Genomic DNA, 72089 nt, shown 5'->3' with positions numbered 1-72089 from the left:
GGCCTACAAAATGAAAGATGTGAATCGGTTATAATATAATGTTTAACATTATGTTTAACAGGTAAATTAAAATCTGGAATAGTGGTTAAATTTGGAAAGGATTTTAAAAGATTTGTAAATTCAGTTTCGATAGAAAATAATTTAAGAGAAGAAATTTCTGAGTTGGCTAACGTGCCATAAGTAGATAAAGTGGTCTTTGAGTTTATCAATTGTCGATTTTTTATATCAACTAAAATGGCGAATTTATTGAGGAAATCAGCTCCAATAATTGGTTTTGTAACATTCGCAATAGTGAAAACGAAAGGAAAATTAAGGTTAGTAATTTTTTACCATAAGTATCGAGTACAGAACCGTTAGCCGCAGTAAGTATGGACTGTGAGTCTTTTTGATTTAAGGGATAAAATTTATTTGGAATGACAGAAATATCAGCTCCGGTGTCAATCAAAAATCGCAGGTTATTTTTATTATCATATACAAAAAGTCTGGAAGATATTTGGTTAATTGATTTTGAAGAAGGTGAGGATTTTTCTATCGAAACTTTAATTAGTTTTTTGAATTTGAATAAGATGTAGTTTGTTTATTTTTTATTAAATTATGGAATTTACACCAAGTACCTTCACAACTATAAGCTTTGGTACCATATCTGCTATGAAATTTACAAACGTTTGAACGTTCTCGAGAAGGAGTACGATTGCGCGAACGAAATGAAGAATTGTCATTGTAACGACAATGTGAACAACACTGACGTTGTAAAGAATTTATATCTTCAACACTCTGTTGTAAGTTATTTATTTTATTTTGAATAGATGTAATAGATGTGTGTTGTTGTGTTACAGTTTGCAACAAAGTTTGACAAGTTGAAGTTAAATCACTGATGGCTTTTAATAAAGGAAAATCATGAAAATCATGCAGAAATATCTGCTTCAGTCAATTCCGGTTAAATCATCTTTTCTATATCCTGTGTTCATTGGTATATCACTATTCTTATCGTCTTCTAAACCAAATTCTTTTAATTTTCTTGATATATATTTTCTTTGATGTAGTTGAAAATGTTGATCATCTCTTTCTATTTGAACACCTAGAAATTCTGTAATTTCTGCCAACAATTTAATTTTGAAATAATTATTTAGTGCTCGCTCTATATTATCAAAAGTTTTATCAAATTTTGCTACACAACATATATCATCTACATAGACAGATAAGTATAACACATCTTCATTAACTTCTTTAAAATATAAGCAATGATCATTTTCGCTTTGTTTAAAATTATTTTCAATCAGAAGTTGCTGTAATTTTTTAAATCATTCGTTAGCACCTTGTTTTAACCCATACAATTTTTTTAACAACTTGCAAACTTTAGTTGTATTTAAACCAAACGGTGGTTTTAAATATACGTGTTTTAAGTCTCCATTTAAATATGCTGTTTCAACGTCATAATGTCTTACCTGTAAACTCTCTTTACTAGTATAGAGTATATTTATTTGTAACTCTATATTAATTAATTATATAATAAAATATTAAAAATTAAAATGGAGTATTTGGTAGACTGTTTTATGTTTGTCTACCAGTTTATTTATTATTTTATGACTATAACAAAATCGCCATGGGAAAATACATTATGTTGATATAACAACCCATGGTGATATAACATGATGTTTCTATATAAAAATAATAAGAGTGCGTGATGCGCTACAATTATTCCCCCCTTCAATAAAAATTAAAAATTTAAAGTAATGACGATGTTTCAAACATAGAAATAAAAAGAACGAAGAAGGAAAGGAAATCCATAGGGGGTGGTAACAATTGTCTTTAGTCTGCACAAGAAAGACATTATATACGTTGAAATAATAAGTATTTGTTTAAATTATAAAAAGGAAAATTTTACTTTTTTAGGATTTTCTTTAACAGTATTAATATCATGCAAGGTTTCATTCAACAAGAATGCTGGTTGTAAATGATCAATATGTATTGAAGTGTGGCGATTATTCTTTAGAATAACAAAGTATTTATCCATTCTCTTAATAACTTTGAAAGGACCTTCAAATCTGGACGATAAAGAATTTTTTATTCCTTGAATTTTTACAAAAACAAAATTTGATTTAAACAATTCTTTGTGTATGAAAGGTTTTAATTTTGAATGAAAGTTAGTCTGAGTTGGTCTCAAGTTTGCAAAAGATTCACGCAGGCTAATAAGAAGTTGATCTGTGTCTATCGAAGAGTTTGACTTAAGAAAGAATTCGCCTGGAAGACGAAGCGGTTGTCCAAACACAAGTTCAGCAGAAGAACATCCCAGATCTTCTTTTAAAGACGATCTGAGTCCTAATAAAATTATTGGAAGATCGTGAAACCACCTGTTGCTATTACCACGTGCAACAATGGAATTTTTGAGTGTACGATGAAATCTCTCCAAAATTCCATTGCTTTGCGGATGATAAGCAGAAGTACTAATTTGTGTAGCACCAATTAACATGGCAAATTTTGAAAAAAGTTGAGATTCAAATTGTCGCCCTTTGTCATGAGTAATTGTGTGCGGAATACCAAATCGTGAAAAGTAATTTTGAAAAAGTGTATTTGCTATGGTGCTTGCTGAAGTGTCTATAACCGGAAAAGATTCTGGCCATCGAGTAAAACGTTCAATAACAGTTAAAATATATGAATAACCAGAAGAAGGAGTAAGAGGTCCAACAAGATCTATATGTATATGTTGAAATCTTCCTTGTGGAACCTTTATATGCTTTATAGGAGATTTTGTATATTTATTAATTTTAGTTTTTTGACATGGTATACATGATCTAGTCCAAAGATAAATGTCTTTACTCATGTGGGGCCAAAAGAAACGCATCTTTAATAAATGACGAGTTGCACGTATACCAAGATGTGAAACATTGTGAAATTTTTGGAAAATTTGTTTGCGAAATTTTTCGGGAATATAAATTTTAGGAATGGATGTTGAGACATCACACCAAAGAGTTATATCAGGAAAAACTGATTTTTCTTCAACGAGTGTAAAATTAGTATTACCTCGCGATTGGGCTTGTAAGAGATGTTGTAACTGAAGATCTGTAGATTGAGCATGTTTAATCTCTTTTAAATCAGGATAAGGAAAATTGAGGGATTCTATATTAATGCGTGACATTGTGTCTGCAATAATGTTAGAATCGCCTTTAATATACCTGATGTCTGAAGTGAATTGAGATATATAATGAAGATAACGTGTTTGTCTTGGTGTTTTATCTGATTTGGAATGAATGGAATTAACTAACGGTTTGTGATCAGTGTAAATTGTAAATTGGTTGCCGTATAAAAAATGTTTGAAATATTTAATAGATGAATAAATAGCTAAAAGTTCCCTATCAAAAGTTGAGTAATTTATTTGACTAGGTGATAACTTTTTTGAAAAGAAAGCAACGGGTTGGGTCGTATTATTAATAGCCTGAGACAGAACTGCACCCATACCTGTATTAGAGGCATCTGTTGTTAATGTCAAATTGGCTGAAGGATTTGGATGCGCGATATATACGGACTGAGATAATAGATCTTTAGCACGTGAAAAAGAGTTGGTGTGCTCGTCTGTCCACACAGTAATTTGCTTCTGATTATTTTTGCAAAGTGTGGTCGAAAGAGAATGCAAGGGTCCAAGAATTTCAGAAAAATTGGGTACAAATCTGTGATAGAAATTGATCATTCCAAGAAATCTTTGGAGTTCTTTCAGATTTTGAGGTTGAGGAAAATTATTTATTGCTTCAATTTTTGATTGAGTTGGACGAGACCCTTTGGAAGATATATGATGGCTTAAAAAATCTATTGAACTTACTCCAAAAACACATTTAGACGGTTTAATGTTGATTCCAAAACTGTCTAATCTTTCAAAAAGTTGTCGAAGGTGAATTAAATGTTCATTTTTGTCTTTACTAGCAATAAGGATATCATCCAGGTAGACAAAAATGAAACTTAAACCGGAAGTTACTTCATTTATAAATCGTTGAAACGTTTGGGCTGCGTTTTTTAACCCAAATGGCATTCTAGAGAACTCATAGAGACCGAAAGGGGTAGTGATAGCGGGTTTGTAGATATCTTCTTCTGCTACTGGTATCTGGTGATACACTCGTACAAGATCGATTTTTGAAAAAATTGTGCAACCATGAAGGTTCAAATTAAAATCTTGCAAATGAGGTAATGGGTATCTGTCTGGTACCGTTACTAAATTTAACTGACGATAGTCGCCACAAGGACGCCAGTCTTGACAATCTTTCTTAGGTACCATGTGTAAGGGTGAAGCAACAGAAGAAGAAGATGATCTACAAATACCGAGTTCTACCATATCATTGAATTCTCTTTTGGCGATTGCAAATTTAGTTTTGTCAAGTCGTCTCGGCCTACAAAATGGAAGATGTGAATCGGTTATAATATAATGTTTAACATTATGTTTAACAGGTAAATTAAAATCTGGAATAGTGGTTAAATTTGGAAAGGATTTTAAAAGATTTGTAAATTCAGTTTCGATAGAAAATAATTTAAGAGAAGAAATTTCTGAGTTGGCTAACGTGCCATAAGTAGATAAAGTGGTCTTTGAGTCTATCAATTGTCGATTTTTTATATCAACTAAAATGGCGAATTTATTGAGGAAATCAGCTCCAATAATTGGTTTTGTAACATTCGCAATAGTGAAAACGAAAGGAAAATTAAGGTTAGTAATTTTTTACCATAAGTATCGAGTACAGAACCGTTAGCCGCAGTAAGTATGGACTGTGAGTCTTTTTGATTTAAGGGATAAAATTTATTTGGAATGACAGAAATGTCAGCTCCGGTGTCAATCAAAAATCGCAGGTTATTTTTATTATCATATACAAAAAGTCTGGAAGATATTTGGTTAATTGATTTTGAAGAAGGTGAGGATTTTTCTATCGAAACTTTAATTAGTTTTTTGAATTTGAATAGGATGTAGTTGGTTTATTTTTTATTAAATTATGGAATTTACACCAAGTACCTTCACAACTATAAGCTTTGGTACCATATCTGCTATGAAATTTGCAAATGTTTGAACGTTCTCGAGAAGGAGTACGATTGCGCGAACGAAATGAAGAATTGTCATTGTAACGACAATGTGAACAACACTGACGTTGTAAAGAATTTATATCTTCAACACTCTGTTGTAAGTTATTTATTTTATTTTGAATAGATGCAATAGATGTGTGTTGTTGTGTTACAGTTTGCAACAAAGTTTGACAAGTTGAAGTTAAATCACTGATGGCTTTTAATAAAGGAAAATCATGCGTCGAATGTGAATTTTGGGCAGGCGTAATTTCTGAAACTTTTAATGATGAATAAGGACCGGAATTTAAAGAATCCCAAATTTTATCTGCCATCGTTAGTAATTCAAGTGGATCACTTTTTCCAGAGGCCAGTAAGGCAACTGAAATTGTGTGTGGAAGCCTCCTCTTCCAAAGTTTTAAAAGTAAGTCTTGACTTACAACTTGAGAACCACCTGCAGTAACCATCATACCTCGGAAGAATTCAGATGGTTTTTGATTTCCCATCTCTGAACCCGACAGGAGATCATCCAGACGTTTCTCCTCACTTTGTGATAGTCTATCAATTAAAGTTTTTTTAAGAAAAGGATATAAGTTTGTGTCTGGTGGGTTATTAATCACATCAATAACTGATGAAATGATTTCTAACGGTAAATTAGAAATCACCAGATTGTATTTAGCTTTGTCATTCTGCACATTACAAATTGAAAATTTTGCTTCCACCTGAGTAAACCAGATTTCAGGTTTTGATACCCAAAAAGGTGGAAGTCGCACTGCAGAAAAATTTTCGGAAAAATTTTGTGTATCACCAACGTTATTATCGGGCATTTTGAATGAAACCTTGTTTAGTATCGAAGAATCAATGATTGAAAATTAGAAGAATATAATGTCTGACTTATGAGGAATAGAAACAATTGTCACTCACCCAAAAATCAGTTATTATGATGATTAGTTGTAATAGTAGGTTTCTTCTTCTCTTATTTTTCTTAGGTAGATTTTTCTTTTATGAAACGCAGATTTCTTCTTGTCGTAGATTTCTTTATTCCGTATTTCTGGTAAATTTCTTCTTGTCGTTTTTATTCCATGTGTATATTTCGTCTTCTTCTAATTCTTCTTCGATTGGTGTTTATTATAGATTTATTATATGGTTATTATTATATATTTTCTTTTTTGAAAATAGTCGGGGTCACCAATTATAGAGTATATTTATTTGTAACTCTATATTAATTAATTATATAATAAAATATTAAAAATTAAAATGGAGTATTTGGTAGACTGTTTTATGTTTGTCTACCAGTTTATTTATTATTTTATGACTATAACAAAATCGCCATGGGAAAATACATTATGTTGATATAACAACCCATGGTGATATAACATGATGTTTCTATATAAAAATAATAAGAGTGCGTGATGCGCTACAACTAGCTAATTCAAGAACCGTTTTTACAGTAATTGGTTTAGTTACGGGTGCAAATACTTCATCATAATCAATTCCGTATTTTTGTGAACAACCTTGTGCTACTAATCGTGCTCTTTAAACGTTCTAACTTAAACGTTCTTTAACTCCACTTTCGTTAGTTTTACGTTTATACACCCATTTTGTACCAATAGCTGTTTTTCCTTTTGGCAATTCCATTAAAATCCATGTGTTATTTTTCCGAAAAACTGACAATTCCTCGTTCATAACCTGTACCCATTTATCTTTATTCTTTGAATTTATCACGTCTTCGTAGGTTTTTGGATCATCTTCGAATATATTTTCTGCATGATTTATACTTTCAATAAATCTCTTAGGTGGAATACCTCTATTTTTCCTTGTTGGGTATCTATGTTCCTCTTCGGTTTGTTGATTTTCTTCTTGTACTACTTCATTCAAATTTTTTTTAATTCGACGTGGTTCTTGTAGATCTTCATTATTTTCTAGATTTATCATAATTATATTCTTTTCATTACAAAGTTTTTCACCGGTTATCTTTGGTTTATTACATTTTTCGTCTGCTACAATTATATTTCTTATAATCTTAACCTTTCTGTTATTATCAAGTATTCTGTAACCCTTTGTGTTCTCTTCATATCCAATAAATATACCTTTTTCTCCTCTATCATCAAGTTTTCGTCTGTCTACATGATCATTATAATAATAAACTGTACTTCCAAATGAAATCATATTATTATATGTTGGCATTTGATTATACCACTACTATTCATATGGTGTTTTATTATTATTTGAAATTATTCTGTTCAAAATATAACAAGCAGTTTTAACTGCTTCACCCCAATAACACTTATCTAACTTTGATTGAATTTCCTGAATGAGCATCTAACATCACTAAATAAAAAACTACTTCATCTTACCAAGGCCAGGGCACGAGTGGCAGGATATAAGTTTGTATGGGTGAAGAACGGGAAAATTATGGCCAGGCGGGACTCTGAGGTCAATGCAGTAAGAATTTTAAGTGAGATAGATTTAAATAGCAAAATTCCGCTCCCGATTTAGTATCGTTTGTTAATTAATTAGATCTTTAGATTGTTAGACAATCAAATTGTAGGTACAGGCGTTGTCGATTGTGCAGAGAGTTTTTACGATGCAGTCTCTAAGTTTTCTCAATTGCAAATTAAATTAAATGTCTTGCACATTAATATATGCAGTTTAAATAAAAATTTTGATGAACTGTTAGTACTTCTCTCGCAATATGACGGCGTCTTTGATTGCATAGTTCTTACTGAGACTTGGAGTGTGGAGTGCACAGGCTACTACTATCTTCCAAACTACAACCTTTATTACTCAAATAGTAGATTTAATCAAAACGATGGGGTTATTGCTTACGTTAAATGTAACTTAAAGTGTGAGGTTGATTTACACTCAGTTGACAATTTAATAATTATGAGATTGAACATTATTTTATCTGGTACTATAAAAGCTTCAATAAGTTGTTTCTGTAGACCACCGTCATTAGACTGTTATGAGTTTTTAAAAAGTTTTGAGGATTACTTGAGTGGTTGTTGTGTTAAATCCCTAGAATTGATCGTGGGCGATTTAAATTTTAACCTTCTCAACTCTGCTTCTGATGTCGTCGTTACTTTAATCTTCTAGCGCAAAACGGTTTCAAATCTTATATAAATAGGCAAACTCGTGTAGAGCTTAATTCAAGTACCTGTATAGACCATATATTTCTTAAATCTAACCTTGCTGACGATAACATTCTGCCACTAGTCCTTCATCAAAAAATAACCGATCACTATCCGATTTTTATACAGCTATGTTTTAAAGATGCACAGGTGAGGAGTCCTACCAAGAGGGTCGCGTATCAGGCAGATACAACTAAATCATTTTTAAATTATAATACTTTGCAGAACAGATTAAAGAACATTAACTGGTCAACTCATTTAGTTGGAAATATTGATGAATGCATAAATAATTTAGAAAGTGTTATAAAAGATGAAATAAAGAAAGCTACGGTCAATAGAAAAATAAATTTCAAATGTCGGAAACGTAAACCATGGATATCAAACGGCTTGGTTGTGTCAATTTCGGTTAGGGATAAATTATTTAGACAAATCATATTGAATCCACAAAATCAACAATTAATAGAACTTTATAAATATTACAAGTCCACTATACCAATACTAATTCAATCATTAAAGTTAAATTTTTACGAAAAGTTGTCATTGCAGGTTAATAAAAACGGGGGAACGATGTGGAAGTTGTCCGAATCTATATTAAACAAGGAAAAACGTTGTGAGTCACCTGCACAATTAACTGTGTCTGGTCAAAAGCTTTTGGCTGATAGTGATATTGCCAATGCATTCAATGACCATTTTCTCAATGTACACAACATTAATACTACGGTTCAAACCTATCCAGAATTCGATATCACATCAATTGTTCCGCGTAACAGCCACTCGATTTTTATTACTCCAACATCTAAGAACGAAGTAGAAAGGGTAATCAATTACTTAAAAAATAAGTTAAGTTCTGGGCATGATACTCTGAGCGCAACCGTTTTAAAAAAGATAGCACATGAAATTTCTGAACCACTTAGTATTGTTTATAACAGGATAATAGATGAGGGGCATTTTCCTCGTAGTCTTAAAAAATCAGTTGTCAAACCTTTATTTAAAAAAGGGTCCGCAGAGGATGTAAACAATTATCGTCCGATCTCACTCATTACCTGCTTCGCAAAAATTTTAGAGAAAATAATTTACGTGAGGTTAAATGACTTTAGAGAAGCATACAATTTGATCTGATTTTCAATTTAGTTTTAGAAAGGGGAGGGGTGCCTCTGATGCTATAGCTGAGCTAACGGGGATGATCTACGAATCATTAGATAATTCTAAGCATGCTATGGCAATATTTTTAGACTTAAGAAAGGCATTTGATTCTGTGGATCATGCTCTATTACTTGACAAATTGGAGCACTACGGTGTGAGGGGGTTACCCCTCAAGCTGTTCCAATCTTACTTGCGAGAACGAGAAGAGGTGGTTCAGATAAATTCTATGAAGAGTTCCCCAGGAGAAATGTCTTGCGGAGTACCACAAGACACAGTCCTCGGACCCATTTTATTTCTGCTGTACATAAATGATTTGTTGGCGTTACCTTTACATGGGAAAATGGTTTCTTTTGCGGATGATACTGCACTTTACTTTGATGGAACGGACTGGGGGCAGGTGGGGCGAGCGGGTGTGGTTGATATGATTAAGATTACGCGTTGGCTTTACACAAATCGTTTGACTATGAACTACGAGAAAACTCATTTTCTAACTTTTTCTACCTATCAAAACACACAACCAACAAATATAGAACACCTCACAATACATGACGCTGCCTGTAGTCTCCGACCTGTAGGTGTCCAAAAATATCTAAAACCTATTCAGTAAAGTATCTTGGCGTAATAATGGACCAATTCATGAGGTGGGATAAACATGTGACCAGTACATGTAAACGATTAAGATCAGTACTATTTCTATTAAAAAAATTAGCACCACATGTTACTCCATCTTTTCTAAGAACTTATTATTATGCAATGGCGGAATCTATTATCCGTTACGGTCTTATTGCATGGGGTGGGACTGCGAATATTCATTTAGAAAAAATTATAGTCATGCAGAAGTTGATAGTAAAAGCCATGCTAAGTGTACCTAAAAATTATCCCACTGAGGCAGTTTACGAGGCTTCACAACTGCTATCTGTTCCTCTATTATATATAAGTCTTGTCTTGGATAGGATATTTGGCGGTAAAGAGTTGCTGAGCGATATGGATCATGCACAGAATACTAGATCTAAAAATTACATGTCTGTGCGGTTGACTCGTGTGCGTAAAACAGTCGGACAGCGATCCTTCAGGTATTTTTTCCCTAAAATATATAATAAGTTTATGAGATATGCACTTGAAAATGGTTTGTCATTGGGTCCAACCAACCTTAAATCTTCAATCAGAGCATGGCTTCAAACTATTAAGGGCACAAACCTCTCAGCCATTTTGGATTTAACTTGATTTGAGTGATTTTTTGTTTTTTGTTTTCCATATATGTATAGGGTGTCCCACGATGAACTGCGTCGATCGATATAGGAGAAACTATGAGTAGTATCTTTCTGAAAATTTATAGGCGCACTTAAGTCGATATGCCCAACTCACCTAAAATATTTTCAAGACTGTCGCACTTCCGGTTATACCGGAAGTAGACAACAACTTCGTTATTTTAAATGGAACCACCTATATATTATTACATATTTAGATTCTACATCCGATTTTAATTAACTTTTACTTAAACATCTTATATAAAATTCTTACCCGTTTCTGAAATATTTACAAATTTATGTAAAAAAATTACCTATGCAGGCTTGTATGTTATGTGTATTTCTGCTAACACTGTTAAGTATTTGTTATATCTGATGAAAGGAATTTGAAGAAGAGACTATAGCTTAACTTTTGGTAGCTCATATGTTGTCCTACTACATACAGGGTGTTCAAAAAAAGCTGCCAAATATTTATATAAGAAAAAGCGAAAAACTCAAAAAAATTAAATGGAAACCATATATTTTTTTAATTGTATCTGAATCTACATTAAAAATAAAGGTAACTTTATGTAAGGTTCCTTATATTTAACTATCGCCGTTTCTTTGTAGTTTTCGTTTTAAATAGTTTAAGATTATTCAAAACAATTTTGTGTCAAAGACGGCCATGACTACCGAGAAACAAATGAAGGTAACACAAATGTCATTATATCATTTATAAAATTCACTATGCCCGCACGTTTAAATTATACTAATGAAGATTATCTAAATCTATTTATTATTTATGGAGAATGTAACAAAGTTTTAACAAGAACATGCGATACATTTGCTGCTCGATATCCGCGAAAACGGAAACCATCCCCGAATACCTTGAAACAAATAATTTATGGGAATTTAACGGGATGGTTTCCGTTTTTGCGGATATCGAGCAGCAAATGTATCGCATGTTCTTGTTAAAACTTTGTTACATTCTCCATAGATAATAAATAGATTTAGATAATCTTCATTAGTATAATTTAAACGTGCGGGCATAGTGAATTTTATAAATGATATAATGACATTTGTGTTACCTTCATTTGTTTCTCGGCAGTCATGGCCGTCTTTGACACAAAATTGTTTTGAATAATCTTAAACTATTTAAAACGAAAATTACAAAGAAACGGCGATAGTTAAATATAAGGAACCTTACATAAAGTTACCTTTATTTTTAATGTAGATTCAGATACAATTAAAAAAATATATGGTTTCCATTTAATTTTTTTGAGTTTTTCGCTTTTTCTTATATAAATATTTGGCAGCTTTTTTTGAACACCCTGTATGTAGTAGGACAACATATGAGCTACCAAAAGTTAAGCTATAGTCTCTTCTTCAAATTCCTTTCATCAGATATAACAAATACTTAACAGTGTTAGCAGAAATACACATAACATACAAGCCTGCATAGGTAATTTTTTTACATAAATTTGTAAATATTTCAGAAACGGGTAAGAATTTTATATAAGATGTTTAAGTAAAAGTTAATTAAAATCGGACGTAGATATATATATACAGGGTGATTTATAACATACGGAGCAAACTAAAAGGGTAGGTACTAGGGGTCAAACTGAAAAGATTTGCTTAGTAATGTTTTGTTAAAAACTTAATAGTTACATAGATATCGCTTAAATATAATAATTTAACGTCAATTTTTGAGAACCGCTGATATTCAGTAAAGAACGATAAAAATATCTGTCACTATCATCCTCAGTTTTGAAGGAGCTGTAAATGTAGACAATTTATTGTTTCAGTAGTTGTTATTTTAGATAATACCTAATTTGTTAAAAGAAATAATAGATGTTAAATTTTGACGTTAAATGACATGTCCGCTGCTAAGTAACCAAATCAACTGGATTGGAAGCAATAAAAACATGGTGTCAGCGGTTCTCAACAAAAAAACACCAGTTTTTGAGCATTTTAGTTAGCCGTAACTGCTATATTACCAAGAATTTATTATTTTTGTTAATTATGCATTGTTTAAGTAACCCCGAAATACTCGCAGCTTGAATTTAAACGTAGTGTAATACCGCATATGGTAAGAAATGCTCGGCCATTAGTTCAACTGTATCGTTCTATATCTTTGTGATTATTAAGTTGTGATCAAAACATTATTAAGAAAATATCTTCAATTTAGCCCTTAGTACCTACCTTTTTAGTCTGCTCCGTATGTTATAAATCACCCTGTATATATACGTATTTATGTTTCTTAATTGATAAAATATAAAAATATTATCATTTTGGTTATGTTTTTCTAAAGTATTTAAACTATTTAATTAATCAGTGCGTGCTGGCGTTGTAAATTGTAAAACTACGGGCAACACTGCTATACAGCAGAGTTAGTGGTGTATATCTTGTGCACTCAACATGCCAGTCTAATTTATTATATTTAATGGTAAAAGTTTTGTTTTACTTTTTTTTTTTATTTTCTTCGTTTTTGCTTTGAGTTGCATGAGATGCTCCTTTTGTTGTATTAGTGTAAAATATAAAATGTAAAATGTAGAAATAAAGGGCTATAATAATAATAATAATAAGTAAGCATCTAAAGTTTCTATTCTTCTTCTAAAGAATTCCGAATTCTATTCTAAAGATTCTATTCTTTTTTTCTGCTTTACCGTTCTGTTGAGGTGTTCGAGGATAAGATGTCTGATGTAAAATTCCTTTTTGTCTAAAATAATGTTTCAGACCTTTAGACATATATTCTCCGCCTCTATCACTTCGTGTTATTTTTGGTTTTCTGTTAAATATATTCTTCATATAAATCTGAACAGTTACAATTTGTAATATTAATCTTTTCAGGATATAATAACTGTAATTTCTTTATATCAGTTAAATTTCGGTTTGCTAAAACTTTATGCCATTCATGTACGCATCTTTTAATTATTGGTAATGATATTTTATATGTTTTTTCACCAAAATCTAACACAAATAGTTTACTTAACTTTTTAAATTTCATTATTATATTATCCCTACATTTAACAAAACCTCCCTTTTCATTAAATATAACTTCTAACCTTTTACTTACTAGATTACTAACTGAAATTAAATTGCTATCTAAACCCGGTACATATAAAACAGTGTTTAACTTTATAACCATATTACTACTTTCATTAGCAATGCTTCCAATATCGCACGTACCACCACCCCTGACATTTAACATACGACCGTCTGCTACACTAAGTACTGTGGCACCGTTTTTATTGATATGTTCTAATAACTTTGGATTGTTACACATGTGGGCCGTTGCTCCAGAATCTATGTACCACATTCGGTCGTCTCGCTGTCCTGTTATAGTATTGGATTTATTGCACTGATGAATTATGGTATTTTCCTTCGCTATATACAGCGAAATTCCCCTAACTCGAAATTCTATATCCCGAATTATTCTCTAAGTCGAATAATTTTCGTAAGCTCACGCGTTTGACTAGGCTTCAAATGTGTTTAAATGTGTTTCTCTAACTCGAATTATCCATAACTCGAAGTTTTCTTCCACTCCCTTAGTGATTCGAGTTAGGGGAATTTCACTGTAACTCAAATATTTTTCCTTTTCATTGTCTGAATTTTCTTTCTTGTCTTCTGCTATCTTGGCTTTGTGTTTCTTCAACCAAGTTATATACTTTCGACAATCTTTCTTCATGTGTCCTTTTTTCTTGCAAAAAAACATTCAATATTTTTCTGCTCTATACTTCTAGAATACTGCAGTGTCTTCATGGCCTTTGAAGTTTCTTCGACGTCCCGATTTTTTCGTTTTTCATACTCCTCTAGAAGTCTTTGTTTCACACAATTCCGCTGTCAACTAATTCTGTTTTCTAATGCAATTATAAAATGATCATAACTAGCTGGCAAACTTTGTAAATAAAATATGATAATCATTTCTTTCGGAAAAATATGTCCAGCAATTGTTAATTGCTCCAGTAGTTCCTCCATTTCCGTTATGTAAATCTCCATGTTACCGCTTTCTAGTAGTTCACTTTTACATAACCTTTTGAGTTAAATTTAAATTAAACAACTTTATGGCTTTAGCGGGAATTTCATTTTTGCCAATTATGAACAGAATCTTATATATGTCAAAATCATAAAAAACTAACAACAACAACATTTTTTTTATATCATTATGCTGATTACATATAAATTGTCAACAGGTCAAGTGATCTAAATATTTATTATAAAATAAACGTTGATCAAAATAATTATCAACTAAATTATTCTAACATATTGGGTATGGGTAGAGCGCTGGTTCAAATAATTCGTCGGGGCAGGTTTAAACTAATCTTCGGGTGCACGTTTAAAGTAATCGTTAGGGCAGGTTCAAAAATTCGTCGGGGTAGGTTCAAAATCATCTTCGGATGCAGGTTCTAATTTGTCGGATACAGGTTCTAATTTATTATCGGGTGCAGGTTCAATCTTCGGGGGCACCAAATTGTGGGTATGATGTCCACAATATAAATAAGATAATATATTTGAATAAATTAATATTTTAATAAATGATAAAATGAACCGTACACATTAAATGAATAATTATAATTTGAAAGACTAATCAGATGAACGAACGATTGATTCAGGATTGATTATTATAATTTGATTGATAATAATAATAATAATTTTTATATGGTAACGTGGTTTTGTTTGTAAGGGTCAGCCAAACTCGACGCCCCACATTTTTTATGGGAAGCAGGTAAAATGTTCAAAAAAAAAATGTATACCATTTTAAATAGTATCTTCTCAGCTTTAAGAAACATCAGGGGTTACAAATTTTGGACGACGACGCCAGGCGTCGCGACGTACACAAATTTATTTTTTCAACCAACACATTTTTTTCGGTTTAGGAATAGGATGCCTATATAATTCTATGCAATGTTGGATAAGAAAGTTTTTTTATATCTCTAATAGTTTTTAATATATAGCGGGATATGTAAATTAATATTAACGAGTGTTATCCAGATATATCTTCTATCATAGGTAGCCATGGACTAAAAATTTTCTAATATAAAATAATAATATAATAGATCAGGAAGTTGGTTTACAAAACATTGTAATAAACTGAATAGTAACAAAATAACAAGGAAATAAAAGTATAGAACAATTTGTTGAGACAATCATAAAATTTTTTAAAACTTAAAACAATAAATTTTGATTTTAATAAATCAAAACAACAGAAACATATATGTTGCACCTACAAAGTGTGCTCAAGCTGACCGCCATTCGCCGCCAAACAGTGCTGAAATCGGCTTCTCACTTCATTATGAGTAACTTTTCTAAGGTCCATTACTACCATCTTCTGGTTAAGCTATCTAAAGGATTATTACCACGGTTACGGCTATTTTAAGCGCTCTAATTGGCTAGTAGATGGGTTTATCTATAAGATAAATTTAACTAAAAGATGGTAGTAATGGACCTAAGAGTATCACGACTTATCGTATTACAAGCATCACGGATTTTTTGTTTAAGATGTTCAACGTTGTTTGTGAGAGTACTGTATACAATGTTCTTGATTGTGCCCCATAAAAAGAAGTCCAGGCAGCTTAAGTCTGGTGACTTAGCTGGCCAACGCACTGGACCAGATCTTCCTATCCATCTCTCAGGATATACGCGGTTCATATATTGCGTAACAATTGCAGAATTGTGATAGGGTGCTCCATCCATTTGAACCATACATTTTCCTGCATGAGAGGTATATCTTGCAATAAATCGGGCACTTCATTTTCTAAGAAATGGAGAAAGATTGGTCCATTAAAATTGTAATCGAAAAAATATGGACCCACTAAATATCGATCGATTATGCTGCACCATACATTAATTCCAAAGTGGCCTTGATTTTCGACTTCATTAATCACATTAGGATTTTCAGTGGCCCAGTATCTTTCATTCTGCCTATTTGGAAGCCCATTACTTACAAATCGACTCTCATCAGTCCATAAAATGTTCTTATATATCCTTCTATTGTAGTCTTCCAATATGGCTATATCCGCTAAAAAATCTATGCGTTTATTACGGTTATCTTCATTTAAAAGCTGCAAGTTCTTCAATTTGTATGCAAAATATTCGTTCTTCTTAAGTATTCGACGTATGGAGGAATAGGAAATATTTAATTGTTGACTTGCCATATTAACAGATGCTCTAGGATTATCTTCACAAAACTGACAAACTTCAGCTACGACGCCATCATTGCATACGGTTATTTTAATAGGAACATGTTTCCTACAGGAAAACGTGTCTGTATTTTTTCTTAAATTTTGTTCCAATCGGGTAAAAGACTTGTGGTCCGGAACAGCTCGGTCTGGATACTTTTCGCGATAAAGTCGGACAGCTGCCCTTGAATTACGGCGAACTTCACCGTAAATTAAAAGTATGTCAACCTTTTCCTGGTGATTTGCCATTTTTAAGAAACAAATGGAAGACTATTTGACACTGAGTCAAATTAACAAATGTTCATACATTTTCAATCCATGGCTACCTATGATGGAAGAATTACTAGAATGATGCTCGTCAATATTAATTTACGTATCCCGCTATATATTAAAAACTATTAGAGATATAAAAAAACTTTTTAATTCAATATTGCTAAGAATTATATGGGGGAAAAAATAAATTTCTATGCATCGCGACGCCTAGCGTCGCCGTCCAAAATTTGTAACGTCTGATGTTTCTTAAAGCTGAGAAGATACTATTTAAAATGGTATAAATTTTGGAATAATTAAAGAATACCTGTCCCACTTAAAAATCGATGATTTTTTTTTAATCGGTAGAAAATGACTCAAAAGATGTGTTAATGATAAAAAAAAAGTGCGGAAAAGTGTAGTACTTACCGAAAAATCACTTTAAAGTTGCGATTTGACGTTTCTTTTTGGAAGTTCAAAGCAATGTTAAATATGCATTTTCGTATTAAATCCTAACCTGAAATTGTTTAATTTATACCCGCGCACAAAATAAAAAGTTATTTTCACTAAACTTATTGAGATTACAACATATTTACGGATGAAAACCTTATTTCTTAGGCTATCAATGCATAACGACAATTACCTGTCGTTAGATAGAATTGTTTCTACCAAATGTGTGTTAATAGACTTTATGTTAATAGATTGTGTATCAATTGATCTGTCAAACGACTAAAATATCTTTAAATTGTAAATATCAATGATAAATAAGTATAGTAGCTTATTTAATAATAGTTTGCTTAAATTAAAATAGTTATTAAAAAAGACATGTGTATACATGGTTACAAAATAAAAATAAATAAATAACTCGTGTGACGATAGCAACAAACTGTGCATTTAACCAAATGACAATTACAACTGACAACACAAGCAATGTTACCATGTATTTTCGTATTAAATCCTAACCTCAAATTGTTTAATTTATACCCACGCACTAAATAAAAGGTTATTTTCACTAAACTTGTTGAGATTACAACATAATTATTCATAATGACACCTATGTGAAGTTAGCCCCCAATTAAATAGCATTTTACATGTATAGAATTTTGATTATAACATGAAAACCAGTGAACCGATTTCGATAAATAATGTCTCATTCGAAAGCTTAATCCTTGGCCAATGCGAAAGTAGAAATGCCCGATTGACGATGTGACGATAGCAACGATAGCAACAAACCTTCCAACAACAAATTTTTATCCGCAATTTCCTATCTATTTGAAAACTCTTTCGAATTTCGCTAAAACGTCAAAATAATGCGAAGATACACGAAAATAACACAAAATTGACCTTCTTTAAGTGGTGATAACTCGTAAACGATGTACCCGATGATCAAAATCTATACGTCACTCAATTCGTCATAGTGTCTTCTATCGAAATCACAAAATACTCGATTTCAATTCTCTCCTGCTAAGTTTATACAGCCCTCGGAATGACACCGTCTTCGGCTCGTTGTTTATGCACGTGTGAACGCTCGTGCTATTAATTAATTTTTAATTTAAACTAAATCGACTATAATTAGAGAACAGTTTGACGGATTTTAATGTTTTATATCTCAATCGAAAGTTTGTGTCTGGCTGAATGCTGTTGTCGAAATGCCCGATTCGAAATATTTAAGGATTTTGATTAAAACATAACAAACGAATTAATTAAACACATCAATTATCTCCGTAACTAATTGACCAATTTTAGTCATCAAAATCTCGGTAGAAAGTATGATCTGCAATGAATGCGAAGGTGGAAATGCCCGATTTCAAAATTTACTAATTATGTGCGTACAGCCATTGAAATTACTCCGCGAGAGATTTCGAGTCGGGTATTTTCACTTTCGTATTGGCCAAAGATTAAGCTTTCGAATGAGATTTTGATTATCGAAGTCGGTTGACTGGTTTTCTTGTTATAATCAAAATACTATACATGTAACATCCTATCTAATTGGGGACTAGGAAAATTTGGAGCTAACCTCGCATAGGTCATAATGACTAAGTGCCTGTCGTTACATAGACTGTGTGTATATTAACTGTGTACAAGAGCGTCACCAGATAGGAGCAAAGATAGATTCGAAAAAAGAAATTGAATAGAATATAAGATACAAATAGATTCTAAAAATCTATTTGAAATATTTATAATCTGTTATCGCATTTAAATAGAGAGCATGAGAGTTAAATAAAAATTTGTTATTAAAAGACTTCAAACCACTTAAATATTATAATTAGGATAATTATTAGTTAGTTTAACGTTATTTTGAAACTTAATAACACATATTATTGATGAAAATCCCTTTAGTAGTTACAAAGTTTTAACATCAAAAGTTCATAACGTAGGGTGAAATATTCGTCAAATCCTTTGGTCAAATCTGAAAGAGAAGAATAATAAACCTTATTTTGGAGAAATTCAAAAGATTAAGGTAGAAATGCAATTGATGGGTACTTGTGGGTGTAATGGGCACGTTTCCACCCGGAAACAAAAAAGATGGAAGGTGCTGTAAGGTTGTATCGTTTCGAAAAGGTAACTTTTTTTGCATATTTAAAGTTACAAATCCATCGAATCCACCTGGCGTCATGCAAAGAGTAGTATGTCAACATCTGGCCGTACTAAAAGTCATCTCCCAGGAAATCTTGCCAGATATGTATATTTTCCACAAATCGTGCACAGCGAAGAAGCTTGATAAGGCGGCGGAATTTTATCGAATAGGTGCGATTATGTAAGTACGACCCTATGAAGCCAGCTGAGCAACGGGACCTGGAGGAAATCCGATAACGAACCGTCTATATATATTCGTCTACTCGGATACACTTGCGCAGCGTCTGGGAGCTCACATTGTTATAGTACTTGCCAATTACACCAATCGTGTGTTTCTGTATATAGAGATGTATATTAAAGGTGATTTAACCATGATGCTAATTGATATTGACCAACAAAAACCCGGATTAAGATATTTGAAGGAGCGTTCTTTCTGATTGTGAACACAGTTTTTTAAAATTCGGTTTGATAACAATTTCACAAGGGCTTGAAGTTTGGTAATATTAAGTTATTTTACGTACAGAGCGTCGTTCTTCATCTTTTATTGATTTTAATATTAACATATCGGCAAACGAGGACCGACGATTTCATAAAGAAGGAATCAAGCTTTCATATGGTGCATTTAGTGTTCTGCTATATCTAATAATAAGAAAGATATCAGCTAATAAAATAGATAGGAAATTGCGGATAAAAATTTGTTGTTGGAAGGTTTGTTGCTATCGTTGCTATCGTCACATCGTCAATCGGGCATTTCCACTTTCGTATTGGCCAAGGATTAAGCTTTCGAATGAGACATTGTTTATCGAAATCGGTTCACTGGTTCTCATGTTATAATTAAAATACTATACATGTAAAATTCTGTTTAATTGGGGGCTAACTTCACATAGGTGTCATTATGAATAATTATGTTGTAATCTCAACAAGTTTAGTGAAAATAACTTTTTATTTAGTGCGTGGGTATAAATTAAACAATTTGAGGTTAGGATTTAATACGAGAAAATACATGGTTAACATTGCTTGTGTTGTCAGTTGTAATTGTCATTTGGTAAAATACACAGTTTGTTGCTATCGTCACACGGGTTATTTATTTATTTTTATTTTGTAACCATGTCTTTTTTAATAACTATTTTAATTTAACTAAACTACTATTAAATAAGCTACTATACTTATTTATCATTTATATTTACAACATAAAGATTGCAAAGAGCTTTCACTCATTTGACAGATCAATTGATACACAATCCATTAACACAAAGTCTATTAATACATATTTGGTAGAAACAATTCTATCTAACGCCATTTAATTGTCGTTCTGCATCGATAGCCTAAGAAACAAGGTTTTCATCCGAAAATATGTTGTAATCTCAACAAGATTAGTGAAAATAACTTTTTATTTTGTGCGTGGGTATAAATTAAACATGTAGAGAAAGTTCTTTTAAGTAAGAAAAATTAAATTTATATTCAAGATGTTTGTAAATTATTATTAATTAATTATTATTTTCTACCTCATACTTCTAACCCTTATATGTTTTTTCAAAACTACTACCTAACATATAAAAAAATCATCGTGCTAAATTGAAACGAAATCGACAAAATCGAATAAAATTAATTTTGGGGTGGTTAGGGTAGTTAACCCCAACCAACCCTGAATGTTAAGAGCTCATTTTATTGTATTAATTTTAAATTACGATTTTTTTCAAAATATTGTTCAAAAGTGTATGTTAAAAAACACGTAATTAATATTTTTAAATGTGTTATAAGGGTACTTAATGTCGCCAAAATCGACAGGGTACTTTTCTTAAAAGCTTCTTAAAAATGAATACAAGTTTATATTTACCACATTTCGATAGCTGTTTTTGTCTTTAAGCTACAAGCGAATATACACCGTTCACCCCGATTTCCCTTATAACACGCCCCTGGGGCGTATATATAATTCTATTATATAATTCTTTATTAGCACGTATAAAAAAAATATATATATTGCAACGAAATCGGTGGGATGACAGTTCTGATACGTTCTTTGTAAGTTATAAATATGATTATTAAGTATGAAATATTATTATTAAGTATTTTAAGTATGAAAAGGTATCAAAAGTATCAAAGGAATTTGATTTATATACTAAATAATTTGTAATAAACCCTCTTTATTTATGAATTTTAGAAGTGTTTTATATGAAACTCAAAGTATAATATTTATTATATTTTATTAATTGGTACGATGTTTACATGTTGACTTAACAATAATTAATGACTACTTAATATCTAGTTTCACAATTTGTAATAATTGTCCAATAAGCACAATTCATTACATTACCACATTAACTTTAATTGTTTTATAAAATAGGAATGTGCTTCCTTTGCAAATTCTACGTTTTTAGTTTTGTGATTTTACCACCACAATAAATATAACATTCAAATCTTTTATATTACTACACACGAACAACTCTCTACAACCTAACTAGTAACTTAATATCTATCACTTGCACGTATACATATGGGTAACTTATTACACACCACTTCAGCCGGTCTATTAATAACAGCAGGAAATAGTGTTATCAGTTAATATTGTTAATACAGTTTTCAGTTAATTTCTAACATTTTTAGATATGGATCCTTCGGCAATTTTTAAAAATACTTATTAATTATATCAAAACCGGATATAGATTACATAATTGACCCAATTATGAGATAAAAAATTGTGGTATATAAGTTCTTCCAATTTTACAGTCACATCAGAGTTTACCAGTTGTTTAACAATTAACTTCAACAATGAAAGGTGAGAACAATTTTAATAATAGGAATTATTGTTTTTAATAATCAATTTTTGTTCACAGCAATTGAAGCTGTTCTATTATTATTGGGTGTTATTGGAATTGGCGCTGAACCCCGCGGCACATGTCCAAGTACTGTAAATGCCTATGTAGATACCTTGCGTGATAGTGGGGATTGCACCAAGTTTTATTATTGTGTCTGGGGATCTAATGTACTTATGACCTGCCCAGACGGCTTACATTTCAACACCGAATTAAATATTTGCGATTTGCCAAGCAATGCCAGATGCTCCATCGAACCCACAACCCCTCCACCCACTACTACCCCTGCCCCGGATTGTGGTGAATGCTCATCTGTAACTTGCCCGGTCACACCCGGGTTATTCCCAGAGTTCTTCCCACATCCTACAAATTGTGGCAGATATTGTATGTGCGATAACTACGCTGCAGTTCACGATATGCCTTGCCCATCCGGTTTACATTTCAACTCCATATTAAATGTTTGCGATTGGCCTAGTGATGCTGGATGTGAACCTGGTTCCACTCCTGCACCAACAAGTGGTCCTACTACCGTTCCTGATTGCGGCAGATGCGAGGGTTTAACTTGCCCCAACGTTCCTGGACAATACCCAATTTTCCATCCACATCCTGAAGATTGTGGAAGATATTGTAAATGCGATAACTACGGCGCAATTCACGATATGCCTTGCCCAGATGGATTACACTTTAACCCCCAATTAAACGTTTGTGATTGGCCAGAAGCAGCAGGATGTGAATGTGGTCCCGTAACGCCAACTACTCCTCCCACAGATTGCACAACTACTCCTCCAACAGATTGCACAACTACTCCTCCTCCCACAGATTGCCCAACTACTCCTCCTCCCACAGATTGCCCAACTACTCCTCCTCCCACAGATTGCCCAACTACTCCTCCTCCGACAGATTGCCCAACTACTCCTCCTCCCACAGATTGCCCAACTACTCCTCCTCCCACAGATTGCCCAACTACTCCTCCTCCCACAGATTGCCCACCAACACAACCTACTCAAGCTCCCGACTGTGGACAATGCACATCAGTAACCTGCCCCTACACTCCAGGTGAAATCCCAGTTTTCCACCCTCATCCAGAAGAATGTGGAAGATATTGCAAATGCGATAAGTACGGCACAGTTCACGATATGCCTTGCCCAGCTGGTTTACATTTCAACCCCACTTTAGATGTTTGTGACTGGCCAAATAACGCCGGATGTGATCCAGCCGCAGTATGATAACTTTTGATGTCGGACTCCCTTAAATCTAATTCAATTTATTATGTGTATATCCGAACTGTATTTAATAGTATCAATATAATAAACTGCTTGTAGCAAATGAAGTTTTTCTTTTATCATTATTTTTTTAAATTAACATTAGTACGTTCAATAACATAAATCCCAAAAGGATAATAATCAAAATTAGTCAAAGACAAGCGTCTTATGTTCTCCGCAAATAGCAACAATGACCAACTCCAGAGTGTACCTTACTTGATCAAGAGTGATTTTAGAAAAAAAAACAAATACGAAATAAAATGTACAAACGATGAAGTCAAACGAACTGATGTAGAAAATGTATTGACAATAGACATCGAATAAAGAAATGTAAAGATTGTTTTATGACTCACCTTGCAGCTATCGCCCACTTATTGAGCATTTGGTGAATTTTCAAAATGGACTTGAAGAGATGGGAGATGTACTAAGCGGCATATCGTAGTTATAGATGGTTTCAACGGGATGTTCTTACAAACCGAGCAGCGTTAAGCGGCTGAAAATGAAAGTCATTTCCGATGTAATATTCTGCTAAAAATCATAACCCGAGCTGAGAATTGGGCCAACACGTCAGGATTTGAGATATTTGAGGTTATGTACTAGAAAAATGGCTTTTTGGCCACTTTTGAAGTTATGTATCGGACGCACAATACTTTTTTGCTCTATTCTATCTATTACATATTTCAGTACAATCATTGTCCTTCAAAATGTGTTATTGAATGGTGTTGTACTATTTTTCCTTCATAAGTTATGACTCTTTAAGTTGAACAGTGAACGCGGTATGAGCACGATGATATTAATTTACTGCCGATTCAGTATGATCAGACTGCACTAAATGACTTGGTAAGCGATTTAAGTTTACCTAAAGATAAATCTGAACCGCTTGGTTCACGACTAAAAGAGAAGAATCTCTCTGTATAGATATCCAGAGAAGTCATTTGTGTTCTTCTCTGCAGGTAGCAGCTATATTTATTGTAATGATGCAATAGTGTTCTCGTTCAAAAATATGGACTGTTGAATGACCCATTACATTACACTATATTACATAGATTACATATTGGGTAGGCGGACCAACCAACCTTGGATCGAGATCCTAAGGATCTATTGTGCCCCGATAGATATCGTTATCAAATTTCACCGTGTTGTCCAATGCTTTTAACTAACATAAATCTCGGTGAACGGTCATTCAAATCTTTTGAATAGATCAACTACGACTCAAAAATCGAGAATCTGATACGGTTAACAGAAGGCAGTGGCATAAAATATAGGCGCAGTCTCTCTTCAGCCCACAGTCCAATCCTATCTTTGGCCATCGCAAATGATACACTAACTGCTGGTTCTGGCCCCACAAACGCTTTAGCGCTGCCCTCTCGTGCTAGCTCATCTACCGCTTCATTGCCAGCAACCCCAGAGTGACCTGGGACCCAGATCAGAGAAACTCTGTTATCACAACTCAGTGTGTTCAATGTTCTGTTGCAGTCATTAAGCAGAGCCGACACCGTTTCCACAGCTTGCAACGCCTGGAGAGCAACTTGACGGTCTGAGAAAAATCGTACTGTCATGTTCTTCACCCCTCTCTCAAGAAGGATTTTAGCAACCACATCAATAGCAAATACTTCCGCCTGGAATACAGTACAGTACGTACCTAGGCTGTAAGCTTGCTTAATTCGAGGTGTCTGGCAGTATACTCCTGCTCCGACCCCTTCCGCCGTTTTTGATCCATCTGTGAACATGCAATTATCTTATTTGGAAATTAAACTACTTATACTACGATGATTGTTTATTTGTTAAAATGTCTTTACCGGTTTCGGCACATTGCCGTCTTCAGAAGACTTCTATAAAAGAACAGAAACAAAATGTATAATATGAATTACCTACAAGATAATAACAACGTGTGGTTAGAATTTCAAACGATTTTTCGTAGGTTAAATAAATTAAAAAGTTGTTATTCTTAAATAATATCTAAAATCGTAAAACCAGCAAAATAAAAACTTACGTCAGGTTCTCTACAATGTCGAAAAACAATTTATTTCAAACATAGGTTGTGATTTTTGCGGATTATCAATTTATTGAAGAACAAGATTAACACCAACGGACATTAATTATTGGCGCGAAAGGATGTGTGTGAAAAGGTTAAGTATCATGAGAGGGAAACTGCATTAGCGACAATAATAGTTCGACGTCTACGTTATACAATTCTACGAACAAATTAAATGCTATAAAATATAAGACAATCGAAAACAACATATTTAAAATGAGAAAAGGAAAAGGCTCTATGGGCATTAAGGCTTTTCTCCCTACAATTGCAGCATTGAAGTGCCCAACTTCAATCTGTCGATTTGTAGGGAGCATTTAATGGTTTTTCTCCTGTTTTTTGGAATTTCTTAAAAAAGGGTCCTTCAGGCAGCTATAGAGGGGTGGTTTCAGTTGTGTTAATTGTTCGTTGAGTAATGTGATGTTTGGTTTTGTAGCAATAAACTTATTAATTTCGTAGGTCTCTAGTAGTTCCATATGTGGGCCTTTACTCAAATGGTGTAGTAGAATGGTGTTGTTATTTTCTTGGAAAGTCATGCTTATTGAAAATGATGTGTGTTCCAAACTTTGAATTTTTTTTGGTTTTATGTTCTTTTATACGTTGTCCTAGATTTCTCCCCGTTTCGCCGATGTAAGTAGCTTCACAGGAACCGCATTGTAGTTGGTACACACCACTTTTCTGCATTAAATCAGTTTTGTCCTTATTATTCACTAGCAGGTTCTTTATGTTATGTTTGATTCTGAAAGTAAGGTTAATGTCAAATTGTTTGAAAATCTTTTGGAGTCTGTAGGATATGTGTCCTGGGTATGTAATGGCTCGATATGTATGATAGTGTTGTCATTAATGAAAACTAAAATATCATCAACATACCTCGTCCAGAGCATTATGTTTTTCAGGTACGGGTTCTTGTCGTTTATTATTTGTTCCTTTTCTATCTTATTGAGGAACACATCGGCAAGTATACCACTCAATGGTAAACCCATGGGCAATCCGTCGTTGTATTTATAAAAAACATTATTGAACTGGCAAAAGTTCTGGCGTGTGCTTTGCTTGAGTAAGGTCATGACATTGGTAACATCTTTGGTCTCTATGGTGGTTCCTCGGAGAAAATCTTCCAATATATTAAGAGTCTCTGCAACTGGTACGCTGGTGTATAAATTTTTAATGTCAAAAGACAGGATTTTATAGTTATCAGGTAGGTTCTTTATTCTGTCAATTAATAGTAGAGAACCTGACGTAAGTTTTTATTTTGCTGGTTTTAAGATTTTAGATATTATTTAAGAATAACAACTTTTTAATTTACTTAACCTAAGAAAAATCGTTTAAAATTCTAACCACACGTTGTTATTATCTTGTAGGTAATTCATATTATACATTTTGTTTCTGTTCTTTTGTAGAAGTCTTCTGAAGACGGCAACGTGCCGAAACCGGTAAAGACATTTTAACAAATAAACAATCATCGTAGTATAAGTAGTTTAATTTCCAAATACTATAATTCAAACGGTGATATGGATGCTTCTACATCTAATATGCAATTATCTGCCTGAACCAGAGAATTTTCATTTTTGATCCAAGACTGCCGTTCAGGCAGTACAATGTGATATCAAGCATTAATCACTGATAGTGATCCTGCCAACTCTGACGGCATTGATTGCACAGTATAATGTCTTCCGCAGCCTAGTGGTAGAACCTGTCGGAACAGTTTTGAGCATATTGTTTAAATCTGTAAATGGTAGTTCTAGCCACTTTCTCTACATGCAAATGCAAAGGAGATAGGCCAAGCAGAACATCCATTGTTAGAGTTGGCGTTGTGCTTGCCGCACCAGGAATTGCCAATCCAGCTACTCGTTGAATTCGTGAAAGTTTACTGATAACTGAAGTCTTTCGGACTTTCCTATACCAGACTGCTGCTCCGTATGTGATCATAGGTCTAACCACAGTCACATAGAGCCAGTACAGTCTTTCAGGAGTAAGACCCCAATTTTTTCCACAAATACTGCGACAGGTTCACAAGGATAGTCTAGCTTTGTGCAAAGCTCCCTGCAAACGTTGATTCCATGAAACGGTTTTGTCTAGGGTTACTCCTAGATATTTGACTTCATTTGAGAAATGAATTTCTTCACCTTGGATAGGTGGGCGGATTAGTCCATACAACTTTCGTCTCTTGGTGAAGGGCACAACAATTGTCCTTTGCCGGTTTATCGAGAGATTCCCTCCCTAACACTAAGCGCAAATGGTATGTAGGATCACCTGGAGGACTTTGGATATCCTCGACAAACAGGTTCCTTTGACCATAACGACAATGTCATTAGCATAAGCTTGTATTTCTACACCAACAGCTTCGACTATCGCAATCAGATCATCAACCAGAAGGGAGCAAATTGGGGGAGATAACACCCCTCCCTGCGGACAGCCACCTCCCGGCCTGAAGCGTATCGTGTCACCGTGGAATGAGACGTTTAATTGCTTCCACTCTCCTGTCAAGAGCAGCTCTTTCAAGGGATTGTGGTTTTGCGTTGTTGAACGCACCTTCTATATCCAAAAACGCACATAACAAAATCTCTTTATGTTGGAGCGTCCTGGATACTCTACCAACCATGTTATGTAGAGCCAATTCTGCTGATTTTCTTGCTTGATAAGCATACTGGTGGCGACTCAGTGGACCAGATACCAGTGGCACCGTACGGATAAGTATACCGTTCCAGAATTTTTTCAAGGGTGATGGGTCAAAAGGCATTAGGAGTATGATCCATAAATAGTAGGTTGTTTATTGATTCCTTTAAGAGAAGTTTTAAAGCAGTTGTGCAGCATAATTTCAATAAATACACCTCTTTACCTATTACTCATTCCATGCACTGAAAAGAATCATACAACAATTTTAAAACTATTCTTGAAGCAATATAATATAAACAACACAAACGGAATATATGTGGGGATTTGAAAATAACTGGACTGCTTTTTGGACAAGAGTCGGTTTTTACAAAATATCCATGTTTTATATGTTTATGGGATAGCAGAGATCGGGAATAGCACTATATTAAAGAGAATTGGCCTAATCGTACTTGTCTCGAAGCAAAAGACTCAAACATTCTCAAAGATCCATTGATTGATACGAAAAAGATGTTACTACTCCCAGTTCATATCAAATTAGTTATAATGAAGCAGTTAGTAAAGGCACTTAATAAAAATGGTGCTTGTTTTAAGTATTCGTAGATAAATATCCCAACTTGAGTGATGCTAAAATAAAAGAAGGGGTATTCGTTGGGTCACAGATTAGAGAATTGAAAGAGATGTGTGAACTAGCTTCAAAGCAGTTCTCAATGGCTTCCTGGGCAATGATAAAGCTGCTAATTGTAGGATGCTAGTGGGTGTGATGCTAGAAAACTTCAAAAAATTAGGTTGTAACATGAGCGTGAAGTTGCACTATTTGCATTCTTATTTCCATTGGTTTTATGACAATTTAGGTGATGTCAGCGATTATCAAGGGGAGCATTTCCATTAAGATATAAAAGAAATGGAAAGACGGTATCAGGTAAAATGGTCCACATTGTTCCATAAATTACATACATTCCATAAAAGTTAAATACAATACAAAATTCGGTCTGGCGTGTCCCCCGCATCTGACAGTACTGATCCATATGCTGGGTTCCACTCATTACGTCATTTTAAAATGGCCATAATTTGTAATGGAAAAATCATACTGCACCATGCGAGAGCGCATTTTAAATAATACGGATAGTACAATATGAGTAAATCGATAGAATACAGCAAAATAATATTGTTCGTCCAATCATAACTTAAAAAAAAAAGTACGCCAAAAAAGCACGACGTAAAAATCCTGACGTGATGGTCCAATTCTGAGCGCGGATTCTGATACCACGCAAAAATATATATGTTACTTGCACGTGTACATACTTATTACTTATTACATTACATTATTACTTGTATACATTATACACACCACTTCAGCCGGTCTATTGTTAACAGCAGGAAATTGTGTCATCAAATTAAATTCCTTGAAAGCGCTTTATCATTTTAATGTTCTGTACTTGTAAATTTTGGAATTTATTACAATTCAACAAGATCTATAAATCAAGATTATTTAATATACATGCTGTTTCAACAATTCCCGAATTTTTTTTCTTGTCATTAATTGATGTAATATTGTAATGATCCCTCAAAACATATTAATTTTAATTTTCACCTGTTTGATTTTTTTTAAATTTTCATTTTTAATTATTATTCTTCTACAAAAATTAAGGGAGACCTAAATATATTCAGAAACCTAATTATAAAGGACACCTCTATATTGCTTCCTACGTCCGATTTTAATTAAATAACTTGTACTCTTCAAAAGTTTGATCAATGAACTGATAAAACGGAGATAACTTAAAATTAAGGTTTTATTAAAAAGAGTATAACAAAATTTAAATATTTAAAAATTATAATAGATGTTATAATTTGGTTAAGTTAATATGTGGTCAGTAAATTAGACACAATTTTCAGTTAATTTCTAAAGATTCTTATATGTGGAACTTTTCGGTAATTTTGAAAAATTCTTATTAATAATTTCAAAACCGGATATAGATTACATAATTGATCCAATTATGAGATAAAAAATTGTGGTATATAAGTTGTTCCAATTTTACAGTCACATCAGAGTTTACCAGTTGTTTAACAATCAACTTCAACAATGAAAGGTGAGAACAATTTTAATAATAGGAATTATTTTTTTTAATAATCAATTTTTGTACACAGCAATTGTAGCTGTTCTATTATTATTGGGTGTTATTGGAATTGGCGCTGAACCCCGCGGCACATGTCCAAGTACTGTAAATGCCTATGTAGATAAATTGCGTGATAGTGGGGATTGCACCAAGTTTTATTATTGTGTCTGGGGATCTAAAGTACTTACCACCTGCCCAGACGGCTTACATTTCAACACCGAATTAAATGATTGCGATTTGCCAAGCAATGCCAGATGCTCCATCGAACCCACAACCCCTCCACCCACTACTACCCCTGCCCCGGATTGTGGTGAATGCTCATCTGTAACTTGCCCGGTCACACCCGGGTTATTCCCAGAGTTCTTCCCACATCCTACAAATTGTTGCAGATATTGTAAGTGCGATAACTACGGTGCAGTTCACGATATGCCTTGCCCATCGGGTTTACATTTCAACCCCACATTAAATGTTTGCGATTGGCCTGATGATGCTGGATGTGTACCTGGTTCCACTCCTGCACCAACAAGTGGTCCTACTACCGTTCCTGATTGCGGCAGATGCGAGGGTTTAACTTGCCCCAACGTTCCTGGACAATACCCAATTTTCCATCCACATCCTGAAGATTGTGGAAGATATTGTAAATGCGATAACTACGGCGCAATTCACGATATGCCTTGCCCAGATGGATTACACTTTAACCCCCAATTAAACGTTTGTGATTGGCCAGAAGCAGCAGGATGTGAATGTGGTCCCGTAACGCCAACTACTCCTCCCACAGATTGCACAACTACTCCTCCAACAGATTGCACAACTACTCCTCCTCCCACAGATTGCCCAACTACTCCTCCTCCCACAGATTGCCCAACTACTCCTCCTCCTTGCACAACTACTCCTCCTCCTTGCACAACTACTCCTCCTCCCACAGATTGCCCAACTACTCCTCCTCCCACAGATTGCCCAACTACTCCTCCTCCTTGCACAACTACTCCTCCTCCTTGCACAACTACTCCTCCTCCTTGCACAACTACTCCTCCTCCTTGCACAACTACTCCCCCAGATTGCACAACTACTCCCCCAGATTGCACAACTACTCCCCCAGATTGCACAACTACTCCCCCAGATTGCACAACTACTCCCCCAGATTGCACAACTACTCCCCCAGATTGCACAACTACTCCCCCAGATTGCACAACTACTCCCCCAGATTGCACAACTACTCCCCCAGATTGCACAACTACTCCACCAGATTGCACAACTACTCCCCCAGATTGCACAACTACTCCCCCAGATTGCACAACTACTCCCCCAGATTGCACAACTACTCCCCCAGATTGCACAACTACTCCCCCAGATTGCACAACTACTCCCCCAGATTGCACTACTCCTCCCACAGATTGCCCACCAACACAACCTACTCAAGCTCCCGACTGTGGACAATGCACATCAGTAACCTGCCCCTACACTCCAGGTGAATACCCAGTTTTCCACCCTCATCCACAAGATTGTGGAAGATATTGCAAATGCGATAACTTCGGCACAGTTCACGATATGCCTTGCCCAGCTGGTTTACATTTCAACCCCACTTTAGATGTTTGCGACTGGCCAAATAACGCCGGATGTGATCCAGCCGCAGCATAATAACTTTTGATGTCGGACTCCCTTAAATCTAATTCAATTTATTATGTGTAAATCCGAATTGTTTTTAATAGTACCAATATAATAAACTGTTAGTAGCAAATGAAGTTTTTCTTTTATTATTATTTTTTTAAATTAACATTAGTACGTTCAATAACATAAATCCCAAAAGGATGTTCTCCCCAAATAGCAATAATGAGCAACTCCAGAGTGTACCTTACTTGATCAAGAGTGATTTCAGAAAAAAACAAACACGAAATAAAATGTACAAACGATGAAGTCCCACGAACTGATGTAGAAAATGTATCGATAATAGACATCGAATAAAAAAATGTAAAGATCGTTTTATGACTCACCTTGCAGCTATCGCTCACTTAATGAGCATTTGGTGAATTTTCAAAATGGACTTGAAGAGATGGGAGATGTACTATGCGGCATATCGTAATTATAGATGGTTTCAACGGGATGTTCTTACAAACCGAGCAGCGTTAAGCGGCTGAAAATAAAAGTTATTTCCGAAGTAATATTCTGCTAAAAATCATAACCCGTGCTTAGAATTGGGCCATCACGTCAGGATTTGAGATATTTGAGGTTATGTACAAGAAAAATGGCTTTTTGGCCACTTTTGAAGTTATGTATCGGACGCACAATACTTTTTTGCTCTATTCTATCTATTACATATTTCAATACAATCATTGTCCTTCAAAATGTGTTATTGAATGGTGTTGTACTATTTTTCCTTCATAAGTTATGACTCTTTAAGTTGAACAGTGAACGCGGTATGAGCACGATCATATTAATTTACTGTCGGTTCTGTATGATCAGACTGCACTAAATGATTTGGTAAGCGATTTAAGTTTACCTAAAGATAAATCTGAACCGCTTGGTTCACGACTAAAAAAGAAAAATCTCTCTGTATAGGCATCCAGAGAAGTCATTTATTGTGTTCTTCTCTGAAGGTGGCAGCTATGTTTATTGTAATGATGCAACAGTGTTCTCGTTCAAAAATATGGACTGTTGAATGACCCATTACATTACACTATATTACATAGATTACATATCGGGTAGGCGGACCAACCAATCTTGCATCGAGATCCTAAGGATCTATTGTTCCACGATAGATATCGTTATCAAATTTCACCGTGTTGTCCAATGCTTTTAACTAACACAAATGCTCGGTGAAATGTCATTCATATCTTTTGAATAGATAAACTACAACTCAAAAATCGAGAATCTGATACGGTTAACAGCAGGGCAGTGGCATAAAACATGTTCAATCGTCTCTATTCCACTCCGTTCTATTGAAACTTTTATGCTGCTACGAGCAAGCCCTACAAAAAATATTCCTGGTTTTGACATCGTCGGCTAAACCCAACAAGTTGAGGTGTGCTTTTAATCGGCAGTGCCCAGTAAAAACACCCATTAGAACTTTTATGCTACTACGGGCAAGTCCTAAAATATTCCCGGGTTTGACAGTGGCGATGTTAATAAACACCTTAGCATGTCTCATTCCAGGAGAACTGGTCCACAGTAGGCGAAGTCTCTCTTCAGCCCACAGTCAATTCCTATCTTTGGCCATCGCAAATGATACACCAACTGCTGGTTCTGGCCCCACAAACGCTTTAGCGCTGCCCTCTCGTGCTAGCTCATCTGCCGCTTCATTGCCAGCAACCCCAGAGTGACTGGCAGTATACTCCTGCTCCGACCCCTTCCGCTGTTTTTGATCTATCTGTGAACATGGAATTATCTACCTGAACCAGAGAATTTTCATTTTTGACCCAGGACTGCCATTCAGGCGGTACAATCTTGTATCAAGCATTAATCACTGATAGTGATCCCGCCAAATCTGATGGCATTGATTGCACTGTATAATGTCTTCCGCAGCCCATTGGTAGGACATGTCGGAACAGTTTTGAGCATATTGCTTAAATCTGTAAATGGTAGTTGTAACCACTTTCTCTATATGCAAATGCAAAGGAGGTTGGCTAAGCAGAATGTCCATTGCTAGAGTTGACGTTGTGCTTGTCGTACCAGAGATTGCCTATCCAGCTACTCGTTGAATTCGTGAAAGTTTATTGATAACTGAAGTCTGTCGGACTTTCCTATACCAGGCTGCTGCTCCGTATGTGATCATAGGTCTAACCAAAGTCACATAGTGCCAGTACAGTCTTTCAGGAGTAAGACCCCAATTTTTTCCACAAAGGCTACAAGTTCACAAGGATAGTCTAGCTTTGTGCAAAAGTCCCTGCAAATGTTCATTCCATGAGAGGGTTTTGTCTAGGGTTACTCCTCCCTTTGACTTCCTTTGAGAAAGGAATTTCTTCACCTTGGATAGGTGGGCGTATTAGTCCATACAACTTTCGTTTCTTGGTGAAGGGCACAACAATTGTCTTTTGCCGGTTTATCCAGAGATTCTCTCCCTTAAACCAAGCGCAAATGGTATGTAGGATCACCTGGAGGATTTTGGATATCCTCGACAAACAGGTTCCTTTGACCATAACGACAATGTCATCAGCATAAGCTTGTATTTCTACACCAACGGCTTCGACTATCGCAATCAGATCATCAACCAGAAGGGCCAAAGTAGGGGAGATAACATCCCTCCCTGCGTACAGCCATCTCCCGGCCTGAAGCGTATCGTGTCACCGTGGAATGAAATGTTTAATTGCTTCCACTCTCCTGTCAAGAGCAGCTCTTTCAAGGGATTGTGGTATTGCGTTGTTGAACGCACCTATAACCAAAAACGCACATAACAAAATCTCTTTATGTTGGAACGTCCTGGATACTCTACCAACCAAGTTATGTAGAGCCAATTCTGCAGAACTTTTTCAAGGGTTTCCAACAGAAATGACGTCAGGCTGATGGGTCAAAAGGCATTAGGAGTATGATCCATGAATAGTAGGTTGTTTATTGATTTTTTTAAGAGACGTTTTAAAGCGGTTGTGCAGCATAATTTAAATAAATACGCCTCCTTACCTATTACTCATTCGGTACACTTAAAAGAATCATACATCAATTTTAAAACTATTCTTGAAGCTATATAATATAAACAACACAAACGTAATATATGTGGAGATTTGATAATAACTGGACTGCTTTTTGGTCAAGAGTCGGTTTTTACAAAATATCCATGTTTTATATGTTTATGGGATAGCAGAGATCGGGAATAGCACTATATTAAAGAGAATTGGCCTAGTCGTACTTGCCTCGAAGCAAAAGACTCAAACATTCTCAAAGATCCATTGATTAATGCGAAAAAGATGTTACTACTCCCAGTTCATATCAAATTAGTAATAATGAAGCAGTTAGTAAAGGCGCTTAATAAAAATGGTGCTTGTTTTAAGTATTTGTAGATAAATATCCCAACTTGAGTGATGCTAAAATAAAAGAAGGGATATTCGTTGGGTCACAGATTAGAGAATTGAAAGAGAGGTGTGAACTAGCTTCAAAGCAGTTGTCAATGGTTTCTTGGGCAATGATAAAGCTGCTAATTGTAAGATGTTAGTGGGTGTGATGCTAGAAAACTTCAAAAAATTAGGTTGTAACATGAGCGTGAAGTTGCGCTATTTTCATTACATTACATTATTACTTGTATATGTTACGGCTAGAGCTCGAATTCCGGGTAAACCTAAGTTTAACCGGTTAATGTTGAGAATTACCTGGGGTCTTACGGCTAAAGTCCAAATAGTTTTCAACGCTTCCAACTTTAACCGGCTAAACCTGGGTGTAACCGGTGGCAGTTGGTTAACACATTCGCTGCCGCCTGTCTCGGCCCTATCTCGAGCTATCACTTACGGGAATAAGAGGACGGCGCCAGCGACAGAGAACACGTTAAAACAAGGCGATTGTGTTCGTTGTGCATTCGGTTAGTATTGCATCATTATTGCGCCATCCCTGTGCGTATTTATTAAATAATAGAGCAAATCGATCTCGTTCGTTGTACATTTGGTTAGTTCGTTATCATTACTTTGACGAATTAACTTCAAAAATGGAAGGTGTTTAAGTCAAGTTTTTATGAAGAATTCAAAAACGCTTTGTCCGCTAAGGATCCTAAGAATAACTTTTACATGAATAATGCACAATATAATAAGTTTATTGAAGAAGTGAAAGAAGCTAAGCAGTCTAGCAAAAAATCAGCGTTGCATTATCGTCGTTTGAAACGATTAGATATACAATGTTGGAAATAATTCACGAGCACACCCTGTATAATCTGAACGCGCAATAAAATTTGGTATGGAAGTAGTACTAAAGTAGTGTAACTTACTCTCACATGGAGAACGGCACAACTCTGCTGGGAGGAGAAACATCAATAGCGAGAGTATCCCCCGTGAGCTTCGCGTACCATCGCTACACGATGTGGCATGGAGTCTATAAGTCGCTATATTGTAGCGAGAGGGATGGCCAACCATGCCACCTCAACTCGTCTCCATAGCTCCTCAACGTTAGCCGAGGAAGCCGGATAACGTAGAAGTCTCCGACCAGTCATGTCCCAAACATGTTCGATCGGATTCAGATGCGGAAACCGAGCTAGCCATGGAAGCATTCGTATACGGTGCTCTTCCACAAAGGTCTATACAACACGCCCGATGTGCTGTCGTACGTTGTCGTGCATGTATAGCAGACCTGGGAGCCGCCGAACGTAGGGAAGCACAACGGACCGTAGCACCTCATCTACGTATCGTTGACCCGTCATGGTCTGCTATACACGTAGCAGACGTGTACGTCCACCATATGTAATCGCACCCGATACCATAATGCGTTCTAGGACAGCGAATAGGGTGTTCTTGCACACTCTGCTCGACTAGACGATCATCACGGCTCCGACGAACTAAAATTCGCGCATCACCGGTGCTTAATTCGAATCTTGATTCATCGGAAAACAAAATGTCCCTATACTCGGCAACCTACTAATGCCTAGCGTCGACCCACTCGTGACGTATGCTGCGGTGCTTGGGTGTTACTGCAATCCGTTGTATCGCACGAGGCGCGCGCAGTCCACTATCTACTAAACGCCGCCGTACTGTACGCGTAGTGAGTGCGCCTTCCCCTGCCAGTGGCCAAACAGCTCCAAGTTGCCTTGAGGAGGACACACACGACGCTAAAGCGCTGAGCACAAGAGCGCGATCCTCGTGTGACGGGGACTATGTCCTACCTCAGACCATTCTCGCCATGCCCGTTGCACTGCCGATAACGACCGCTCGAAACGACGCGCAATTTCACAGAACGATACACCCTCAATGTGCATACCCACAAACATTCCTCGCCCAAACTCGCTTAAGAAACGCGATCGCCCTTCCATTGCGCACAGAGTACGATAACAATGTGGTCCCTCACACCACACTAAAAACGACCGGTATTTTCCATCCACTTCGGTCTCCATAGCGACGGAATGTTCCACTTGGAAGGGCGGCTCAGTCAACAATGCCGCGACGGAACAACTCGAAACTCCCTGAATAAACTCGTCTACAGTAAACCTTTGTACTCCGCAAATATTATGGATTTATCTTCACGCGTTCAGATTATGTAGGGTGTGCTCGTGAATTATTTCCAACAGTGTATTTATGTCATATATCTGGTACCGATAAATTAATTGCTCCTGTTTGTAAAACCGATTCTGTAATTAAACAGTATGTGAAAAATGAAGAGTTATTTGTATATCAAATAACTTCATGAAATACATGTGTCCATTGGACATGGTGGTCGCAACAGGATGGTTCAGGAAGCTAAAAAAAAAATATAAAAATATCACTCAGGAAGTTATAATGATATTTCTTCGATTATGCAAATCGTGCCAAATGAAATTAAAATCGGCCAAAAAAAGCATTGTGGTCAAACCGATTGTATCTAAAGAAATGAATAGCCGCTGCCAAGTCGATTTAATCGACATGCAAACCAATCCTGATGGTAATTTCAAATTTATTCTTGTTTATCAAGATCACCTTACAAAGTTTGTGCAGCTACGACCATTGCAGAGTAAAACTGCTGAAGAGGTTGCTAGACTGTTGTTAGATATTTTTTGCATATTTGGAGCCGATAATGGAAGGGAGTTTGCAAACAAAATAGTTGAAAATTTAATATCCATGTGGACAGGATTAAAAATAATACAAGGAAAACCACGTCACAGCCAATCTCAAGGTAGTGTTGAAAGGGCAAATCAAGATATTGAAATATGATGAAAGACGAAAATTGTAATCAATGGTCTGAAGGACTTAGATTTGTCCAATTGATGAAAAATAGAGCCCATCACGCCGGTATAACGCGTTCACCATATAAAGCTATGTTCGGCTGTGAGGTGAAAGTTGGTTTAAAGTCATCTCTATTTCCCTCCGAATTAATTGATAATATTTCTACAGAATAGGAATTAAAGGAGCTACTGAGAACACAGGAAGAATGCGAACAAAGTATCGATGACGATACTCAAAGTGGAGAGGAAATGCAGTGCTGGGCGCTGGGTAAATACCCGGCGGGTAGGTATTTCTAAAATGGGTATTTATCCGGGTATTTACCCCGACCCAGGGTAAATACCCAAACAGTGGGTATAAAAGTGATACCAGTAAAAATATATCGATTCCAATAAAATTGAAGAGGAAGACGATGAGGACGTTGAAGACGAGGAATTGCCAACAATCAAAGACGTATTATCATTAGACGAATCTGTCGTAATTTAGATTAGATCAAGTTATTATGATTATTATCACCAAGCAGCCCTCTGCGTCCATTGTTGGACATAGACCTTCCCTATTCTGTGCTGTTTGAATACAATTGTTGGTCATTCTTTTGACGTCTACTTCGTCTGTTCGCTCGCGGTCTTCACTCAAGCAACCATTTTGTCCACTGCTCATTCTTCATTCGCACGACATGACCCGTCCAGTTCCACTTAAGCTTTGCCACAATGTTAACCACATCATTTACGCCAGTTCTTCTTCGTAGGTCTTCATTTCGTATGTAGTCCCTCAGAGTTAGACCCTCCTGGCAGTGGTTACCGTTAATGTTAAAGTTTCGGAGCCTTATGTCATAACCGGAAACACGCATTGATTGAAAGCCTTTCTTGGCTTTTTCTCTTGAAGATGTCTCTAAGATCCTTCTGTTTAGTTCGCTTGTTTGATTATCTCTCGATATACGAACCTCATAGCCAAGATTACATTGCTGTGAACCCTCTCAATCTCATTATCCCCAATCTTGATGTTCTTCTTGTTGATATTTAGCACGACTCTTGCACACACCTCCTTTAAGTCGTTCATCATTAGTTTAATCTCTCCAAGGCTATCCGATATAAGAACTATATCGTCCGCGTAGCGTAAATTATTTAAGCATTTGCAATCAATGTTTATGCCTTTTTGGGTCCAATCCAGTTGTTTAAATGTACTCTGAGGACTGTGATGAACAATTTGAGTTCCAACAGTGTCCCGCATTGTTTTACTCACAATCAGTACTTTACTACTTTTACTCTCTTCAATACTTTCATGCAATTTTACCGTCATTGTAGCATTCCTGTAGATGTTATAAATAAGTTTGGTATGTCGATAAGCGACTCTGCATTCTTGAAGTGCTTGCAAATCTGCCATCAACTCAATTTAAATTAAATTTATAAATACCTCAAAATACCCATCTTGGGTAAATACCCCCGGGTATATATCCAGGATATTTACCCTTGAAAATAAATACCCGGGTATTTAACAACACTGAGGAAATGGCACATAGTAATATGTGCGAAATGTGTACAAACAACAATGATTTATGTGATTTGTGCTCAAAGAAAAATGACATTATTAATAATAGAATCGAAGCAAAGGCAAACCTAGCAGAACAGGCTGAAAAAATGAAATCTTTGTCAAATGTCAAGTATCCACCGTGCAATGTTGGTGACAACGTTAGAGTTAAAATTCCTGACGTAGATAAAGGTAAGGGTGACTTTAGAAACATTATTTTAACCGTTCTCCAACGTACTGAGGATGGACTCTACAAGTTAGGTAATGAGAAAGGAACCATTTCTGAAATGTTTTGAAGGCATCAATTTACCGTATGTGAACCAAAATTTGTAAATATTGAAAATGTTTCAGCTGACAAAAAGTCCTTACGACAACTTGCAAATTTACAGTCAACCTCTGGTGGTCAAGGATTTAAGAAATGCCATTGTAAAACAAAATGCGGAGCAAAAAAATGCCTTTGCAAAGCTGCAAATATTTTATGCAACTCTAAGTGCCATTCCAGTTTATCTTGCAATAACAAATAAAAAAACACTAATTTTTTTTCTTTAAAATGAAAGTGTGCATCTATTTGAAAATATCTATTTCTTTACGTTAGTTTAATATGAAATATACTAGTTAATTGTTATTTTTAAATAAATAATAAATTAATGTTCTTAATTATGGATTTCATTTATTTATTACCTAAAAATTTATTGTTCTACAAGCTTACTTAAAGTAACTAACCTCGCGCTCTTTAACCGACTGCCATTGGTTACACCTAGGTTTAGCCGGTTAAAGTTCGAAGCGCTGAAAACTCTTCGGACTTTAACCGTAAGACCCGGGTAATTCCCAACTTTAACCGGTTAAACTTAGGTTTAGCTGGAATTCGACTTTTAGCCATAACATATACATTATACACACCACTTCAGCCGGTCTATTGTTAACAGCAGGAAACAGTGTTATCAAAATAAATTCCTTGAAAGCGCTTTATCATTTTAATGTTCTGTACTTGTAAATTTTGGCATTTATTGCAATTCAACAAGATCTACAAATCAAGATTATTTAATATACATGCTGTTTCACCAATTACCGAATTTTTTTTCTTGTCATTAATTGATGTAATATTGTAATGATCCCTCAAAACATATTATATTATATTTTAATTTACACCTGTTTGATTCTTTTAAATTTTCATTTTTAATTATCATTCTTCTACAAAAATTAAGGGACGACCTAAATATGTTCAGAAACCTAATTATTAAAAACACCTCTATATTGCTTCCTACGTCCGATTTTAATTAAATAACTTGTACTCTTCAAAACTTTGATCAATGAACTGATAAAACGGAGATAATTTAAAATTAAGGTTTTATTAAAAAGAGTATAACAAAATTTAAATATTTAAAAATTATAATAGATGTTATAATTTGGTTAAGTTAATACGTGGTCAGTAAACTAGACACAGTTTTCAGTTAATTTCTAAAAATTCTTAGATATGGAACTTTTCGGCAATTTTGAAAAATTCTTATTAATTATTTCAAAACCGAATATAGATTACATAATTGATCTAATTATGAGATAAAAAATTGTGGTATATAAGTTGTTCCGATTTTACAGTCACATCAGAGTTTACCAGTTGTTTAACAATCAACTTTAACAATGAAAGGTGTGAACAATTTTAATAATAGGAATTATTTTTTTTAATAATCATTTTTTTTTCACAGCAATAGTAGCTGTTCTATTAGTATTGGGTGTTATTGGAATTGGCGCTGAACCCGACGGCGCTTGTCCAAGTACTGTAAATGCCTATGTAGATACCTTGCGTGATAGTGAAGATTGCACCAAGTTTTATTATTGTGTCTGGGGATCTAAAGTACTTATGACCTGCCCAGACGGCTTACATTTCAACACCGAATTAAATGTTTGCGATTGGCCAAGCAATGCCAAATGCTCCACCGAAACCACAGCCCGTCCACCCACCCAATCCATTACTACCCGTGCCCCTGATTGCGGCAGATGCGAGTCTGTAACTTGCCCCAACGTTCCTGGACAAGACCCAATTTTCCATCCACATCCCGAAGATTGTGGAAGATATTGTAAATGCGATAACTACGGCATAGTTCACGATATGCCTTGCCCAGATGGATTACACTTTAACCCCCAATTAAACGTTTGTGATTGGCCAGAAGCAGCAGGATGTGAATGTGGTCCCGTAACGCCAACTACTCCTCCCACAGATTGCACAACTACTCCTCCCACAGATTGCACAACTACTCCTCCCCCAGATTGCACAACTACTCCTCCCCCAGATTGCACAACTACTCCTCCCCCAGATTGCACAACTACTCCTCCCCCAGATTGCACAACTACTCCTCCCCCAGATTGCACAACTACTCCTCCCCCAGATTGCACAACTACTCCTCCCCCAGATTGCACAACTACTCCTCCCCCAGATTGCACAACTACTCCTCCTCCTTGCACAACTACTCCTCCTCCTTGCACAACTACTCCTCCTCCTTGCACAACTACTCCTCCTCCTTGCACAACTACTCCCCCAGATTGCACAACTACTCCTCCCCCAGATTGCACAACTACTCCTCCCCCAGATTGCACAACTACTCCTCCCCCAGATTGCACAACTACTCCTCCCCCAGATTGCACAACTACTCCTCCCCCAGATTGCACAACTACTCCTCCCCCAGATTGCACAACTACTCCTCCCCCAGATTGCACAACTACTCCTCCCCCAGATTGCACAACTACTCCTCCCCCAGATTGCACAACTACTCCTCCCCCAGATTGCACAACTACTCCACCAGATTGCACAACTACTCCCCCAGATTGCACAACTACTCCCCCAGATTGCACAACTACTCCCCCAGATTGCACAACTACTCCTCCCCCAGATTGCACAACTACTCCCCCAGATTGCACAACTACTCCTCCCCCAGATTGCACAACTACTCCCCCAGATTGCACAACTACTCCTCCCCCAGATTGCACAACTACCCCTCCCACAGACTGCACAACTACTCCTCCCACAGATTGCCCACCAACACAACCTACTCAAGCTCCCGACTGTGGACAGTGCACATCAGTAACCTGTCCCTACACTCCAGGTGAAATCCCAGTTTTCCACCCTCATCCAGAAGAATGTGGAAGATATTGCAAATGCGATAAGTACGGCACAGTTCACGATATGCCTTGCCCAGCTGGTTTACATTTCAACCCCACTTTAGATGTTTGCGACTGGCCAAATAACGCCGGATGTGATCCAGCCGCAGTATGATAACTTTTGATGTCGGACTCCCTTAAATCTAATTCAATTCAACTCCATATTAAATGTTTGCGATTGGCCTAGTGATGCTGGATGTGAACCTGGTTCCACTCCTGCACCAACAAGTGGTCCTACTACCGTTCCTGATTGCGGCAGATGCGAGGGTTTAACTTGCCCCAACGTTCCTGGACAATACCCAATTTTCCATCCACATCCTGAAGATTGTGGAAGATATTGTAAATGCGATAACTACGGCGCAATTCACGATATGCCTTGCCCAGATGGATTACACTTTAACCCCCAATTAAACGTTTGTGATTGGCCAGAAGCAGCAGGATGTGAATGTGGTCCCGTAACGCCAACTACTCCTCCCACAGATTGCACAACTACTCCTCCTCCCACAGATTGCCCAACTACTCCTCCTCCCACAGATTGCCCAACTACTCCTCCTCCCACAGATTGCCCAACTACTCCTCCTCCGACAGATTGCCCAACTACTCCTCCTCCCACAGATTGCCCAACTACTCCTCCTCCCACAGATTGCCCACCAACACAACCTACTCAAGCTCCCGACTGTGGACAGTGCACATCAGTAACCTGTCCCTACACTCCAGGTGAAATCCCAGTTTTCCACCCTCATCCAGAAGAATGTGGAAGATATTGCAAATGCGATAAGTACGGCACAGTTCACGATATGCCTTGCCCAGCTGGTTTACATTTCAACCCCACTTTAGATGTTTGCGACTGGCCAAATAACGCCGGATGTGATCCAGCCGCAGCATAATAACTTTTGATGTCGGACTGCCTTAAATCTAATTCAATTTATTATGTATAAATCCGAATTGTTTTTAATAGTACCTACCAATATAATAAACTGTTAGTAGCAAATGAAGTTTTTCTTTTATTATTATTTTTTTAATAATAATATAAAATTTAATAATAATTATTTTTCAATAACATAAATCCCAAAAGGATGTTCTCCGCAAATAGCAATAATCAGCAACTCCAGAGTGTACCTTACTTGATCAAGAGTGATTTTAGAAAAAAAACAAACACGAAATAAAATGTACAAATGATGAAGTCACATGAACTGATGTAGAAAATGTATCGATAATAGACATCGAATAAACAAATGTAAAGATGGTTTTATGACTCATCTTGCAGCTATCGCTCACTTAATGAGCAGTTGGTGAATTTTCAAAATGGACTTGAAGAGATGTACTAAGCGGCATATTGTAGTTATAGATGATTTCAACGGGATGTTCTTACAAACCGAACAGCGTTAAGAGAAAATGAAAGTCATTTCCGAAATAACATTCTGCTAAAAATCATAATCCGAGCTCAGAACTGGACCATCACGTCAAGATTTGAGATATTTGATGTTATGTACAAGAAAAATGGATTTTTGGCTACTTTTGAAGTTATATATCGGACGCACAATACTTTTTTGCTCTATTTTATCTATTACATATTTCAGTACAATCATTGTCCTACAAAATGTGTTATTGAATGGTGTTGTACTATTTTTCCTTCATAAGTTATGACCCCTTAAGTTGAACACTGAACGCGGTATGAGCATGAAGATATTAATTTACTGTCGGTTCTGTATGCTGCCCTCTCGTGCTAGCTCATCTGCCACTTCATTGCCAGCAACTCCAGAGTGACCTGGGACCCAGATCAGAGAAACTCTGTTATCACAACTCAGCGTGTTTAATGTTCTCTTGCAGTCATTAACCAGAACCGACACCGTTTCCACGGCTTGCAACGCCTGGAGAGCAACTTGACGGTCTGAGAACAGTCGTAGTGTCATGTTCTTTACCCCTCTCTCAAGAATGATTTTAGCTCCCACATCAATAGCAAATACTTCCGCCTGGAATACAGTACAGTACGTACCTAGGCTGTAGGCTCGCTTAATTCGAGGTGTCTGGCAGTATACTTCTGCCAGACAAGTTCACAAGGATAGTCTAGCTTTGTGCAAAACTCCATTCCATGAGAGGGTTTTGTCTAGGGTTACTCCTGGATATTTGACTTCCTTTGAAAAAGGAATTTCTTCACCTTGGATAGTTGGGCGTATTAGTCCATACAACTATCGTTTCCTGGTGAAGGGCACAAAAATTGTCTATGTAATATAGTGTAATGTAATGGGTCATACAACAGTCTATATTTTTGAACGAGGACACTGACATCCTTACAATAAACCGAGGGGTAAACCGCTAGTTCAAATTTTGTACACCTACTTCCCCTTTGACAAATAATTCCTTATACTTCCTACTTATATTCCTAGTATTTCCCTGTATTTCCGTGTATTTCCTCATAATTCCTTATACTTCCTGATACTTCCCCGTAATTCTTCTTACATACTTGTATCTCCTCTCCCTTCGGACGGCATATCCACGTGTGTATTTAAGTAAAACACCCAAATAAAAGTCAATAAAAATTAACATATATTCTTTGGCAAATAAAAACATTGAGTTTTTCTATATAAAAACAGAAAATAATAATACTGACCAAACAGATTTAAAGCTTTTTATAATTTTGTTTGAAAGCTTTGTATAATTTCTTTATTTCTACATCATCATGTCTGCTAATTTGAAATATGCCGTTACCAAGTAAATTAATGTTACCGTAAAATACATACTCTTCATCAACAACCGCGATGTCTGGTGTTTTCGGCCATACAAAAAAATCCAGCCACGGACAAATAGCCACGGACAAAACATATCAGAATGAAAATTGTTACTTCGAAATATGCATACAAGTTTTATCAAATAGTGTGCATTTAGTTCTACACAGAGGTAGGCGTTTAAGGTGATGAAATTATCGGTTAGTTTATATGTTTTGTGTTCTTTTATCCAATATCTCCATATGCGGAAGTAAAACACAGCGTGCCAAATATAATACAGTCGTTTTTCTAAAGATATGTTTTTATATAAAAAATAGAAAAAGTAAAAACTTTTTGTGAGAAATAATTAAATATTAAAATTTATTATTAAAGAGCAGACATGTTTCGAAACGATTGTTTCATCTTCAGTACTTTAAAATATATGCAAAATGATGGAAAAAATACAAAAATATAAATAAATTGGGAATATCTTAGTAAATTTTTCATAAGTTTATTTCCAATATTTCTAAATGTTTTATTTTCATTTTTAACAAAAAGAAAACCTATATAGAAATAATTTTATTTTTTAAGAAAATTTTGCTAAAAAAATTTACTAAGATATTCCCAATTTATTTATATTTTTGTATTTTTTCCATCATTTTGCATATATTTTAAAGTACTGAAGATGAAACAATCGTTTCGAAACATGTCTGCTCTTTAATAATAAATTTTAATATTTAATTATTTCTCACAAAAAATTTTTACTTTTTCTATTTTTTATATATTTTATTGAGAAATATGGAGAATTTCATCCCTTTTATATGTTTTTATTTAAGAATGCGTTTAATATGTAACTGATGACTTTCAAATACGAGATTGTGCCTTCTGAATCTTCTACGTTCTTCAGCAATTCCAATACTTCTAAGGATGTAATTTTTTCCACTGATTTGAAGTTCATTCGGTCTGTTGGATTTAGATCGGAAATCGTTAAAATATGTTTGTTTTTTGGTTGATTCTTCACTTGTTCTTCAATATGCGTTACGGATATAGTAAAATTTCCTATCGGCAAATAAATGTTGGCTTTAAGTAGGCGATTTCGTAGTTTAGTTCCGATATGAACCTCGTCTTGTGTAAAACATTGCCAGTTTTCAGGGTTAAATTCATTGTCTATGGGTATTTGAAACCACGGCCAATTAGGTTCCTGCGTTTGTTTGAAAGGAAGTTTTGCTCTTATACGCATAGACTGTAGAAGCCGCGTATCTCCATCAGAGGAGTAACCCAATATTTTTATTCCATAACGAATAGCTTCCTTTTCTAAATATTTCCATCGTTGAAGAACGTCTTTGTATATAAATGTGTTGTCAGTGCCATATACTGATAAACAATAAGCTGGTGCGTTTTGACACAGCGGTTGCGCCATTATTATTAGGAAATATTCCTGCATAACTCTTGATGAAGTCGCCAAATATGCATCTGTTACAGGCAAACCATTTTTAAGTGGCAGAGAAAATCCCATCACTGTATTGTTTCTAGAATTGTATTCAACTTTTCCCGTTATCCTGGTGGCGTCTTCAGCAATCCAAACAATCGAGGCAAGATTCCTTTCGTCCAGAAAAACTTTAAGATTTGCAAAGTCGAAACTGCCTTCATCAAAATACTTATTCTGATTGTTAACATATCTATTCGGGGTCGAAATTGTTGGGAGTGCGCCCTTTAAATTTGTATAAAGGACTTCATACAAAAGTCTACCACCAATGTAAAATAAATAAAGACTAAATTTTTTAATAACGTCGTCAAAAGTGTGTTTATATTTTGAACGTTTTGTATTTTTTAGGAAAATTTCACAAAGAATTTTTAGCAACCCTGTCACATTCTTTCACGCATTTTTCAATGAGAAATCGCTTTCCCCTCTAATTTTAAGAGTATCATCGATCTGATTAATTATTTCGGGATTAGCAGATAAAACATTTGTTGCGTCGTTTAGTAAAGAAAAAACTCTGTTATAAACAGTTGATTATTGTCAATATTGTCTCTTTTGCGTTTAGATCTTTCACTTCTTCCGTACTTTTCTAATTTCCATTTTGAAGAGCTAGTCTGGGGAAAATTATTACGAGTAACAATTTTTCGTATAGGAACTTGTGTAAGGGTGTCGTCGAGATTTCGGTCTTTGTTGGAGTTACACACTCGGTTACGCTGATTGATACTTCTGAGGAAACATTTTCTTTATCGGTTTCCGAGGCGGTTTCATTAAAGTAAATATTTTCAATACTCTTCAGACATTCATGATGAGATGTGTCAGTACGGTCAACAGGTGTTACGGAAATATTTTCTAGTATAATAATCTTTTGTGAATTATTTTCAACTGAAGAACTTGCACGTGAAGAACACGGATTTGGGTTCAACGTAAAATAATCAGTAATTGATGTTTCCCTGCGTTTACTTTCAACAATAGCTGGTGCATTAATTTGATCGTTCGTATGCGCAGTAATATGTTTACTTAAAAAATGTTTATGAACATTAGCATATAGCCGTCTTGGTTGACAAGTGTCTGTTTTGGACACCTTTTGGATTTTTCAACTTTGACCACAAAAGCAAGTCACAGTGCAAGAAAAATGTTCATCTAATCCTTTTTGAATTTTTAGGCTTATACCATTACATTTTGATTCAAATATTAACCATTGTTCCTGACTAACTTTTGTTTTAAGCCAGCACTTAAGAGCTTTTAATATAACGCACTTTTCTGTTTCCTGATCTGTAGCTGCAGTCTCACTTAATGGTTGTGCTGAGGGGGGTGGTAATGTCTGCTCAGAAATGTTTTCAGTTATGTCGGTTTGCGTAGACTGAGTCGATATTTTTCTCTCGTATTTGGATTTATAAAATTTGGAAATTAAAACTATTTGTTTTTTCGTGCCAGATAGCAATTTAAATTGCTGCGGATTATTTTTAAAAATCCCGTAAAACAAATTTTTTTCTTCCAAAGTTAGTAATTCATGGTAGTCATTTCTAATAAATGCTTCTATTTTTTCTAGATCATTTTCGTCAATCGTACCAAGCAGCACCTCATTATCAAATCCGCTAATAATAAGAATTTCCTTAACATTTTCATTTAATTGAAATTGTAGAAAATTTTCGGCCTCTTGAAAACAGCGATAGCGATTTGCCGTCATCCTGGCGCCTAATACAAAACAGAATTTACGAGCGAATTTAGTATCATTGACTCTTCACGATATGTTAATATAAATTTAAATTTTAATATGATACTCATTCAATCTTACCTTTGAATGAAAACGATGCTTCTACTAGTAACAATTCACACACCCTTTATGAAACAGAAACTGCGCACCTAATACTAGATCTAGCTTGTTTATGGAACATCGTAACTTCGATCGTTAGATATCGTGTTTAATCGTGTTCGATCGTGTTTCAATATATCCCCAAATTTCTCTAAATAATTTCCCGTACTTCCCCAATAATTCCCCGTACTGCCCCAAACTTCCTCGATAATTCCCCGTAATTCCTTGTATTTCCCCGTAATTACTCGCATCTCCTCATAATTCCCCAGACTTCCCCGTAATTCGTCGAACTTCCCCTATTTTGTACACCTACTTCCCCAGCGGTTTACCCCTCGCAATAAACATAGCTGTCACCTTCAGAGAAGAACACAATAACTTCAAAAGTAGCCAAAAAGCCATTTTTCTTGTACATAACCCTAAATATCTCTAAATAGAAATATATACATATATCACTTGCACGTGTACATATGGGCAACTTATTATACACCACTTCAGCCGGTCTATTGTTAACAGCAGGAAATAGTGTTATCAAATTAAAATCCTTCAAAGCGCTTTATCATTTTAATGTTCTGTACTTGTAAATTTGAGAATTTATTACAATTCTACAAGATCTACAAATCAAGATTATTTAATATACAGGCTGTTTCAATAATTAATGAATTTTTTTTCTTGTCATTAATTGATGTAATATTGTAATAATCCCTCAAAACATATTAATTTAAATTTACACCTGATTGATTTTTTAAATTTTGATATTTAATTATTATTCTTCTACAAAAATTAAGGGACGACCTAAATATGTTCAGAAATCTAATTATTAAGGACACCTCTATATTGCTTCCTACGTCCGATTTTAATTAAATAACTTGTACTCTTCAAAAGTTTGATCAATAAACTGATAAAACGGAGATAATTTAAAATTAAGGTTAAAAAGAGTATAACAAAATTTAAATATTTAAAAATTATAATAGATGTTATAATTTGGTTAAGTTAATATGTAGTCAGTAAAATAAATACAGTTTTCAGTTAATTTCTAACATTCTTAGATGTTAATCTTTTCGGCAAATTTGAAAAGTACTTATTAATTATTTCAAAACCGGATATCGATTACATAATTGATCCAATTATGAGATAAAAAATTGTGGTATATAAGTTGTTCCGATTTTACAGTCACATCAGAGTTTACATTTTGTTTAACAATCAACTTCAACAATGAAAGGTGTGACCAATTTTAATAATAGGAATTATTTTTTTAAATAATCAATTTTTGGTCACAGCAACAGTAGCTGTTCTATTAGTATTGGGTGTTATTCAAATGGGCGCTGAACCTGACGGCGCTTGTCCAAGTACTGTTAATGCCTATGTAGATACTTTGCGTGATATTCGGGATTGCAGCAAGTTTTATTATTGTGTCTGGGTATATAAAGTAATAAACCACCTGCCCAGACGGCTTACATTTCAACACCGAATTAAATGTTTGCAATTGACCAAGCAATGCTAGATGCTCCACCGTAACCACAACCTCTCCACCCACCGAATCCACTACTACCCCTGCCCCGAACTGTGGTGAATGCTTATCTGTAACTTGCCCGTACACACCCGGGTTATTCTCAGAGTTCTTCCCACATCCTACAAATTGTGGCAGATATTGTACGTGCGATAACTACGGTGCAGTTCACGATATGCCTTGCCCATCGGGTTCACATTTCAACCCCAAACTAGATGTTTGCGATTGGCCAATTGATGTTCGATGTGAACCTGGTTCCACTGGTGCACCAACAAGTGATCCTACTACCGTTCCTGATTGCGGCAAATGTAACTTGCCCCTGCATTCCTGGACAATACCCAGTTTTCCATCCACATCCTGAAGAGTGTGGAAGATATTGTAACTGCGATAACAGCAAAATTCACGATATGCCTTGCCAACCAGGATTACACTTTAATCCCGAATTAAAAGCAGCAGAGTGTGAAGGTGGTCCCGTAACGCCAACACCTACTCTCACTGTCACACCAACAGTACCTACTCAAACTCTCGACTGTGGAATATGCGTATCAGTAACCTGCCCCTAGACTGGTGAATTCTCAGTTTTCCACCCTTATCCAGAAGATTGTGGAAGATATTGCTAATGGGATAACTACGGCACCGTCGCCTTGCCCAGTTGGATTACATTTCAATCCCAGCAAAAATGTATGCGACCACATAGCTGATGCTGGATGTGATCCATCCGCAGCAACTATTCCCACACCGACAGGTTGTGATCCTTTAACCGATGCTAAATGCGCAGTATGATAACTTGACATCGAATAATGAAATTTACAGATAGTTTTATGACTCACCTTGCAGCTATCGCCCACTTAATGAGCAGTCGGTGAATTTTCAAAATGGACTTGAAGAGATGGGTGATGTACTAAGCGGCATATCGTGGTTATAGATGACTTTAACGGGATGTTCTTTCAAACCGAGCAGCGTTAAGGGCTGAAAATGAAAGTCATTTCGTAATCACGCCGGGATTTGAGATATTTGAGGTTATGTACAAAAAAAGTTTGAAAGATTGAATCGTAAGGCATGGGTTACTGCATCAACATTTTTAGATTGGTTTAAAAATTGTTGATTTAGGTTTTAAAGCATTATTAATTGTAGATAATGTTGTAAATTAATGTCTGCGCATTCCAACATTAAGGTATTGTTTTCCCACCAAACACTACATCATTACTTCAGTCATTGGATTAGGGGATTATGAATACCTTTAAAGTGTACATTACACGTCTCTTGATCGAATTTATTCTTAAATAAAGGAGGAGGGAATAAAGAGGACAACATATTTGTGCTATTATGTGATCTACTAAAGTTATATATCATTATATAGAGTGGACAATTTTCTATAGGCTCTATATGGTCTCGGAGTTTTGTTCGTATCATATAAGAAAGTTATGACGCCGCCGCCGTAGACATTAGCATACGGCAATTATACGCGGTTTTCGCAGTTTTCGGGGGAGAAAATGTTTGTGCAGTCATGTGATTAAACTGAAAGTGATTTAATGCGCTCCTCATGTCAGTCATGAGTAATACGTGTCATTACCCGTTAAAAATCAATTGTATAACGAATAGATAATTCAATAGTTGTAGATAATAGTATATTATTCAAGAAGCGTATAATGGCGGCTGTTACCTACGAAGATGAAGTTGCAACATGAGCGAGCGAAGCGAGCGAGTGTTGTAATCTGAGTGGGTAACATCCATTATACGCAAGTTCATCTTCGTGGGTAACAGCCGTCATTATACACTTGTTGAATAATATACTATTATTCAATTATTTTGCCATATTTTAATTTGATTTGTCCGTATATTTTTCACTAACATAATTAAGTTGTAACTTTTATGGTTTCTATGGTTACATATCATAAATTGAACTTTAGAAAAAAGGTCCAATTTTTACATAAAAATGGGAATAATTAGTTAACTTCTATAGTTAGAGTATAAAATTCGTGCGATTTAATGCTTTGAACATATCCGACGCATTATTTATGCTGAGATAAGTTTGAAAATTCAGTAATAAAAATTTTTTTCCTCTTTGTAACTAGATCCGGGGACAAACTGTATATAAACTGATATTCATTTTTAAAGAGCTTTACATTGATGTATCACACATGTGCCAGAGGGTTGTATGGGTAAACTACCCCTTTCTTGCTTTTATTTAAAAATTACCTTATGATTCTAACGACATTTAGTACCCTTATAGTATGTTTAAAAGTGTTAGTTAAGATGTTGTCCCATTCGCCTAATAGCAACCCTGTGAATTTCCAATAAATAATATAAACGGTATAATCATTATCCTAGAATTTTATGTGTACTTTGCAGAGAAATCATAAGTTAGTCACAATTTTTCTTCTAAAATAAGACACAGATGATATTTAAATATAGATTTATCCTTTAGAAAAAAATAATGCTTGCTTAGGCATCTGGATCTAAGTCTAACTTGCTTTTTTTTACAACATGTCTAATTGATGATATATAAGGATCAGAGGTGTATAGTAACGTATTGAAAACATTTTGATTGGTGGCAATTTATTTCTAGCTTCTTGTGCATCTTTTGAAAGTTGTCCTATTGGTAATACAGCATATTTTGTATGTTGCTTTCACCGTGAATAAGTATTTTGTGTACTGAAGCAGGCTGTATTTATATAGATCTACATACAGTTCTGCTGTTTTATATGCGTATTCCCCAAACTTTTTGACATCTATGGTTCTTCCGCTGGCTAATGTTTGAAGAATTATGGAAAAACCTTTTCATTAAATCCTCATCTACTCCTGTAATATCTGCTGTGCAAGAAGGATTAGAAAAGAATCTTCTAGCAGTGTTACCATCGTTGGAGTTTCCAGTACCTTGTCGAGGATTATCAATAATTATACCTACTTCATCTTTAAATCGGTCTTGTACTTGTTTTTTCTTAGTCTCTTTTTCAATCTTGTTTAAAGGATCAATGGCAGATCATTTTTTAAATAAAAGATTGTACGAGATATGAAGAGAGACCAAATTTATATGTATGTATCTTCCCGAGATAGTCTTGTTACCTTCTCCAGATTATTCATTTCCGTTGGTTTGGCAAGGCAAAGAATACAAGTAGATGTAGAAGGAGTGTCTGTTAATGTGATGCATACTTTTCCATCGATCATTGTAAAAAATAATTGGTAGTTTGTACTAAATTGCTTAACACCTACCATTATAAGTGCTGGCGCTAACTTATCAATTTAGGACTCTATATTTGAAGCTAGACATCTGGTTCTCTCCGCAGTTTCTTTTGCAAACTCTATAGATATAGGTCTACAGAATCGAGTTGAAGAAGGAGTTGGGTTTTCCCATAATATTGTTGTGGATGTTTTGTCGGTTATACGCAAAGGGACTAATGATGAAATAAACAAATGAGAATCGGTTATTTAATCTGTTTCACCTGGTAGAATCTGTTTATATTGGCTTTGTCCAGAAGACCCATCACATCCCCACTTACACATTAATATGAGATCAGTTACCGTAAGATATTTTAACACTTCCTCTGATTGTGTTTTAAAAGTCTCTTGGTGGTGTGATCAAGTAAGCTTTGTAATGTTATACTGGCGCTTACTGGTGTGACAGTTATCTATGGAGGATTTGGGTAACAATCTTTCTTTGCGCTCTGAACTTGGTAATAACTAGATAATAATTTACATCGTTGTGTTGCAGCGTATGATCGTAATATATTATACTGATATCTAGATAGTCCTATATCTGCCATTAGAGCCAACGAATTTTCTTTACTCAATGGACTTTCGATACCTTCATTTTGGAATAATACTCGATAATGCAAATCTTGCTGGTCCGTTGATATATTTTTTATACTTTCAATAATATTTGCGTTCCTAATTTGGCCTTCTGTTCGTAGTCCTTGCCAAAATGCATGACGTAATTGGTCCAAACCTTCAGTCTGCAGCAAGCGAGTTGAATTTCTTCTCTTTGTCCTTTCACTGGAATCATCAAATTTTTTACACGGACGGCCTTTTTCTGAGATTACTCCAGACGTAGATAGTAGATTTTCCTCTTATAGATTCACAACGAAATCTTTATCTAACCATTCAGAATTTTGCTCTAAAAAACGTTCTTTCATTCTATGAGATGCAGACCATTTAATTTTGAAAGACGCCAGCAGACGTTGTTGAATATTTTGAACAACACAATTGAGATCTTCTTCAGATAAATTAAAACGTCCTGCGATATAATTACGAGCAGAAGAAATGTGATTGCCATGTTCAATAAACTCTAGGCATAATTCTTTGATTTTTATAACAAACTGAGACATTTTGCAGTATTTAGCAACTGAATTGAAGTATTACTACTAATTGTCGCGATATTTACACTCGTATTTATACATAAACCTAAAGAAAATGTTTTTCTTTGCGGTGTAGTCGAATATCAATATATGGAAAGAGACGAAGAGATTTTATTATGAGCAGATTCTACATTAAATGGGGAATCTTTTGATACCAAACTCTAGACGTAGATAGTTTTAGCTCACAACGATATGTCTACTCAAACATAAATTATTCATTAACTAGCAGTCTTACACAAAAGAAAATATAACAAGAAAACTAGCGAAGATAATGACAAAGTTAGTATATACAAAAAATTAGAAGTATTTCCGAAATGGTTTCTAAAATAAAAAGTTTTGAAGTTCTGCTAAATTTTCGGATTGTCCGACAGCGCGTAACTCTCTCGACTTTAACAGCGTTTTTTGCATACTTCTAATTTTTTACGGTTTAGATAATTAACACTTCCCCCTTCATTTGAAAATGCTTGATAAAATAGGTTTTGGCCAGCAAAACAGCGTTTCGCCCCACTGTGCGACGCCCTCCATTTTTTTTCGCCATGGATATCAAGATAGCGACAGGACAAAGCGATTTTAGATGAAGGAAAGATTTGTGTATTGGTGTATTTAATATTCCGCAATCTCTAAAAACAACGAAGATATCGACATGCAAATTAGAAAAACAAGGCTATAAGTTTGTTTGCCGGGAGATTTATAAATAGGTTTATGCGCATCATCGACTCGTATCACCGCCGCGTATAAAGTCGCGATCTTCAATGCGTTCCAATCAATAATAACATCTTCAAAACGCGCCGACGATTCTCGATCACGTCTAGATTGAAAAAACCCGCGTATCATCCCTTTGATGCGACGTAAAAAGACCGATAAGATATGGATCGGAGTGATGATCGATGATTAATGAGTAGTTTTGGATCATTACTAGATACCAGAAGAAACGTCTACTCGAAAAATTATTATAAAAATATTTAATAAAAAAAATTGAAATAAAATTAATTATCTGCATTTATTGAGCAGTAACAAATTCATCGAGTAATTACCTCTAATATCTCGTATTATGCGTAAATGGCATTTAGAATAATATCGTATTTATTGTAGCTGTTGTATAGAGAATTACTCTACCAGAATATGTATATTTTAATTCTTTTGATATGTCCAGAACCACACTCGACAATCAGAGGAAGTTAAATTAAAAGATAATTTTGACAAACATTTTGCTTCAAGGTTTTTGCATTGATAATGGAAAACCAAATTCGATTAAGATTTTATGAGTTTTATGAAAATTTTCTTCTACACATGGTTGCAAGTTGTAGGTATCAATTGGATGATAATTGGATGTCTTCGCACATTCTTCCTAAAGATTTTTTCAAGAATTAAACAACGTATTTAATGACTGCTTAAACACCTAACCAATTCCACAACTATAACAAGTATTGTAATTCAAAATTGACAAGTAGGTTTAAGTTAATTTAGATACTCCACGCAAATACAAAGCTATGTAGATAAGTCAACATATAAACCCAACCTAAATTCTATGTAAACCAACCCAAATCTAAATAAAGTCAACCCAACATTAAGCCAAAACAGTTCAACCAATAACACCAAACAATAATATAACATTCTTATTTATTTTAGGAATGTACGAAACTAAAGTAATGTGTTTCTGAAAATCGTACATGACGGAACTAATTCGTCCTATAACGTTTGAAAATCTCACAGATAATGCGCATTTGTTCTTTCTGACTATTCCCAAGTAGGTGAATTGAAATTTGGTTCTTAGAATGTTAATTAGAATAAATATTGGTGAAGACTATCTTCAAAAGGCTCTCGATGCAAAAAGTATTGGTTTATCTTATGAAAAAGCAGCGAAGATGTGTAATGTACCAAAGTCAACTCTTATTTATAACGAAAAGGAAAACACCAATGCAGAGGAAAATGGGCCACCAGCATTTTTAAATTCTGATGAAGAAAAACTACTGGTTAAATGGTTGTTTCATTCAGCAGATAGGGGTTACAAAAACCCAGTTGGAAAACACAAAATTTGGGTGAAAAGTTAAGTCAAGAATATTTTGCTCCATTTAAATCAATCAAAAAATATAAACATTATTTCGTGAAGAAAATAGTATGGAAAAATAATTAAAATGAATATTATATTAAGAATCGGTCAAACATTTATGGTTTTAAGGTTAAAGACTAGATATTATTGGTCAAATAATGTAATCAAAGTGGTCAAACACTAAATTCGAAATACTGTTTTCCTTTTTAATCTATTTTTGCATCATTTAAAAAACTAGTTTCAGAAGGTGGTGATTAGCCGAAACTAATAGGACCAATGGTTTTTTTAATTAAAGACCATTTTAAAAATACAGAAAACTTTACATATTATTTGTCCTAATTACTTCTGTTTAGTTAATGTGAAGGGTTTCTCGAAAAAACGAAATGTTTCGTAAATAAGACGATGTCCATCAGTATCAATGCCGCTATGTCTTTGATGTTTCAATTCCGAAGCGATCTTTAATTCCGTTAAGTTGAATGTTATTCGAATGTTATCGAATGTTATTAAAGAAGATAACGAACCCGATTGGCGGAGAGGAGCGGAGAGGAATTTTATGACTCAACTATACCTTGTGCAGAAACACATTTGTAAAGGCTAGCAGTGCAGTTTCAAGACATGGTGAATGGCGAAGTGGTTCCCGAAGTTTGGATAACAATGATCTAGAAACAATTGTTAGGAAAAACTGTCACAAATATCGACGGGTAACAGTCGCAAATTCACCAGGCTATATGGCTTAATATTGAAAACTTAACATACAGTGTGTTAATTAATTATCGTACCCGATGTCATCATTGCAAGTATGCAACCAATATCACAGAGCAATACGCACCATACGCAAATCGCGTATTGCAATAGCAATATTGTGATATTGGTTGCATACTTGCAATGATGACGTCGGGTACGATAATTAATTAACACACTGTATATTGAAATGAAGATATAAGAGAATAAATCTCAGAAAAGAAAGTAGCTATAAAATAAACAAGACAAGTTCTATCACAAACATCAATAAATTACACATACAGTGATACAATAAAGTCTCCATAAAAAAATATAGGAAAAAGTAAAAACTTTTTATGAGAAATACTAAAATATTTAATTTAATTAGTAAACATGTTTCGAAACTAATGTTTCATCTAATATAGGAAAACAGAAGAATTAACAAAAACGTTAAACGGAACATATATAACGAAAACGGTAAAAAATGAAGGTATCGGAGTTGAAAAAGTAAACTTACTTAAATTAATTTACAAATTGATGGAAAAATGTTAAGGTATGTTGGATTAGGTATAAGTTTAAGCTTTTCTTCTTAAACACAAAACATTTTAAAATTTACAAAAATCAAAAAATTAAATAAAAATCCTTTAAAACTTTCATTTTAACATAGGTTATTTTCCAAAAAAAATAAATATTAAATTCAATTAAATATTTTAGTATTTCTCATAAAAAGTTTTTACTTTTTCCTATATTTTTTTAATTATTTGAATAATATGGAGAATTTTATCAATTTTAAAGTCTACATACACCCCAGAAAATGATAATATCTCAGCTCCTGAAATGTAATTCAATAAATTTTTTAAACGAAGGATATTAGAAGTCTATATTATTTTAATACAAAGTCGAAATTGTTCGACTTGTGCTACGAAGTGAAGGCTACAGCAGTAGATTTAGTCGTATGTCTCTCAAGACGGCTAAACCCGAATTATTCTAGTTCTACGTCTTGTGTTAGTTCTAGTAATAGTGCAAAACTAGAATTAACACTAGACCCAGAACTAGAAAGTATCGGGCTTAGCCGCACGTCTCTCAAGACTGCTAAACTCAAATTATTCTAGTTCTAGGTGTTGTGTTAGCTCTTGTGCAAAACTAGAACTAACACTAGATTTAGAACTAGAAACATTCGGGTTTAGCCGCACGTCTCTCAAGACTGCTAAACCCGAATCATTCTAGTTCTAGGTCTTGTGTTAGTTCTAGGTCTTGTGTTAGTTCTAGTGATTGTGTTAGTGTAAAACTAGAACTAACACTAATACTAAATACTAATAAGTTTACCGTTTTAAGAGACGCACGGCTAAACGGAATGTTTTTAGTTCCACGTCTAGTGCTAGTGTTAGTCTAGTTTTATTTGTTATTCAGCGCTAGATAGTTGTATATTTCTTTTTGAGCTATAACGGACACTGATTGACTTTTTTTTAGGACTATATGCAGACTTTTTTGAGTTAAGGATATGATTATGTTTTGTGTTCCCCTTGATTAATAATAACCTATATAGTTTTAATGAAAAATATGCAAATAATATGGACTTCTTACATGTTTTGTTAAAAAATTTCATTGAATTACATTTCGAGAGCTGAGATATTATCATTTTCCGGGCTGTATGTAGACTTTATTGTGTCACTGTAAATTAACCCTTTAAAGACCGATTTTTTTTCAGATAAATGAACTAAAAAAAAAACTATTTTCTTAATAAAAAGAACAAAAATTTTGACAAATTAGGAACCAACAAAAGTCTGTTTAAAAAATAAACTTTATTTTCATAAATTAATGTTGTTTTTTAATTCAAAAAAATGTAAAAATAAAATGAAACTGAAAACTGCACTTTTTCAATGGATTTTATTTTATAATTTCAGTTCGACCGGTTTCCACCAACACTGAAATCAGTCCTACTACCTTCATTTCATTGACATGTTACAAAAATCGAGTCGTGTAATCACACGAGTACTGTAATTATGCTCTAGCCCACGTGTGATATACAACATTTTATCTACAATTGCTAAAAATTCTTTAAAAATCAATTTCCTTAAAAAGGTCTGTTTTGATATTTATAAAAATATTTTGAAACGATTGTTGACAATTTTGAATTAATGCCAGTTTCAATAACATGTTTACTCATCTGAAATAAGTGTTTCGAAATGTAAAAACATAACAATTAATGTTTATTAATAAATAGTGTTGTTTCTCTTTAAATAGGTAGCACTTTTTCTTTTGAATTGTTGCTCGTTGGCTAAAAATGCGTTACGTAATGAAACTAGTGCGGTAATGAACTTCATTACGTAACTCAAATCACCTCAAATGAGTGTGGTAATGATGACTTATCCAAGCAGTCGTAGATAAAAGTTTTTTACGTCCAGCTACGATAATCAAAGAATTTGATACTACTAATTGTTAATTTATTGTTATGAACAAATTATTAACATAAAATAACAAACATTTAATTGTTTTATCATTTCATGTTTAAATGTAAATTTATAACAGTACATTTGTTCAATATATGAGGTTATGTCAATGTGATGTTTAGATGATGGACATAATATTAAATGAATTCTAAATGTCATTATACTGAATTGGATCGTTTTATTAATTTATAAACTTTGGAACACGCAGTTTTCGAAAAAATATTGTTGTATACACCACAGCGAAATTCTTTTGTATTCTCGAATGATTTTTTTTGCGAGCTTTAACAATTTTCGTTCTCAAATGCAAAAGTGTCATTTCGCTATCTTGTATCAAAAATAACTAGTAGTATTTAATTTGTTAAAGTTTTTAATATTATTATAACTAGTTGTACTTTTTAATTTCATTTTTCCAACATGTCAATGAAATGAAGGTAGTAGGACTGATTTCAGTGTTGGTGAATTAAAACTGATGTTGTTCCTGAAGATGATTTTGAACTAAATCGAAACCGGTCGAATTATGAAATGAAATCCATTGAAAAAGTGCAGTTTTGAGTTTTATTCTACAAGATGGACAGAAATGATAATAACAATATAAATGTAAAAATGATGCATAGTTAGATACGTATTTGAAAAAATATATGTATACAAGAAAGTAATACGTAGAAAAATTGAAGTAATCAATAGTTTAATTCTGTATGGTAAACCTGGAAGTATGGTGAAACACATAACATGTTGCGTTACAAGGTAACAAGGTAATTACAAGGTTAATAATAATGAGATTCTCTCCTCTTTCTTTTTCCTTTGTCATCCTTTTTATTGCTACATACTATACACACTCTAGTAGGCTGTTTTTCTTTTCTGTTAGAGGAATACTATTTATGGCCATTTCAGAAGAAGTCGTTGCGCATTAAGATCTTAATAGACAGTAGTTGCAAAGTAAGTGCATTAGAGGGCTTTGTCAGACCCTAATTCATCACAGACGGTGTTAGATGACGTTTCCGATATTGAAACAATTTGAAAATGGTTTCCATGTTTTAGCTGATGTGCTATTCTGTTAAATTTGATGCTTTAATAGATTTTGAAAACTCCATTTTCCAAGAATACGCCTGGTAAAAAGTGGCTTACTTCTTTCCTAAATAGACACCCAGAAGCATTCAGAATATGTCAACAAGGCAAGGGGCAATGGTACTAAGGAAAAAATACGGAACTGGTTTAAGGAAGTTGAAATTTTATTCACAGAAGAAGAAATTTTAGCAATAAGGGATCCAGAGCGCATCTTTAATATGGATGAGACTTGTTTCTGTTTTGCTCCAAAAGGAGAACTCATAGGATTTGTACTTCAACAGCAGAGCTAAAAGTGATGTCATTTCTTAACACACCATAAACCGACAGTACGAAAAAGGAAAAAAGAATATACTCCAAGCAATATTACGTCTAACAAATGAGTGGAATATTTTGAATTCAAAGAGAAAGAGAAGAAAATTCAAGAAGAGCTGAAAATGGAAAGAAAGAAGAAAAGGGAAATCCAGAAAAATAAAGTAAAGGAAGCGCAGAAGGCAAAGAAGACAAAGGAAAACTGTTTAGAGGAAGAAGAGTAGAATGAAAGCGAGAGCAGCTTAGATGATATTGAGACAGAAAATCAAGACTACAGGAGTATGTTGCAAAAATTTTGTGTGTGTTGGATGACGATGAGTTTGAAATGCAATGTCTAAAAAGCTTAGATCAGACTAATTGTAAAACACATTTCAAAGTGTTAGACAATGACAAATGTGCCATTGAAGAAATCCTTGGAACGCTTCCAGAACCCAAACTGAAAAATGTTGGTCGAAAGATGACGCTTGTTTTCCGCAGTGCTGTAGACATATTTGAAAAACAATAAATGTATTCATCTCCTTAACTTTTATTGTATCTATGTGCCTAATAAAATCAAACATACATACAAACAATAAAAATACTTTATTGCGATTGATTTCTACGCAAACAAATTATGGTGGCCATAACTGGAAACTTTTATGGCCATAACAGCGGTTTTGATGGCCATAAATGAGGAAATTGATTGAAATTAATAATTGAAAATTATTTTTTGTGTTTTAAAATACTTGATACACAAATAAAATGGAAGGTGGTTATACGCAACAAGAGCTAAGAAACACTATTTTGATTTTTTTCTCGCATGTGTTCCAATTTTGAACTAAGGTACCGAATTTTAAATGTTGAAGAGTACTAAATGTAGCTATAACTGGTTTCTCAACCCTGAGAACCATTAGGGTACAACCAAAAGAAGATCCAAGAGATGTCCAAAAACTATTTAGGAATCAGGAATTCCAAAGACGATGTCCGAAAGAAACCTGGTACCAGGAGACTTGGAAGATCGCAAAGGCTGGCAGTTGGCAATCGAAAGGCAGATGACGCAATAAACCAAATAAATATATAAGAAAATTTTTCAATAATATAAAATCTATACTAAATATAAGTTTTTTAATGAAAAATAAAATTTTCTGGCATTATTTTAGCGTATTTTTTGAATATTGTAATTAGTTATAAATAAGTTACTTACGTATACATTGTGAAGCTCCAATCGATTTCATCTCTTCATTCTTTGTGCGTTTTCCACAAAAATTTACAGAGTACAGAAAAAAATGTACCCCACAATCAGTGCATTATAATATGCATATTGAATTAAATTTTTTTCATTCGCTTTTCAAAACAAAATTTAACTTCAATACCACGACGTTACAAATTTGAGTTGAGATTCTACCCAAACCGAAATCGTAATAATCATCCTAAAAACGAACGACCCTCTCCATTCGACAAACAAAGTGGATCTTCTCGTAAACACGCACATATATTGAATAGGAACAAGCGGGAGAGGAATCTGAATATTGATTTGTTAAAATCACGTACGCGTCTACATGGGCACTTCAAACAGCAGTAAATAGTATTATCCAATTAAAATCAAAGTAAAAACATGTTATAACATGTAGTAATACAGATCAAGATTACTTGTTGTTTGATATATAGGTGTTTTAATCACTCAACCTTATTCTCACTTTTTTATTTGGCGCTAAATAACTTAATTTTACGATGTAATCTATAATAAATGTTAATTTTAATATAGAATTGTTAAAAATTTAATGGTTTTTCGAAAGAAAAACGAGGTAATTTTCTGATTAATAAATTGGAAGTGAAATTATTTAGGACACCCGTATAACACCATCTCACTACTTCCGATAATAATTAAAAAAACACTTGAAAAGATTTCCTGTGATAACATTAACATAATTACTTGTAATACTTCAAAGGTTTGTGATCAAGGTACTGATAAATCGAAGATAATTTCATATATATTAAATTAAAAAAATTTTAATATTAAAAAAATAGTTGCAATAATATATCTACGAAATTCAACGAATCGACAAAATTAATAAGAAAAGTTTTAAATTTACTCTGCTTTTAGATGTATTTAAATACAATATTGAAAAAGATGATGTAATCAGATTTGAAGTGTGTGTTTAATGATACATTTATAAATTAATAGATTTAATAGTTTCCTAGTGAATCACATTTCTTCGTACTCCCTTATTTCAAGTGTATATAAAGACATTGACAACGAATTGAGAGTAATCTAAGGTCTTCATATACTTATATTTCCAAGATATTGTTTTCACAAATAATGAGTAATAATTAAAAAAAGCGGATATAGATTACAAAGTTGATCAAATAACAAGATAATAATTGGAGGTATATAAATTCTGCTCGTTCCCCGTTCAAATCAGAGTATAACTTCCGTTTAACAATTAACAACAGCAATGAAAGGTAGGAACATTTTTATATATCATTTATAATTTTTAATAATATTTTTTAATTGTAGCGATAGCTATTTTATTTATATTTGGTATTATTGGAATTGGCGCAGAGCCCGTTGGTGTCTGCCCAGGCACCCATGGTGACTACGTAGATTTTCTTATTGATGATAGTGATTGTACTAAGTTTTATTATTGCGTATGGGGTTCGCCGGTACTTTTTACCTGCCCAGATAACCTACATTTTAATCAAGAATTGGGTGTTTGCGATTGGCCCGATAATGCTGGGTGTGATGGGGGTGGAGTTGTAACCCCTACACCTACTGAAGAACCGACTGAAGAACCTACTGAAGAACCGACTGAAGAACCTACTGAAAAACCTACTGAAGGGCCTACTGAAACACCAACATCTCCTCCTGATTCTTCAGTATGCGATTCAGTAACCTGTCCATTTACTCCGGGCGATTTCCCCGTTTTCCATGCTCATCCCGAAGATTGCGGAAGATATTGTAAATGCGATAACTTCGGCACAGTTCATGATATGCCATGTCCACCTGGATTACATTTCAACACCGACTTAAATGTTTGCGATTGGCCCGAGAACGCTGGATGCGAGGGTGGCTCAGTAGAGACGCCTGCACCTACTGAAGAACCTACTGAAGAGCCTACTGAAGAACCTACTGAAGAACCTACTGAAGAACCTACTGAAGAACCTACTGAAGAACCTACTGAAGAACCTACTGAAGAACCTACTGAAGAACCTACTGAAGAACCTACTGAAGAACCTACTGAAGAACCTACTGAAGAACCTACTGAAGAACCTACTGAAGAACCTACTGAAGAGCCTACTGAAACACCAACATCTCCTCCTGATTCTTCAGCGTGCGATTCAGTAACCTGTCCATTTACTCCAGGTGATTTCCCCGTTTTCCATGCTCATCCCGAAGATTGCGGAAGATATTGTAAATGCGATAACTTCGGTACAGTTCATGACATGCCATGTCCACCTGGATTACATTTCAACACCGACTTAAATGTTTGCGATTGGCCCGAGAACGCTGGATGCGAAGGTGGCTCAGTAGAGACGCCTACTCCTACTCAAGAACCTACTGAAGAGCCTACTGAAGAGCCTACTGAAGAACCTACTGAAGAACCTACTGAAGAACCAACTGAAGAACCTACTGAAGAACCTACTGAAACACCTACTGAAACACCAACATCTCCTCCTGATTCTTCAGCGTGCGATTCAGTAACCTGTCCATTTACTCCAGGTGATTTCCCCGTTTTCCATGCTCATCCCGAAGACTGCGGAAGATATTGTAAATGCGATAACTTCGGTACAGTTCATGATATGCCATGTCCACCTGGATTACATTTCAACACCGACTTAAATGTTTGTGATTGGCCCGAGACCGCTGGATGCGAAGGTGGCTCGGTAGAGACGCCTACACCTACTGAAACACCTACCGAAACTCCTACTGAAACGCCCACTGAAACTCCTACTGAAACACCCACTGAAACACCAACAGAAACACCAACTGAGAAACCTACTGAAACGCCAACTGAAACACCAACATCTACCCCTGATTCTGGAAAGTGTGGATCAGTAACTTGCCCGTTTACTCCAGGTGATTTCCCCGTTTTCCATGCGCATCCCGAAGATTGCGGAAGATATTGTAAATGTGATAACTTTGGTACAGTTCATGACATGCCATGTCCAGATGGATTACATTTCAACACCGAATTAAATGTTTGCGATTGGCCCAACAACGCTGGATGCGACGGCTCAGTAGTAACTCCTACACCTACTGAAACGCCCACCTTAACACCAACTGTAACACCCACTGAAAAACCTACTGAAGCACCTACTGAAACACCTACATCAACCCCCGATTCTGGAAAATGTGGATCAGTAACTTGCCCGTACACTCCAGGTGATTTCCCTGTTTTCCATGCTCATCCCGAAGATTGCGGAAGATATTGTAAATGTGATAACTTTGGTACAGTTCATGACATGCCATGTCCAGATGGATTACATTTCAACACCGAATTAAATGTTTGCGATTGGCCCAACAACGCTGGATGTGACGGCTCAGTAGTAACCCCTACACCTACTGAAACGCCCACCTTAACACCAACTGTAACACCCACTGATAAACCTACTGAAGCACCTACTGAAACACCTACATCCACCCCCGATTCTGGAAAATGTGGATCAGTAACTTGCCCGTACACTCCAGGTGATTTCCCTGTTTTCCATGCTCATCCCGAAGATTGCGGAAGATATTGTAAATGTGATAACTTTGGTACAGTTCATGACATGCCATGTCCAGATGGATTACATTTCAACACCGAATTAAATGTTTGCGATTGGCCCAACAACGCTGGATGCGACGGCTCAGTAGTAACTCCTACACCTACTGAAACGCCCACCTTAACACCAACTGTAACACCTACTGAGAAACCAACTGAAAAACCTACTGAAGCACCAACTGATCCCACCCCAACAGATCCAACGCCAACAGATCCTACCCCAACAGATTCAACGACTGATTCAGGCGCTGGAAAATGTTCAACAGCATCATGTCCGAACCCCACTGGAGAATACCCCGTTTTCTTTGCACATCCCGAAGATTGTGAAAGATATTGCAAATGTGATAATTACGACATTGTACATGACATGCCGTGCCCACCTGGACTACATTTCAACACCGATTTAAATGTTTGCGATTGGCCAAATGATGCTGGATGTTCAATATAATAATATTTCTGAAACCGGACCTCTCTATATTTTTAATTCAATTTACTATTTAATTATCCGAATGGTTCTTAAAATTAGTATGTAAACGATATATATAATAAACGATTTGTAGCATTAGTAACAGATGCTTATTTCTGCTTTAACCATTACCTTTCCTTAGTCATAAGTAGAGCTCGAATTTTTATGCAGTCAGATTATAGGAAATATGCGCATAAATATGCAAGCTTTTTATTCAAAATATGCAAAAAATATGCAAAAATATGTGGAAATATGCAAACATATACTTTTTTCATAGTTGTTATCAATCTATTTCTATCACATTTTTTTATATGTTTTGCACTTTTCACATATTGTTCCATTTATTTTCTTCCTCTGACACGTTATTTTAAAAAAAATAATTAAAAAAGTTAGCCATAGATACTCTAACAGATGAAAATTTAATTCTGAGACTATAAAACAGATTCGTATTTTTTATTGTCGATTGTCTAGAAACATATGTAAAAACATATTCCAAGAAGATGGGACATCAAATTTAATATAGTTTTAATTGAACAGTTTCCCATTTTTTTTAACTCCTACTGTAAAAGTCTATGAGAAATACAATTTCGGAACAAACCATTGGCAACTCCTCTGAAAACTCTAATTTTTAACTTAAATCGTTGGCTAAAACGTTACGACAAGTTTTACAAAATAGTTCCTCATTATTTAAATTTAGTTCGGGATAACTTTTTATCCACTGGGACACAAGACACTTTAGGCATTGTTGTTATAGATTGGTAGATTAATGTTCACACACACTGAACACAGCCACAGTAACTATGGTAGGGGATTTCCTTAAACTTAAACTCAACAACGCTAGGGATTCCCCGCATGTTTCTGTGAATCGTTGTAAACAAGAAACCAACCCGCAATCAAAAAATATCCTGTATTGTGCTTTAAACTAAAAGGTATGTTCACATATTTAAAAATCACGTAGTCATTATATTTTATTTTATTAAGCAACAAGAAACAAATCTAGTAAAATGACAAAATATGCGAAAATATGCAGTAAAAAGCTAATTTATGCAACAATCAAAAAAATTGTAAAAATATGCAAAATATGCAATTTTTTTATTGTACCATCTGCCTTCTTTTTATGTAATTCGCCCAGAAACTAATTTTGAAAAAAATATTCCAGAAAATAAAGAAGATGCATTTTGCATAAAATCCGAGCCCTAGTCATAAGTTTTATTAAATCACTTGACATAAACGTAGATGTAGGCAGCATGTTACATTTTTGTGTATTACATTATGTCTACTTGAAACTGTAAATAACACTCCAGAAAAAACGAAACTGTATCAATTAACCCATTTAGTCCCAAGCTGCTTTATGTTTAAAAAAATGATTTTTTATACTTTTCCTTAAGATAAGATGGAATGATGAAAAATGTACAGAGGTGTTTGAAACAAAAAGTTGTTTTTGAGATATGAGATGGTGCAAAAATGCACCACTGGTAAGATAAGTGAACAACAGCACACAAAAATTTTGATTATCATTTATTAACTAAGTAATAAATTAGTCGTAAATAAATAATAATACTAATACAATATTATACTAACAAATACCAACTTTAGTATAAAGTTTAATAAAAAATTATTAATAAAAAATATTTAAAGTAAAATTGGTGCAAAAACGCACCAATGGGATTAACAGTATAAAGATTTATTGTGATAGTCCGTAAAACACTCTACATGTAAATGAACATTACACTTACTACACATATGTATAGTATGTTTATGGTATATTTTACATCTTCTACGAGCTTTAGAGTCGTGATTCTTTATTAAATGGTCATTGGAAGATTCAAATTCTCTGTTTGACCTCGTGTTTCGTTCAGTATTAGGTGTTGCGTTTTCATATTTCATTAGCCGAACTGCAATATGTGATTTAAAATCCAATTGTGCCATTTTAGTATTATTGACAGTATTGTATAATTTCCACGCGTTTATTATGACACTATCCAATGAATTAATAAATAGTGGCCACCACCACTTCTTTCCTAATGCTCTTGTTCTATAGTTGGCTATTCCGTTATCGTGTAAATCTACACCACCCATGAATTTATTATATTCTGATACCGCATAAGGTTGATTAACTAGTGTTTCCTTTTTTTTCTTTCTGTTGTACCTCTTAATTGATTGTATTGGCTCCACATTCAAATGGTTAGTAATTACAGTGACAACGGAGTTATCATTCCATCGTACTAAAGAAATTTTTGAACAGGTATCATAAGCTGTATCAAAAAAACCCCTTTCCTTCTTGAAAGTACATTTTATGTTTTCTAACGGACAATTTTTCGTTCTGTTATCGCGTACAGTACCGGTAGCAAAAAAACCTTTATTTTTCATTTCAACAAACAAATCAAACGATGAAAAAAAATTGTCAAAAAATATCCGATGAACATGAGGATTTTTCACTACAGAGAGTAATTACATAACTACTTCACCACCCAAGCCTAATTTTGATTTTCCTGTTTTCATTGCGACTCCAGCGTAAGGTTCAAAGTGAAATAAATATAATAATAATAGTAATAATAATAATAATGAAGGAATGGTCATATTTTTGCAAATTTATCAGATGGATCTAATAGACTGTTATCTGATAAACGAAGGTTTTGTTTTATGTTCTGAAATGTATTCCGATTCATGGTTTTTTTGTCAATTTCGACCCCTTTGTCTTCTTCATTAGACCAAAACATAGGAATTGTTGGTAATGTGTGATATCCAGAAAGTAAAACAATACCTAAAAATTTTAATAATTGTTCTTTGTCGAAACGAAAGTTTGGTCGATTATTGTCGTGTGCGTATTTTAAAGAAAAGTTAATAATTAAATTTAGCATTTCATCATCGAAATATAAAAAAAATAATTCCAAAGGCGTCTTTTCCACAAGTTTTTCTTGAAGAACATCATGATCTAAAGATTCGATTGATAATGCGGAGTGTGTGTAATCGATCTGACTTTTTTTCTATTTTATATCAAATCTATTTTCTTTTTCCTTCGTAAGACGGCGTTGTTTCACCGCGAAAAACTCATCGTGTGAGGAATTGTATTCGTCTGCATTGGGTACTTGTACCTCGTAAGTACCGGCGATGTCTATGTCCTGAGGACAATTCATAGACGTTAAATTTTCGATGTCTATACACTCCTCATCTGTTAGGTAGTCAACCGGAGGAGGAATATATACAGCATCCACGACGGCTAAAGTCAATTTCGTATAAAAATAAATTTTATCTACAACTATTGAATTATCTATTCATTTGATTTTTGACGGGTAATGACACGCATTACCCATGACTGATAAAGTGTTGAATAATGAAGCCATTATTCCACAGTTCTGACATGGCCTACTAATCAAAAAATAAAATATTAACAGAAATGACAGCTTTCTTATATTGAGGTTATGTCTGAAATGTCTATCAAGTTTATTTTTTTTCCTTTTTTTGATTTTTTTTTCAAAATTAAATAGTTGTAGATAAAGTATAGTATTCAACTTGCGTATAATGGATGTTACCCACTCAGATTACAACACTCGCTCGCTTCGTTCGCTCGTGTTGCAACTTCTTCTTCGTGGGGAACAACCACCATTATACGCTTGTTGAATAATATACTATTAAACCACAACAAAATAATATAAGAATTACCTCCCTTTCTCTCTATTTCCAGTTCATTAACAATTTCTTCTAGAGAAGCATCTAATTCCCTTTTTGTGAGAAACCGAGACATTTTGCACAAAAACACACTCTTAACGCAGTATTCCATAAATGACTAAATTCGTTCGGAAATTCACCTAACAGACGCGTCTAAACTGGTTTCAAATAATACGAAAGATGATGCAATCCTTATATCTCTTCATACATCGTCCCAATGGTGCGTTTTTGCACCATTAATGTTTCAAGTCGTATTTTCAGAATCCATATTTTTATTTCGCGTTTCAAGATATATATGAGGAAAGTATGCACTAAAAACTTGCAAATGAAAAAATTTTGAAGAATTTTATGCACTAAAAATAGTTTTATTTTCATTGTACATTTTGAACAGAAATGTTCAATAGAAAAGAATTGATGTAAATATGGTTTAAATAGCAAGAATTATGAAATATTTTGATATGTATAGCCTAACAACCTTATACTGTTATCGTACAAACAGCTAACACCTTTAAATTTGGAAATGTATGGCTGTAAAATAATTTTAAAAACGCTGGTGCGTTTAGACACCAGTGGGAATCATTTTTAACTTCTTTTTCTTTTTCAGGTGCCCTTTTATTAAGGCGATTTCCACTTTCGAGACCGCAGATCTAATTAGCTGGTTATGATTGCAGTCATACCATTCCCTCAAGTTCTTAGTTTTGTCTTCTCCTTATGGATCATGATCTCTTTCCTCTGATTTTTCCTTGCATAATAACTTGGAGTATTTGATACTTTTCCCCTCCCAAATATAACACTTTTCTCTGTTTAATTGTCGCAAATACCTCCTTCTCCTTTCTCATCCTATAAGAACGGAAGAGCAACCTAAATTAGGTGTGAATTAAATGTATATGAATATGTTCGAATCTACCTGTTCGTAAGTTGAATTTTTGTGGTGGCGATTTTGTGTATTTTTGAACTTTTGATTTTTGACAAGGTTTACAATACACGTTTTGCACCAAAATTTAATTTGTTTAGTTAAGTGTGGCCAAAAGAAACGATTTTTAATGTTGTTTCGCGTTGATTTGAAACCGATATAAGATATAGAATGAAATTTATCGAAGATGGTTTTTCGAAGTTTTTTGAGTATGTAGATTCTTGGCGATTTAGAAGAATCTTCGTACCAAAGATTTAAATTAGAATTTTGAATTCTAATTTTAGATAAATGATATACCTTAAGAGGATGTAACGATTGTTTTTGAAGTATATGTGGAAGTTCTACGTCAACATCTTAAGCTTCCTTAAGAACTTCAAGAGAGGGATATGATGAATCCAGCGAATCTATTGCAATACGTGAATGTGCGTCTGGCACAGTATTTAAGTCACCTTTTACATAATGTATTATAAGGTTTGATACAAGACACAAAGTGAAGTATTTATATAACATTGTGAAGTATATTATTATTGTTTTCTATTTTCTTTTCTTTAGTATATCGATGGTTTGAAAGTCATATACAAAAAATGTATCGTAGCACATTTAGGTTTTAGGGAGTTGCTTTTGTAGACAAAAAGCTACACTCAGTTTGGAATCCCCAATATCAACTTTATATAAGTAGAATAGAAAGAATTAAAAAAACTACTACTACTTTGCTTGCTTTATACTGCTATTCCTCGTTCAAACATCGTACCATCATCGTTAAGAGGAACGAAGGATTCATTTTCGCTGTCTTAATACTAGATTAAATTTGCTATAAAACGGTGTTTATTTCAACTTAATATCTCTTGAGATATGATGTTTTCAAATTCTGTATTTACAATGTTACTTGTCACAATCAGTAATGAGATGCATTAAGAAAATCATTACGTCAAAATTTATTGAAACAAAGAAATAACTTTTAACTTATTAAATACTAAT

At 34.7% G+C, this 72089-nt stretch overlaps 5 protein-coding genes and 2 long non-coding RNA genes across 7 annotated transcripts; 5 read left to right on the top strand and 2 right to left on the bottom strand.

Moving 5' to 3' along the window:
• Positions 1–22236: 22236 nt before the first annotated feature.
• On the top strand, positions 22237–23679 carry LOC111419238 (probable chitinase 10). Its single transcript, XM_023052021.2, has 2 exons — positions 22237–22312; positions 22371–23679. The coding sequence occupies exons 1-2, from the start codon at positions 22306–22308 to the stop codon at positions 23573–23575; spliced, it is 1212 nt and encodes a 403-aa protein (XP_022907789.2). The 5' UTR covers positions 22237–22305; the 3' UTR covers positions 23576–23679.
• Positions 23235–62758, bottom strand: LOC111419241 (uncharacterized). Its single transcript, XR_002706928.2, has 4 exons — positions 62505–62758; positions 51203–51341; positions 32362–32501; positions 23235–24104 (listed from the first exon to the last, which is right to left on the bottom strand). It is a non-coding gene; the product is annotated as an uncharacterized lncRNA (long non-coding RNA).
• Positions 30255–32117, top strand: LOC111419239 (soluble scavenger receptor cysteine-rich domain-containing protein SSC5D-like). Its single transcript, XM_023052022.2, has 2 exons — positions 30255–30343; positions 30402–32117. The coding sequence occupies exons 1-2, from the start codon at positions 30337–30339 to the stop codon at positions 32006–32008; spliced, it is 1614 nt and encodes a 537-aa protein (XP_022907790.2). The 5' UTR covers positions 30255–30336; the 3' UTR covers positions 32009–32117.
• LOC139430526 (mucin-7-like) lies at positions 41316–42985 on the top strand. The gene is made up of 2 exons (XM_071197623.1): positions 41316–41359; positions 41418–42985. Exons 1-2 carry the CDS (start codon positions 41353–41355, stop codon positions 42980–42982), a joined length of 1572 nt encoding a protein of 523 aa, XP_071053724.1. The 5' UTR covers positions 41316–41352; the 3' UTR covers positions 42983–42985.
• LOC139430531 (peritrophin-1-like) lies at positions 43003–43853 on the top strand. The gene has a single exon (XM_071197637.1). The coding sequence runs from the start codon at positions 43239–43241 to the stop codon at positions 43752–43754; it is 516 nt and encodes a 171-aa protein (XP_071053738.1). The 5' UTR covers positions 43003–43238; the 3' UTR covers positions 43755–43853.
• LOC139430533 (uncharacterized) lies at positions 47812–49257 on the bottom strand. The gene is made up of 2 exons (XR_011640945.1): positions 48848–49257; positions 47812–48747 (listed from the first exon to the last, which is right to left on the bottom strand). It is a non-coding gene; the product is annotated as an uncharacterized lncRNA (long non-coding RNA).
• Positions 62759–63689: 931 nt separating the features above from the next.
• On the top strand, positions 63690–66620 carry LOC111419240 (cell surface glycoprotein 1-like). The gene is made up of 2 exons (XM_023052023.2): positions 63690–63763; positions 63819–66620. Exons 1-2 carry the CDS (start codon positions 63757–63759, stop codon positions 66509–66511), a joined length of 2700 nt encoding a protein of 899 aa, XP_022907791.2. The 5' UTR covers positions 63690–63756; the 3' UTR covers positions 66512–66620.
• Positions 66621–72089: the final 5469 nt, after the last annotated feature.

This window comes from Onthophagus taurus, chromosome 7 (genome assembly GCF_036711975.1).
Source record: "Onthophagus taurus isolate NC chromosome 7, IU_Otau_3.0, whole genome shotgun sequence".
Classification (NCBI taxonomy): domain Eukaryota; kingdom Metazoa; phylum Arthropoda; class Insecta; order Coleoptera; family Scarabaeidae; genus Onthophagus; species Onthophagus taurus.
Note: the sequence above shows the minus strand (reverse complement) of the source record. Positions and strands in the feature narration are given on the sequence as shown.

Bases quoted from the DNA above. Each gene is read 5' to 3' on its own strand.
- LOC139430531 (XM_071197637.1), top strand. From the start codon at position 43,239: ATGCCTTGCCCAGATGGATTACACTTTAACCCCCAATTAAACGTTTGT.